This window comes from Podarcis erhardii, assembly GCF_964252035.2.
Source record: "Podarcis erhardii genome assembly, chromosome: 15".
NCBI classification, from domain to species: domain Eukaryota; kingdom Metazoa; phylum Chordata; class Lepidosauria; order Squamata; family Lacertidae; genus Podarcis; species Podarcis erhardii.
Genome location: NC_138505.1, coordinates 1,572,511 through 1,625,471, shown reverse-complemented (window position 1 = coordinate 1,625,471; position 52,961 = coordinate 1,572,511). Strand labels below are relative to the sequence as shown.

The 52,961-nt window shown below is 41.5% G+C and overlaps 3 protein-coding genes across 3 annotated transcripts; all 3 read left to right on the top strand.

The window, feature by feature from the left end:
* Positions 1-7,922: 7,922 nt before the first annotated feature.
* LOC309329757 (vomeronasal type-2 receptor 26-like) lies at positions 7,923-11,725 on the top strand (the record flags this gene model as incomplete). The annotated part of the gene is made up of 3 exons (XM_081840766.1): positions 7,923-7,991; positions 9,604-9,730; positions 10,833-11,725. 3 exons carry the CDS (start codon positions 7,923-7,925, stop codon positions 11,723-11,725), a joined length of 1,089 nt encoding a protein of 362 aa, XP_081696892.1.
* Positions 11,726-15,521: 3,796 nt separating this feature from the next.
* On the top strand, positions 15,522-21,846 carry LOC309329756 (vomeronasal type-2 receptor 26-like; the record flags this gene model as incomplete). The annotated part of the gene is made up of 5 exons (XM_081840765.1): positions 15,522-15,809; positions 17,329-17,499; positions 19,276-19,503; positions 19,845-19,971; positions 20,945-21,846. 5 exons carry the CDS (start codon positions 15,522-15,524, stop codon positions 21,844-21,846), a joined length of 1,716 nt encoding a protein of 571 aa, XP_081696891.1.
* Positions 21,847-23,576: 1,730 nt separating this feature from the next.
* LOC309329755 (vomeronasal type-2 receptor 26-like) lies at positions 23,577-47,763 on the top strand (the record flags this gene model as incomplete). Its single annotated transcript, XM_081840764.1, has 8 exons — positions 23,577-23,653; positions 24,558-24,675; positions 33,027-33,305; positions 34,452-34,574; positions 36,137-36,323; positions 38,039-38,235; positions 45,836-45,962; positions 46,862-47,763. The coding sequence occupies 8 exons, from the start codon at positions 23,577-23,579 to the stop codon at positions 47,761-47,763; spliced, it is 2,010 nt and encodes a 669-aa protein (XP_081696890.1).
* Positions 47,764-52,961: the final 5,198 nt, after the last annotated feature.

Below are 52,961 nucleotides of genomic sequence, written 5' to 3'. Positions count from 1 at the left end.
GGAGCCATGTTGCAGTGCTGTGTGTGTTTATATGTAAATAAAGTAGATTAGCCAAAATGCTGAGTTGCTGTGGTCTGTCATGCAAGGTGCACAAACTCTGCGGATCCCTAAGTGTGCCAGTGTCTGTTGGCATCGGTCGCTGTGATGTTCGGACAGAAGAAAGCTTTTTTTTTTTTTTTTAATTCTCTTTATTAAGTTTCATTCTTCACATACTCACAAAAAGGTAAAACACAGAACATTAAATAAAAGGTAAAAGGGCACCATCACAAAAAGAAAAAAGGGGACAGGTCAAAAAAGAAAAGAAAAAATAAAAATAAACATTAGACCAATACATATCACACACTATCTGACTTCCTTCCCTACTGATTTCGGATTTCTAATTTTTAAAATATCACTTTTACCGCTGATATTGGTTATTAGTTTGTACATCGAAAGTTTTATATTAGACCTGCTATAGTTGGTAGGTTTTTAAAATTAGTTTCTATATATGCCATGAATTTAGTCCAGTCGTTATTCAACTTTGTATTCTTTTGATTTCTGATTCTCTGCGTCATTTTTGCCAATTCGACAAAGTCATATAGTTTTGTTTGCCACTCCCTCACGGTTGGTATATGCGTACTTTTCCAATTTTGAGCGATTAACATTCTGGCCGCTGCTGTTGAATATTGGAATAAAGTTTTATCTTCTTTCCTAATTTCCTCCCCAATCATACCTAATAAGAAGGCCTCTGGCTTTTTAGGGAACGTGTATCTAAATATTTTTTTTAACTCATTATATATCATGTCCCAAATTTTTTTTATTTCCCCACATGTCCACCACATGTGTATAAAGTTACCTTCTTTTATTTTGCATTTCCAGCAGGCCTTATTACCAGTCTTGTACATCTTATTTAGTTTCTCTGGTGTTATATACCATCTATATATCATCTTCTCTAAGTTTTCTTTGATTGCAACACTCGCCGTAAATTTTATTCCCTCATTCCACAGCTTTGACCATTTTTCATATTCTATATTGTGCCCCAGGTCTATCGCCCACTTCACCATAACTTCCTTAATTTCTTCGTCTTTTGTATCCCAATCTAATAATATATTATACATTTTGGATAGTAACTTAGATTTGCTTTCTATTATTTCTGTCTGAAATTTCGATTTCTTGTCATTCATTCCAATTTTTTTGTCTTCTGTCCATATTGCGTTGATTTGATGATACTGTAGCCAGCTTGTCAACTTCCCCTTCAGCTCCTCATATGGTCTTAGTTTCCAACTGTCTTCCGATCTTATCAATAAATCTTCATATGTTAGTTTCGGCTCCTCCATGTTAATTTTTTTAATTATTAGGATGTTTGTTGGGGACAGCCACCAAGGTGTTCTCCATTCCAACAGCTTTTTGTTTTTTTCCCAGGCTTCATATAATGGACCCCTGATGATATGGTTTGAGAACCCCTTGTGAGCTTTCTCCTTATTTAACCATAGGTAGGCATGCCAGCCAAACCTATTGTCTGCCCCTTCCAAGTCCAATAGGTCAGAATCTTCCAAAGTTATCCAATCCTTAACCCAACATAGGCAGGCGGCTTCATAATATAATTTTAGGTTAGGGACTGCGAGCCCTCCTCTCTCCTTTCGATCCGTAAGTAATTTAAATCTGATCCTTGGCCTCCTTCCCTGCCATTTGAATCTTGAAAGGGTTTTCTGCCAGTCTGGCAGAAAGACGGACAGAAGAAAGCTTTTGAAGCTCCCGAACGTTCAACCAGGAGGGAGAGAACATGCCAGTGGGGCATGTGTGTCTGCCAGGGTCCTACTTGAGTGTAGGACGAGCTTCTGACAATATCACCATTCTGCACTGATTGCATATACATTAGCGACATCCAGTGCTTTTTTTTTTCTTTTAAAAAATGTTTAGGGGGTACTCTCATTTTTCTACTCATATTGAAATACTGCCAAACAATGAGGCCAAACTTTGATTCAAAAAATGTTTAGGGGTATGTGCACCCATCATTCCAAGTACTGATTGTAGCATGTAAAGCTGTAATCGTTTTGATATCTATATATCAAGTTTAACTCCCTTTATGGACATGCCAATCAGTTAAGACTGGAAGAAGCCTTTCTTGTTTTCCCAATGTCTGGAGAAGCTCGTTCTGAGGTGAAATAGGATGTGGCCTTCTCTGTGGTGCTGTCTAGGTTGTGGAAATCCCCACCAAATATATTACTGGTGTCAGGGCTGCCTCTAGGTCCCAGCTCACAGAGAACCAACGCCAGGCTGATATTATGTACAAAAGTCTTTATTGAAGTATAGTTTCCATTTTAAAGCCAGAGCGTGCAACCCTACGTCTAGACTCTAGATCGGCGAAGTCCTATCTGAATCACTTCCCCTTCCGCACCAGTTTAAGATCCTAGCCCTGCTCCACCTTCTGCGCTGCTCTCTCCTCCTCTGGGTCCTCCTGCCCTCTGGGGCATTGCCCTTCCTGGACTCTTCCGACACTGAGTCGCTTAGCTCCTCCCCTTGCCTCCGGCGTGCTTTAGGACCCGGTTCCCAATCCTCACTCTCTGCTGTCCCGCGCTCCTGTACATTTGAACTTGCTTCTCGCGCCAACCCAGTGACCTTTCTCCTAACAGTTACACTGCTTCTATCACGGCTTCCCTCTTCCGTGACACTGGCCGGATCTGACCTCCCCTCCGTTGTACGACTCTCCGAGGAAGGCGTGGTCAGCTCTGCCTCGTCTTCTCTCCCTGGTGGGGGAAGTACTGGTCCCGATGCCTGGGACCCTTCCCCCCCACTCTGCTCTGGTGGGGAAGCTGGTCCTGATCTCCAACTACTACTCTGGGAGTCCCTGCTCCCCCCTTGCTCCTGGGGCGTTCCCCTTGGGACCCCCCTACCCCTGGCCACTGGCGCTCCCTTCTGTGAATCTTCTGATTCGCTGGAGAGGCTTATGGAATCCCTCGGACCACTGTCTCCTCCTGCACTGCCCTCTGATTCCTCGCCCTCGCTCTCCATCTCCCATCTTCCCTGTGCCTCTGCTCCTGAGCCCCTGACAACTGGCATGAACACTGGTTTTTTTTTTAGTATTAAACTTCACACAGCTCTTTGCAGAGTTTGGACAATCCTCTGTCTTGAAGTAATGAGCCTGTGATTTCAGCACCAACAAGGCTGAACTAGAACAGACAAATTGGCTCAATTTGCGACATGCGCCTACAAATACAGATGTCTCATTATCTTGAGAATCTTTTCTTGATGTCAGTCATTGCACTGTAAGGAGGAGGGCTGGGAGCAAATTTTGCTGAGGTGTGATAAGCATATTTTCTTCAGCAACGTCTCATAGAAACAGCAAGAGATTATTATCTACCCTGTAATTTTATGACTGGTGGTTATTATCCTCTGTCTTCTTCAGCAAAGCAACAGGACTAAAGGACATTTATAATATCCCCTGCATCACTCCAAGTTGGAGCTAGAGATATCGCCACTCAGTCAGTCTCATCACTGAGACACAGTTTGAAACATAGATAAACCGGGCCGCCACTTATATAAGGATGTGCTACTCATCATCGGAATCGGAGAAGGATAATGTATTGGCAAGTGTATTGGAATGCAAAAGGGGTTGTTTTATGCAAGATAGTGGTGTTTGTAATGTTGGTGCTCGTGTTTTTGCCTCAAGTGGTGTCTAAGGTTCCCAGCATCAAATGTGACGTCAGCGACCCTCTTTCTATTCTTCACAAGCATTACCAATCAGGAGACCTCATTATTGCTGGTATTATGTCTCATATATACAGATTCTCCAACTCTATAAATTTCAGAGAACGTCCCTCTAATGACCTCTTTGATGGCACCCTGTAAGTTTCCTTCAATGTTTTTCCATGACAAGTTTGTCCTTATTAAGTCCAGTGGATAGGTGGAGTTCACAGCCAATCCATCTTTCCTTTCTTTAATGAATGGCACACCTTCCCTAACTAAATACCACATCATCTCCATCGTGTTCCTAATTTTATTTTAGTAATTCTAGACAAGGATCCAGTATCACAAGCCTCCTTCTGGAAGAATTTTCTAATTAAAAAGAGCTAGCAAATGTTAATCCTGCTCCAGCCCTACTCATCTAGGTGTTAGATCAGCGAGTGGCCCTTGGCGGGGTGGGGTGGGGGACTGTTATAAAATATTTCATTTCAGTGCTCATTGGCTTTCGGGGAAGAATATTAGGTTACCCCAGATTGTTAATTTTTGCAGCTGGACATGGTCACTGATAGCCAATTGCACAAAATGCCATAAAATAAATGAAGTGGCGACCACCCTTGTGAGCCACCTTAATTTCTACCCATTTGGTAAAAAAGCCTATCCACAGAACTTATTTATGGGATAGCAATGCTTCTAGAGGAGTAACAGTGCTCTGATTTTTGTGTTATCAACTGTGCCTGCATCTGAGCTCTAACTGCCTTGTCAAAGACTGTATATTTCCATTTCTTTGCCATTTAACTATAACTTCTACGTTTTCCCTGTGTGTGTGCGCTCACACAAGCTATATACATCACACATACTATTGGCATCCATTCTACTCACATTCTACTCACCTCCTACCCCCACCCCACCAATTTCCCTATGTCTGAAATGTTTGCAAATGTGTACAAAATCCCGAAATAATAATATTTTTGTTCAAAAAGGGGGAGGATTTTAAATTCTAGATATATCGGTCCCATTTTAGACAGAACACAAAGTAATTCGACTCTCCAGAATTTGGGGAGAAATGTTACAATCCTATAGAGAAACTGGAATGAAGAGAATTTCTTTTAGAGATCCTTCTGTTAACTGCTAACTTTCAAAGCAGAAACTGGTAGTGCTCTTGTAAACAAATATGACAAATATCCCCCTCTGCATGACAGCATTTCTTTATATTTCTGATTACAGGTCAATGATTCAGATCTACCAACATATTCTAGCCTCAATATTTGCTGTAAAGGAGCTTAACGGAAATCCTAAGATTTTGCCTAATCTCACCCTGGGCGTCCATATCTACAGTAGCTATTTCAATCCAAGATGGACCTATCAGGCCTCACTGGAGCTCTTCTCCACCCAGGGCAGATTCATTCCTAACTACAAATGTGATACTATCAACAATCCAGTAGCTGTCATTGGGGGACCCACCTCTGAAGTTTGTCTCCACATGGCAGACATCCTGTGCATCTACAAGATTCCACAGGTGATACATGTGTGTGGAACTGGAGAGTTTATGAGAGCATCAGCCACATCCCTTGGTTTCAGATATTGATTTGTACATTGAAGATAGGAATTGCTTCCAAAATACCATATTTAACAGTGGAAGATTTGACAGGTTGTCCCTTTAAATGTTTTAAGGGGTGAACCTTTATTGAGAGAATACAGTGGTTGGGAGCATTTGGGGGGTTGTTGGTGTGTGTGTGTGTGTGTGTGTGTGTGTGTGTTATAGTGCTTTGCAAAGACTTGTTGATGCACTTGTGGCCATGCTTATGGTTGCACTAGCATACCAGTATCTAGTCTTATCTGCAAGATCTGCCATTAGATCCCAGTGTACTTTCTGTCCACCTCGCTATAAGACCTATAGGATTAGTCAATATAGGATTAGCCAATGTGGTGTCTTCCACTTATGAAAAACATGTAAGTTATGGGTGATAGCCAATTAAGTCAGGCGAATAATTACCTCTGTGTATGACTTATGCTATATGTCAGAAACACTTAACATTCCATCGGCAAACAATCAAAGGAATCTCCAAAGAAGATTCCTTTAACACGATCTGGTCTCCCTTTTTCTCTTTTATTGAAGAAGAACAGGAGATTTTAATGCCACCATCATCACTGAGGTTTCTGTGGAGGGGACATATTCCTTGGAAATGCCTGGTATTGTAACTGTATTGTAACTTTTGAATAAATGTGTTTTTTTTTTAAAAAAAAAAACATTTAAGTTAACTAAGATCAGTTATTTTTTAATTCAGAAGGCTGTATTTCCTTAAAATGAATACAATCCTTAGATCAGGCACAGCCAAAATGTTTGCCCTCTAAAAATTGTGGACTACAATTCTCACAGTCTCTGACCATTGGCCATGTTGACTGGGACTTATGGGAACTGGAGTCCGAAAACATCCCATCTAACCCTAAATTACACTGATTTCCCCCTATTTTCCTTAGTTCATCTATGGCACTGCTCCAGTGATAAATAAGAAAAGTCAGACTGTCCTCTACCACCAGATGTTTCCAGATGTGGATCATCAATATAAAGGGATTCTTCAGTTACTGCTTCATTTCAGGTGGACATGGATTGGGGTGTTATCTGCACATGATGACAACGGAGAGAAATTCATACATACAGTGGTTCCCATGTTTGCTCAGAGAGACATCTGCTTTGACTTCATTTTATCAATGCCCCAAATATCTTACTCCAATGACTTTGATAAGAAAATTGATGAGGCAATAAAAACATGCAATGTTATCAGGAATAGCACTGTTAATGCAATGATCGTTCATGGTGAAATTGATACCATGGTAGGTTTGAGAATGTTGCCTGTTTATACTGACTGGGGTAGATCAACAAATGACAAAAGTAAAATCTGGATTATGACATCCCAGATGGGTTTCACATCAGTTTCCTTTCAAAGAAATTGGGACATAGATTTCCTTCATGGTTCTATCTCCGTTGCCGTTCACTCTAAGGAGGTAATAGGATTCCAGAAATTTCTTCAGATGATAAAACCTTCTTCAGGAAACCAATATGACTTTATCAGAGAGTTTTGGGGAGACGCATTTGAATGTTCTTTCCTCAATCCCATGACAGACATAGACAATGGAAAAATCTGCACTGGAAGGGAGAAACTGGAGACTCTGCCTGCCTCTGTTTTTGAAATGAGCATGACAGGCCACAGCTACAGTGTTTACACTGCTGTCTTTGCTGTGGCACATGCATTGCATGCCATGCATTCATCAAGGTTCAAGCACAGAGCAATGGTGGATGAAGGAAGAATGAAGATTCTGAGTCAACAGCTGTGGAAGGTAATGTTCTGAGCACACTAAGAATGTAGGAACGTAAGAGCATAGAATCATAGAATTATAGAGTTTGTAGAGACCTGAAGAGTCATCTAGTCTAACACCCAGGAATCTCAGCTAAAGCATCTATGACAGATGGCCATCCAACCTCTGCTTAAAAATCTCCAAGGAAGGAGAGTCCCCAACTTCCCAAGGGAGACCATTCCACAACTGAACAGCCCTTGTTGTTAGAAAGTTCTTCCTGATGTTTAGTCAGAAACTCCTCTAATATAACTTGAAGTCATTTGTTCATTTTTTCCATTAGACAGCCATTAAGATATTTGAAGATGGCCATCAGTCTCCTCTTTTCCAGGCTAAACATCCCCAACTCCCTCAATCTGAGACAACTCCCTTAATCAGGCAGGAGAAAGCAATCTTGCTGCATCTTCCATGTGACAATCCTTTAATTATTTGAAGATGGCTATCATATCTGCTCCCAGTCTCTTTTCCAGGCTAGACATGTCTAGCTCCTTCAACTGTTCCTCATAAGGGTTGGTTTAGAGACCATGGATCAATCTGTTCCTGTCTCTTCCTTCTGCTGATGGGCGGAGGGCAGGAATCATTCTATGCATGTCTACTTGACATATTTTTTGTTTCTAAATCTTAATGTAAATTTGAATTTGGATGGATCCAGCTTTAGTCATTCTTAGGGCAAACTTTTCGTTAGATAGATTCATTGAAATCCCCATGATTTCCTCATGAATTGCTATTTCTTTCCTTGCCAATTTAAGCTCAACCAGTTTGTAAGAAGCATCTCATTTAATACTAGTGCTGGAGGAAAAGTATCCTTCAATGAAAATGGTGAGATAGAGGCTGGATTTGATATTATGAATTGGCTCACCTTCCCAAACCAGTCTTTCTGCAGAGTCAAAGTTGGAAGCATAGACCCCATGGCTCCTCAAGAAGAAGTGCTCACTATTTCTGAGGAAGCCATTGTGTGGCCCAACAGGTTTAACCAGGTAAGATCCATTCATGTATTGGGGGCTATTCATCAATCCCATCTTCAATTTTCAACAGTTCAGATACTGGCATAGCTCTGCTCATCTATAGCTTTAGTGTGCACATGGGGACATGGGTGCAGAGGTCTTCTTTGCTGTGTCAGTTGGGTGATGTCACCCATCCAAACCCTTCCTTTCATCAAATAAAATATTCTCCTTGGAAAACTTTAATATTTAAAGAATTTGTAGACATTTGTCCTGAAAGGTTGTACAGTGGTGCCTTGCAAGACAAAAAGAATCCGTTCCACGATTCTCTTCATCTAGCGGTTTTTTCGTCTTGCGAAGCAAGCCCATTGACGGATTAGCGGATTAGCGCTATTAGCGGTTTAGCGGCTTTTAGCAGCTTAGCGGATAAGCGGATAAGCAGCTTAGCGGCTTAGAAAAAGGGGGGGAGGAAAAAAACCCGCAGGAACTCACAATACATTTTCGTCTTGCGAAGCAAGCCCATAGGAAATTCGTTTTGCGAAGCACCTCCAAAACGGAAAACTCTTTCGTCTAGCGAGTTTTCTGTCTTGCCAGGCATTCGTCTTGCGGGGCACCACTGTAATCAAGGATTAAACTGCAAGGAATACCTTGAACATACTTCTAAACATCACCGAGAAATGTAGAAGTATAAACACAAAAAATGAATAAAAATAGCCTTAAAATTATAAGCAAACTATAACCAAGCAAAAACAACCAATTGCATTGGAGGGACAGGAAATTATAATAACCCGCATTTCAATGTGTTCCAAAATATGAGATGGTGCATAGAGTTCCCATTTTTTATCCTATGGATAAGTATTACCAGTAGTAGAAAAGGTTCTATGAAGCCTCTGCATTCTAAATTCCAGATGTATTGCTATTTTGGAAACCTAACATAATCTCAATGCATCTCTACATGGATACCAGTATAATGAGATGAGATATAAATGTTGGAGTTCAATAATGTTTACACATTTAATAAAGAGTCAAAGGTGTTTGCATTGAAGATCTGATTTTATTAAACTGCCTCAACCTCACCTCCAAAGTGAGTGTGAACCACCTGGCATGAGGCAATAGATACACGACCCCCATCATACCCCATAGGAATAATCCAACCACACTCTGAGCGCTATAAGAATTGTTCCAGTTATTGCTGGTTCCTCATGACCCTCACATTGAAATATGTGCTTAGAGAAGACTGGCCAAATCTCCAACCCCAAAGATGGTTCGCGTTTCATGGGTGAGAAGGTGAGGCTGTCTGGCCCAAGATTCCCCAGAGTGGCTGGGGCTCATCAATATTCATTTTTTTCCTCTTTTTCCATACTCACCCAGCACCTGGAATGTACTAGAATAGCTTGGACAAGTGAAATATCACAGAAACGACAAACCAAACAGGACTGGTATCACTGTAAAGTATAAGGGGAAAATTATTTTAAGCATGGCTCTCTCTTTTCTGACAGTGATTGGCTGTCCTGCATGAGATAGAATCATAGAATTTTATCATTGGGAGGGACCCCAAGGGATTTCAGTTGAAGCATACATGGCAGAGACTGTAACACTGCAGAATTTCACCATCTAGTAAACATCCTCCTCTTTCATCTGTGGACAGGCACAGCCTCTTTCTCTTTGTAATGACAATTGCCCCTTGGGTTATCGTAAGGCAAAGAAGGAAGGGATGCCATTTTGCTGCTATGATTGCCTTCCATGTTCAGAAGGGAAGATCTCAAACCAAACAGGTAAGGAAGTCATGTCCAGAGTCTATGGACACTAGTGGGGTCATTAGCCATCAATTGGAAAGGTTATGTAGAATTTAAGGATGGTTAGAATCAAAGAGTTAGAAGGGCCATCCAATCTAACCACCTGTGGTCAATAATAATAATAATAATAATAATAATAATAATAATAGATTGGTTGTTTTCTACCTCACCCATCTGGCTGGGTTCCCCAAGCCACTCTGTGCAGCTCCCAACAGAATATTAAAAACACGATAAAACATCAAACATTAAAAACTTCGCTAACAGGGTTGCTTTGAGGTGTCTTCTAAAAGTCAGGTAGTCATTTATTTCCTTGACATCTGATGGGAGGGCATTCCACAGGGCTGGCACCACTATCGAGAAAGCCCTCTGCCTGGTTAATGATATGAGGGCAGCACCTTACATTTGTCATTATGTAGCTAAAAATAGGATTCACAGCCCCACATGTGCCAATCATTATGTTGGGGGTGGGGGGCAAGGACATGAACCACACACAAAATGGAGATAGAAAAGTCTGCTTTGGGAATGCTACATTTTTCAGAACTTCAAAATCCCTTAAAAAATACCTGCACAGGCAAACTCCCAGACAAGACCAATAAGGACAGAATATGCTAAGTGCTGTTGGAATACAAACTGACATGTTGCGAGGAGTGGATTGAAAGCAGGATAAGAGAGGAAGTAGAAGGGTATCCTGTACTTTCAGGAGGTGGGTTTTTTTCCACCTAAGAAAGAAAGAGATGATAACAGAAATGGAAAGGAAGAGAATGACGGCTGAAAGTGTATAAGCTAAAACAGAAAGGCAAATAGAAATATTCTGCATACTTCTAACTGATAATATCTTTGAAGAGAAGCCACCCTCGGTCATAGGACTCAGCTTCTAAAATGGAGGTGGGCATAAAGACCCTGGTGGCCCATGCAACATCCCATAGTTTGGTATCTTACAAATTGCATGAGGAGACCACTTAATTCTTTGCCAGATTTGAACCTGTAAAGTCTCATTCATATTGTTGTAATGCTATCTTGATAATTTTAGTGCAATGCACATAACTCTGCCATGTAGAGAAACCAAACTTTTCTTTTTCAGATATGGACAACTGCTTTCCATGTCCACAAGATCATTATGCAAACCTAGAACAGGATTCATGCATTCCAAAATGCATCAGTTTCTTGTCTTATACAGAGCCTTTGGGGATCAGTCTGGCCACTTTGGCTCTTTCGTTTTCCTTCATCACAGCTTTGGTGCTTTGCATCTTCATTAAGCACTGGGACACTCCCATCGTCAAAGCCAACAACCGGGGCCTCACCTTCTCCCTCCTCATTTCCATCTCCCTCTCCTTCCTTTGCTCACTGCTTTTCATCGGCCAGCCTGACAAGGTGACCTGTCTCCTTCGCCAAACTGCTTTTGGCATCATCTTTTCAGTGGCAGTTTCTTGCGTGCTGGCCAAGACAACCATCGTGGTTCTTGCTTTCACGGTCACCAAACCCACGAGGAAATGGGTGGGGAAAAGACAGACTCTCTCCATTGTTTCCTCCTGCTCTTTTATTCAAGCCACTCTTTGTGGTGTGTGGCTGACAACTTCTCCCCCATTCCCAGATTTAGACATGCACTCAATGACTAAAGAAATCCTTCTGGAATGTAATGATGGCTCAGTCACCATGTTCTACTGTGTCTTAGGCTACATGGGTGTACTAGCTATTGTCAGCTTCACTGTAGCTTTCTTAGCCAGGAAGTTGCCTGACAGTTTTAATGAAGCCAAATTCATCACCTTCAGCATGCTGGTCTTTTGTAGTGTTTGGCTGCCCTTCGTTCCCACCTATCTGAGCACAAAAGGGAAATACATGGTGGCTGTGGAGATCTTCTCCATCTTAGCTTCCAGTGCAGGCTTACTGGGGTGTATATTCTTCCCAAAATGCTACATTATTATGGTGAGGCCTGAACTGAACAACAAGCAGCAGCTGAGAAGAAGAAAGAATTGACACATCTCATATTCTGTGGCCCTCATCCCTTGGTCAGGAGGAAACAGAGGAACTTCACATAGCTGCAAGAAACATGTTTGAGTGCATTTATTTGGGAGTCATCACATCACATTTTAACTTTAAAGGATGTCTGCATTGCTGTTGCATGAGTTGTGGCCACATTGAAAATGTGTTGTGCTAAATAGATGAGCATTTAACAAGGAGACCTCTGTGGCAAGAGAATAAAATTGAGCAAACTGCAGTGCTGAAAGATCTTCTGTCATTTTAATACAGTAATTATTTTCTCCCCCATATGTTTGCATTCAATCAGGAATAAATGTATATACACACTGAAGTGTTTTCTCTCTCTGCTTCTATGATACAAACTGATTGGGTCTGTGATATTCTTTCTAGGGAGAGTGGGGAATTTGATTTGGTTTACGCTGAAAGCCCAGTGCACCTAATCTGCACTTTCCTGAAGTCTCAGGTAGTGTCAGAGGCTAGAAGTGCCTTTCAGCAACTGTAATTGGTTCAGTAACTTATAATGGCAATGGCACCCACCTGAGAGGTGCTGGAACTGAGTTCCAGCTGTAAAAACAACAACTCCTGGTTGTGAGAATAAAACATGGGGAAGGTACACAGAACACATATGCTACCTGGAATTCCTGGGAGGAAAGGTGGGCTACCAAAGCAACAAGTATATAAATGGGTCAGGTGTTTGGATGGCTTTTTCAATATTCTAGTTAACTGCATGACTGTGGACCTGGATAGCTCAGTTGGTTAGAGTGTGGCACTGATAATGCCAAGGTTGCAGGAATGACCCCCATACGGGACAGCTGCATATTCCTGCCTTGCATGGGGTTGGACTGGATGATCCTCAGGGTCCCTTCCAACAGTTCTATGTGTCTATGGTTCACATTTCGATTTTGAAGTATTCTAGGTATAAAAAAGTGAGTCAGGTGGTAGCTTTTAATGCCACATAAAAATACAGATCTTGTAAATCTATTTTATACTATTTCCCTCTCCTTAAGGTCTCATTTTTAAGGTGTTTTTCTTTTGCTCACTCTTTTGAAACCTATACAAGTATAGGCTTCTGCATCTCTAGCTGTGAGAGTGATCAGGACGTAACAGAACTGAGATGTGCTAGAGAACAAATCAGTCCATTTAACATCCATATCACAAGCAGTCTGGAGATTACAGCCACCGCACTGAAATTTGTCTGTGAGCTCCATTGCACATGTGTATCTGTTGTCTCTATTGGTTTTCATTTCTTCTCAGAAGTTGCACATTCCCTCTACTTTTGATCACCTGCCAGTAGCCAAAGCATAAAGATCAAGGTCTTCCTAAACCCCGAACTGGCTGTCTCTGCTGACAGTTATGTTGCATCTACATGCTATTCTCTCGACAGCAGCACCATGAAATACGATATTAATGCTCTTGTTGCGTGATTCAGCAGGATGGTGGATCTATCGGTATGCTCGGTAGATGCACATCTTGATCATTCTCCAGACTGCAAATCTAGTGAATTGACTACATGTTTCTGGTGTTCTGGTACAACCTATGGGTTGTATCCAACATCAGTCATACTCAGAGTAGACCCATTGAATTCATGGACCTAAATTAGTTATTCCATTAATTTAAATGGGTCTGCTCTAAGCATTACTAACTTTGGATGCAACCCTGTGCGTTTCTTACTAGGATATTCAACTCTTATCTAACCATACTGGTTACTCAATGGCCACTGAAGTTTTCACCTGGATTTCCAAAAGTATTTCATTCTTTAAAACCTTCTAAATATGAGACTTTTTATGTAGACTTCGCAAAAAAGTCATTTGTGTTTGATTATTCTTATCCCAGGCTCACTTGTTTTCTGGGGGGATTTTCAGTTGCTGTTGGTTATTACAAGCTGATGCCTCTCTTGCTGTCCACGTGATGAAGACCACAGAAGACCTGCTGAGATCAGATAAACATGTTGTCCTCATCGTCTCACAGAATCTGTGATTCTAAATAGGCAATTATTGTTCTTCCTAACTATCAAATTAAACATGATGACTCCTACTTTTCCACAAAGTCCCAAAGGAGCTTCAGTACTAATCAGCAGCAAAACCATGCACAGAAGAAGGAAGTATGCTGTTAATAAACCTTGTATCATTCCATGCTGGGGCTAGAGACAGTCAGGGCTCTTGTCAGTTTGATCATTGATACTTTATCTTGTGCAGTTTGAGCTGTGTATCCACCATGCTTGAAGATAATGAGTATGAATGGGTGTGGAGAAGAATTTTTTTCTTGCAAGTTAGTGGCATCTGTAGTATTAGTACTAGTGTTTTTGCCTCAGGTAGTGTGCAAGATTCCAGATGTCAAATGTGGCACCAGTGACCCTCTTCCTATTCTTCATAAGTTCCACCATCCAGGAGATCTCACCATTGCTGGCATCGTGTCTATGATTTACATCTTTTCCAAACCAATAACGTTCATAGAATGTCCCTCAATGGACCTCTTTGATGGAACTTTGTAAGATTTTCAAACTTTCCATTATACAGATCACCAACGTGGCACTTGTGGGGTATGCATGCACCCCCAGAGATCTTCCCTGGTGCCCACAGGGTTCCCCCCTTGCTCCACTGAAATTAATCTTGAAAGATGCCTTGTATTATTGCCAATAGAATAGGTTGCCCTGTGTGTTTGGTATGTGTTTCTAGTTTGCAAATGGGACTATGGCGCTCCAAAGCTTGGGTTTCCTGATATATTAAATAGCCTGTCCTAGGAATCCCATGGAGGTTTGTGGGTTTTCCATGAGTATCTGGTTGGCCACTATGTGAGAGAGCACTGGAAAAGATGGATCTTAGGTTAGAGCCCCTAAAAACTGGGATTACCATCAAAGGAGTGATTCAACTAATGGTGTTGCAGGGACATCCAGTGGTGATCTTAACTTCCACCTGCCTCTGATTTTCTTGGACACGAAATATTGAAATAATTGGCATTCAATACATTAAAATTTGCCTTAAAAATAGTTTGCTATCCAACAACCATCTTCTATAGATTATAAATAGCCACAGTCCAAAATGATCATCGATATTTGGAAGCACAATTATTTAAAAAGGGGAGATGCTACCCTTACTAGTAAACTAGCTAAATTATTGAGTCATAAAACTCATATTATTTTTCAAGGAGAAGCAGCTCAGATGAAACATTAGCCCATGTTCTCTCCTGATGTTTAACACCCCCCCCCCAAAAAAAAAATAAGGACATAAGATCCCAATTAATCTCCCCAGAACTTTCTCTATTCTATCGAAACTTAGCTAAATTTTGTATTTTGATTTTAATGGCAACCTCCAACCCTAAGATCACAGAAAAATTATATAGAAATATAGAAATAGAACCTCTAAGTGGTTTACAAGGAAATAAGGTAGTGCAAAGTTCACTATTGTAGCCATCAAAACTAGGCCACTGTTCCTAAATGGAAGGTGAGGTATGGTTATAAATGGTCCATTTTTAATTCTTTCTGATAGCTCAGGGATTCTACTCACTCTCATTTTATAAGGTGCAATTGGTGTGCATGGATATGTTTTTAGAAATGAGACAATGTCAAATTCTGAATCCACCGGTGCCATTCTGAAAACCAACACTAAGAAATTTGAATCTCCAAAATATGACGGGGGCACACAACTTTCAGTGAGAACTCTGCAAACAGGTTCTCTCAAAATAGTACTGGGTGGCTGAGCCCATGTGACAAAAAAGCCAACTGTGCATGACAACGTTTCTTCATCCTTGGGATGGAAATAATTTGTAAATCCTCCAATCCTCTCATTTCAGGGTCATGCTACAGATCTACCAGCATGTCCTGGCACTGATATTTGCTGTAGAGGAGATCAATGAAAATCCCAAGATTTTGCCTAATCTCACCCTCGGCTTCCATATCTACAATAGTTATTTCAATCCAAGATGGACCTATCAGGCCTCAATGGAGGTCTTCTCCACCCAGGGCAGATTCATCCCTAACTACAAATGTGATAATGTCAACAATCCAGTAGCTGTCATTGGGGGGCCCATTTCTGAAGTTTGTCTCCACATGGCAGATATCCTGCGCATCTACAAAATCCCACAGGTATGGCAGGTACTAGAGCATGGGAGGATAACAAGTAATTTTCACTTCACTTGTGTTTGGTGATTTGAAGTAGTTTTAGGTGGTTTTCAAGGTCAGTTTGTACATTCAGAAAAATTAAGTACTGAATATATCCTTGTCTTCAGAATACAGATTATTTTAATGTGTTGAGCGATCAGTAGAGAAGGGAATTAAATGTTTAAATGTAAAAGGGGAAAGGATCAGCCTGATGTTCTCATAGACATTGAGTCTGAAGAGGTCCACTCCTCCTGGGAAAGCTCCACTACTTAATTTATAAGTTAGCTATGTATGTCAGTCCCAAGAAACCTGTCTTAAGGACTTACATTTCCTCTTTGCCTTGTATATTTCAAACTCAGAGGAGGGATATGGAAGGAACTGTAGGTTTTCTCCAGGGAAAATAAGCAGCAATGTTTGTGAATGTACAAAGAAGTACAAAGTTCTCTTTGCTTATCTTGTACACCTTCATATTATGGAGGTGAAGTTCACATGGGAAATGAAGGTCTGATGTTTTTGAGGAAGGTATCCTTCAACACTTCTCAGAATGGGAGAGTAAAGGCAAGAATGAGAGAACAAATTTTTAAGAATAGTTTTATTTAAAAAAATTAAAATAAGTGATTCTGCAAACTGCAATGTTTTCAGACAAGATCTGATGACATTATAAATAACGTATATACACTTATAGATCACTGTCAGACAAATCCAGACATAAAATAAACCCCAAACAAATAAACCACAGGTATGAGAAGGCTTTAAAAGTAGCAACTAGAACCATTTATAGCATAAAAATGATAGTTAAACAAGACAAGCTTGCAAAAAAATGACCCTCATTTTACCAAGTAGAAGCAATTAAAGTATTCCAATATCCTGAGTCCTTGGCCATGTTCCTCCTTGCTTGGAAATGAAATCAAGTCAAACTAAATTAATATGGTTCTATTTTGTAATCTAATATTAAGCGTTGCTTTTGACCCTACTCTCTCCAAGCATAGCTGGGGAAGCATAGCAGAAATGGGGAACATTTTCCAGCCCAAGGACCACATTCCCTCCTGAGCAACCTTTTGAGAGCTCTGCAATTGATGGTTGAGGTGAGAGGCAAAAGTGGTAGTGCAATGAATGTAAATGCTACCTTTCTACAGTAGGATAAGTCTTTTTACAGGCACCCCTCTGAATCTTCCTTCCAGACCTCTGTTGAAGGTGTGTAGCAGAGCTAGTGGGGCGGTTGTTCCAGGGCTAGCTTGAGAGCATTGGCAGGTCACATTGTCCAAAGCAGGGTCTGAGGTGTTCTGATCCTGGTGTGTATGAATGCTCAGCCTCTTTGTACCTCACAAACACATACACTTGAAATTCTCAGCAGCACTCAATAAATGCAGACTTCTTAATCAAGGTTAAAATCTTCTTTAATGATTGGCATACAACTTCAACAGAATGAAACAACACAGAATTATCCCCTCCCCCTTTAATTTTGGAAATTTCCTGCTCTTTTGTCCTCCTTTCATTTCTTCAGCTCATATATGGCTCTGCTCCAGTGACCAAGCAGACAACCCAGACCGTTTTCTACCACCAGATGTTCCCAGATGTGGCTCATCAGTATAAAGGGATTCTCCAACTACTGCTGCATTTCAGGTGGACGTGGGTTGGGGTGCTGTCTGTGAGCGATGCCATTGGAGAGACATTTGTAAGCAACATACTTCCCCAATTTGTCAAGAGAGGTATTTGCTTTGATTTCATTGAAAGATTCCCAGTAATGACTAACTCCAATGACATTGCTGTCATAGTGTCAGAAGGGATGGAAACAAGCAATATTGTCAAGAGAAGCACTGCTGATGCGGTGATCATTCAGGGGGAAATTGATACCATTATAATTTTGAGAATGTTTCACGAGTATTCACAACTTGAGGACACATCAGTAAAAGAAAAAGATAAAGTCTGGATTATGACAACTCAGATGGATTTCGCATCAGTTCCCTTCCAAAGGACTTGGGACATAGGCTTATTCCATGGTTCAATAGTCTTTGCTGTCCACTCAAAGGAAGTGTCAGCTTTCCAGAAATTTCTCCAGATGAGAAACCCTACTTCAGACAAAGAATATGGCTTTATCAAGGTATTTTGGGAAGAAGCATTTGAATGTTTTTCCCCGAGACCTATGGTCAACAGGCGGGATGGTGAGATCTGCAGTGGGAAGGAGAAGCTGGAGACTCTGCCTGCCTCTGTTTTTGAAATGAGCATGACAGGCCACAGCTACAGTGTTTACACTGCCGTCTTTGCTGTGGCACATGCATTGCATGTCATGCATTCATCGAGGTTCAAGCACAGAGCATTGGTGGATGAAGGAAGAATGAAGCTTCTGAGTCAACAGTTGTGGAAGGTAATGTCTTGAGGAAACTTATGCAGGAAACACCACCATATCTGGGAGAACAAAAAGTGGAATCCAGACAGCGTATAAAGCTGTCTATCAAGGCTATTTTGCATCTAACAGCCAAATCCCTTAAGAAATTGAATGCATCACTTGGCATTGTATTCCTTTTAAAAACTGTAAATAATAGGTGCTAGGATTTTAGCAGTGGTTCAGAGGGAATTTGATCATTTCTTTGTATCGATGGAAGCTAGTGTGTGTGCATGGGTGTGTGTCTATGTAATAACTTTCATTAGAAGTGTCACACAGGAAGAAAGGATTTAGGCTAATCTTGGCTTCCTGTCCTCCAACTTTTCTGTCAACTCCAAGTGTCATCACACAGTTTTGCTCTCAGTCCGGTCATAGATTCCATTTTGTTAAGTTTATCAAACTTAAATAACATGAATAAACAAAGGAAGGCCAATTATATTGAATCAGACCATTGGTCTGTCTAGCTCAGTCTTGTTTACACTGGCTGGCAGCTCCTTGGGACATTGCCAGACCTACCTGGAGATGTCAGAGACTGGACCTGGGATGTGCTGCATGCAAAGCACATGCTCTATCACCGAGTTTGTCTTTCCCTATGTAGAGATTATTTATAGCGCACCCATTCTTTTAAATAGGACCTAGAGATGGATGTGTACACCCTCCCCTAACTTATTCTTTTCCTCAGCCTTCAAGAGCCAGCTCCAAAACAGTTACTGGTCTATCCCCCCCTTCACAATATGCTTTATTCATATGAGTTGAATCCTGAGGAGCAAGTTGAACTCAAGAGCTAACAGATGCTGCTAGATATAAAGGCTATGTTCTACCTCCACAGTTGGAGTCCGTATGCCTCTGACTACTAACTGTTGAGAACCACACTGAGGACAATATTTATGCACTCTGTTCTGGCTCCCAAGCTTTCCATGGATACCTGGTTGGTCAGTGTGAGAACATGATGCTAGGCTTTGTCGATCATCCTCTGGTATATCTGAGGTTCCACCATAATACAGATTCATTACCCATATCCTTTAACACCCCAATCTTCTTGTTCTTATATTTCCTTCCAAAATTTAGCTCAACCACTTTGTAAGAAGCACCTCATTTAACAGCAGTTCTGGTGAAACAATTTCCTTCAATAAAAATGGAGAGTTAGAAACAGGATTTGATATCACCAACTGGGTGACATTCCCAAACCAGTCCTTTCTGAGAGCCAGAGTTGGAAGGATAGACCCCATGGCACCACGGGAAGAAACATTCACCATTTCGGAGAATGCTATTGTGTGGCCCAAGAGCTTTAATCAGGTAAAGGCCATTCAGGTTGTGCTATAGTCAAGCATTCTGTGGTTCACAGGTCGCTCTGGGAACCTTGGATTGAATTTTTTTTGGTCAAATGTTTTAATCAAGCATGTCAAGCAGGTAGAAATTGAAAGAAAGAAAGAAAGAAAGAAAGAAAGAAAGAAAGAAAGAAAGAAAGAAAGAAAGGGAGGAACAAGAAATTATCTGATTCACGTATAATCCAACAGGTACAGAAAAGGGAGGCTTGCTCCAGATTGCAAAATGATACAAAATCCTCCTTGATTCAAAATAACCAGTGAGGTACAAACTTGCAAAAATTAAAATTCTTTTCTTTCATGTATGGACAGGCACGGCCCCTTTCTGTGTGCAATGACAATTGTCACCCGGGATATCAGAAGGCCAAGAAGGAAGGGAAGCCATTTTGCTGCTATGATTGCATTCCATGTCCGGAAGGGAAGATCTCAAACCAGAAGGGTAAGAAATATCATGCACACAGTTTATCAGGGATATTGGCAACAGGATATAGAGAGAGTCATTTCTTTTGTGTCAATAGAGTGGTTCACAATTCTACAATGGTGGTGGTAGCTGCTGATATGAATGAAGATGCAATCTGATAAACTGATATGTAGCCAGCATAGCCCAGTCCAAGAAGCCAAACCCTCCCTGATGATGCCACCTGTGCAGCTAGTGGTTTACCTCCAGTAGTTTTGTCTCTCTTTCTGGGCCATGGCCTTCAACAGGAAGGAGTTATGAAAAGACCACCTGTGCCTCAAGGCTCTTCAGCTTCCTGCCCCAAGTCACACAGCCCCTTGCTATACATTGAAGGTTGTTGAGGCAGTATTGTTAGTACCCACATGGATCAGAAGGAAAGGATTGTGGTGAATGGGCTTTACAAGACTTGGCAATTTCTCTGCCACATCCTGAATCTTTGCACCTGGAAAAGACCACACATGATACATAAATTCCATTCATGAATTGCTTCCTGTAAAACATCTTAAAGGAATCTAACAATAAAATATCAACAATGGAATGCCACAATTTTCAAAAGGTAATGTCAAAGTGACACAGACCAAACTCATTCATTTGTTTTAAAGACTTATGCCCCACCTTTCAGTCTATTGCCTCTTGAGGTGAAATGCAAAAGAACACCAAGCTACATGTACTCATCCCAGACCCAGCAGCTCAAAATCTTCTATGGGATTGATTGAGCCAAAGTGTGCTTTCTTGCAGCTCTGCAGTACAAAGAAATTGACAATTGGTGCTGTCAACTGCCTTTGTATAGTTGGTGCAGAATGACAGAACTGAGCACCCAGTGCTGCTGGGTTGCTCATCTGTGAGAAGAACATCTTTCAAATATTTATATTTCCATTTTTAACCTGACAACATTCACCCAGCTCTTTATCATATTTAGATTTGATTATTTCAGACCTGATATTTTCTTTTCCAGACACAGAGAACTGTTTCCAGTGTCCAGAAGATCAGTTTCCAAATGACGACCAGGATTCATGTATTCCAAAATACATAACTTTCCTGACGTATGAAGAACCTTTGGGAATCACTTTGACTGGTTCTGCTCTTTCCTTGTCTTTCATCACAGCTTTGGTGCTGGGAATCTTCATTATGCACAGGGACACTCCCATAGTCAAAGCCAACAACCGGAGCCTCACCTACGTTCTACTTGTCTCCCTCCTTCTCTCCTTTCTTTGTGTTTTGCTATTCATTGGCCAGCCTGAAAGTCTCACCTGTCTTCTTCAACAAACCGCATTTGGCATAATCTTTTCAGTGGCCATTTCTTGTGTGTTGGCCAAAACCATCATTGTAGTTCTGGCTTTCATGGCCACCAAACCAGGGAGCAGGATGAGGATGTGGGCAGGAAAAAGACTGTCCATTTCCATTGTTCTTTCCTGCTCCCTTACACAAGTCGCCATTTGCATTGTGTGGCTGGCAATATCTCCTCCATTCCCAGATTTAGACATGCATTCAGTGACCCAAGAGATTGTATTGCAATGTCATGAAGGATCACCCTTCATGTTCTATTGTGCTCTGGGCTTTATGGGCTTCCTGGCCATGTCCAGCTTCATCATGGCATTCCTAGCCCGAAAGTTGCCTGACAGTTTTAATGAAGCCAAGTTCATCACCTTCAGCATGTTGGTCTTTTGTAGCGTTTGGCTTTCCTTTGTCCCAACGTACTTGAGCACCAAAGGAAAATACATGGTGGCTGTCAAGATCTTCTCCATCTTGGCCTCCAGCTTTGGGATACTTGGCTGCATATTTTCCCCAAAATGTTATATTATTATACTGAGGCCTGAGTTGAATAACAAGGAGCAGTTAAGAAGAAGGAATCATTGAAGCCACTAGAATTCTATGACTTTAGAAAAGCCACGAATGAACTTTTGGACTTGGTTCATTTTGAGATGTCTTCCTGTTTTCTTTGTTGTAAGACACTTGGAGCCTGATTGTTTTTTGTAGAGAGCAGCGTACAAATAAAATTATGACTGGCTGAATGATCATACTTTCTACAAGTCTTCCCAAGACAGAAGTTATGCTAACCAGTCTATAATTTTCAGGACCTTAAGGCCTGAATAATAATAATAATAATAATAATAATAATAATAATAATAATTTTTATTTATATGCCGCCCTCCCTGGCCCAAGTCGGGCTCATAACATCAGATATATAACATTAGTATAAAATCAAACAATAATTAAATTACCTCCTAAAAACAGGTCAAAATCACATTAAAGTCTAATTAGATGGCTTTCCGCAGGGTTAGGGTTGGGAACAGTAAATGTTCATCAGCCCAACTGTTTACGCTGTTCTTATACGGGCCTGTGAGAATCGTGAGAGGCCTCTTTCATATTTGCTCTTATAGAAAACGAAAAGGGGAGTCAGGCTCAGCCCGGACCAAAGGCCTGGTGGAACAACTCCATCTTGCAGGCCCTGTGGAAAGATGTCAAATCCCACAAGGCCCTGATCTCTTGTGACAGAGTGCTCCACCAAGTCAGGGTTGAAGAAGTCAAACTCTTCTTAAGTAAGCTTGGAAGTTTCTACAGTGCATCACTGGGCAGGCAATGAATAGTCTCTGGCAGACCTTATAAGGTGGGCAACCTCTGGCATGGGAAGAGGTGGAGAGTCTGCTGAGTTGATCCTTGCTCTCTAGGCGTCTCATTACAAATGAGCAGAAGTCAGGACTGCAGAGAATACAAACTTAGGGCTGGTTCTCAAGGATATTAAACTCCCTCCACACAATATTTTTTCAAGGGGATTTCATATTATTAACAGGGAATCTTTTGAAACTTTTCTGCTACTTTTGAACTCTGGGAAATACCCACAAAATACCCTCATTCTCTCCATTCATATAAACCTCTGAGACCTACACAGAGCAGGCAGCCCAACTGCACTTTCAAGTATCATGCATCTAGCATATTATTTGCTTAATGGTCTCTGATAGTGCATAGTTGAGAATATAAACATCATCTGCCCCTAACTACTATAGTTACATCCATCTAGTTTCTTGCTACAAATTGCATCACCTGGGCTCATTAATTTCCATAACACAACTAGGTGACGACATAAACTGAATGACTGCAGCCATCACATCTAAGTGCCTGAAAACCATAACAATGTGATTATCGCCCTTGTAATTATTAACATAGGAACAGAAGGCACTTCTCCCCATATGAAGGGACTATGAGCTGCATTATTATTAACGAAAATAAGAGGATCCTACTAATATCCCTTGTATATTTCCAAGGTATGACGAGATATCCAGCGCTTGGTCAGTCTGATAACAGAGACTTTATCCTGCACCATCTGAGCCACAAATCAGCCCCTAGTGGCTCCTTAAGTCAGGCTGCGCAGGCTTCAGTACAGGACTCAGGAAAGGAGAATGTGGAGGTGGGAGAGTTTATGTACAAGAAGAATTATTTCATGCAAGATAGTTGGATTTGTACTATGCCTACCAGTGCTTTTGCCTCAGGTGACATGCAAGATTCCTAATATTGAATGCAGCATCAGTAATCCCCTTCCTATTCTTCACAAGTACTACCAGCCAGGAGACCTCATCATTGCTGGTATTATGCCTCAGATCTACATATTCTTCAACTCAATAGACTTCAGAAAATGTCCTTCTAGTGACCTCTTTGACGACATTGTGTAAGATTTGTTTTCTAAAATCCTCTGATACCACATATTTATTATATTTTCCCTGGAAGGGCCAGGCCCATAGATCAGTGTTAGATCCAGTGAATGGGAGAAGAATGGCAGCTCAACTTTCCCTGCCTTTGTCAAATAACTGCATCATACCTGTAGCTAAGCCACATTAACCATCACCTTCCTTTTGTCTTTTCAGTTGTGGCAGCCATGAATCTAACATCCCCAGCCTATTTCCCTCAGCAGCTTAAGGAGCAATTCAAAGCCAGGATCTGCAAGGTGGATCAGCCTGGGCTCAGCCAGCTGAAACCCCTCATCCCAGATCAGACAGAGATATAGTGATTTAAGTCTCCCTTTCCAGCTAATTGGGAGCTCACCTGGCTCAAACAAGGCCAGGGTAAGCCCCCAAAAGGGGAGATGTTCCAGGTGCATAGCAGTGCTGGGGCAGGTGGAGAGCTATTCCATACTCCATTGGGTTTCCTTCAAATGACCTAGCATCCCAGTGGAAGCAACCTTAGCAAAAGGGATTGTGTAAGTCAAACTCTCTTTTTTTAAAGGCTTAGTCCCCCAGTTTAGTTTAGGGCTGGAATCTGTGTGTGCTAATGTTCCTCCAGATTCCCCTAGACTGAGATAGATTGATCTGTAAAATATCATTAGCTCAGCTGAAGTGTAGCAGATGTCCCATCCAGAAGGAAACACACTGTGGCACAGCATGTACATAACTATCATTTCAGGATCATGACACAGCTCTACCAACACATCCTGGCATTAGTATTTGCTGTAAAGGAGATCAATGTAAACCCCAAATCTTACCCAACCTCACCCTGGGCTTCCACATCTATAACAGTCAGTTCAGCCCAAGCTGGACCTATCGTGTCTCCTTGGAACTCCTCTCTACGTATGGCAGATACATCCCCAACTACAAGTGTGACCTCCAGAATAACCCCGTAGCAGTCATTGGAGGCTCTAACTCTGAGGTCTGTCTCCACATGGCAACTATACTGAGCATCTACAAGATTCCACAGGTAAAATTCTCCCAGAGCACCTCTCATGATGTCAAAATACCCAGACCATTGGGTCTTCTTTTGAGGTGAAGGCATGGCACTTTGCAAGTTCTGTAGATCAGCTGTACCTTTACAACTGTCACTGTGTTTATCCTTTTTCATTTGTTTTCCTTTACTCTTTTCCCTTATTGCTTAATGTATGATAACTGCCATGGAAATAAATGGTGAAGAGCTGGACAGATATCTTAATATAAAGATTTGTGTCTAATTGTGCTGATCTATGCTTGAAGTAAACTGGCTGAGGGACTACAGTAAATATGCCAGTGTGGTGTCCTTCAGATGTGATTGAAATCCAACTTTCATCAGCCTCAGACAGCGTGGTCAGTGCTCATAGATTATGGGAGTTCTAATCCAACAACAGAATATGGTGGAAGACCTGCTATGCCAGTGTAATGTAAGACATGGCACAACCACGAAAGGCAAATGTGCAATGACCCATCTACTCCAACATCCTCTTCTCAGAATGTCCATTCAGATGCCCATAGGACCTGATTGCAACAGGGCTCACCCCGATTTTGATTCCTAGAAAAGAGGCATCCTGCCTTCAACCATGGAAGCAGAACATGGACATGATGGCCAGCAGCCACTGACAGCCTTATCCCCTGTGAATTCTTCAAACCTCTTTAAAAATCCCTTCAGTTGGTGGAGCTTAACCCTACTTTATTCTAAACAAAAATGTAGTAACAAGCCTTACTTGTTCATAAGATGTAAAGGCTGCTTGAAAGACTTTAACTTTTCCTTCTTCCTTTTCTTGTGCTGCTTGGTTGTTAAGCATTCTTCTAGATGGAATGAAGGTGATGACAAAGAAGATGGTGGAGATGTGGGGCTTTTAGTGCTTGATAACTACAATTGCATCTACTACTAGTCTTTATAAATCTTTTGTTGAAGGACCCATTCTTCACATCCCTCATCATCAACCTGCTATATCTTAGTTATATATAGGGGACATGGGTGGCGCTGTGGTCTAAATCACTGAGCCTCTTGGGCTTGCCGATCAAAAGGTTGGCAGTTCAAGTTAGTGTGACAGGGTGAGCTCCCATTGCTCAGTCCCAGTTTTTGCCAACCTGGCAGTTCCAAAGCATACCAGTGCAAATAGATAAATAGGTACTGCTGTGATGGGAAGGTAAACAGTGTTTCCATGCACTCTGGCTTCCGTAATGGTGTTTTGTTGTGCCAAAAGCAGTATAGTCATGCTGGCCACATGACCTGGAAAGCTATCTGTGGACAAACGCCGGCTGCCTCGGCCTGAAGCGGGACGAGCGCTACGCCCCATAGTCGCCACACTTAACCATCCAGGGGTCCTTTACCTTTACCTATATAGTGATTAATTCCCCATCTATTCCCATCCTCTTTTTGTTGGGATACTGCCAGGGAGACAGAGTCCATCGTGACCCCACGTCGTCTCCGTTGCGATCCATCGGCCTCCCATAGACACGCAGTATCATTCAATTAGCAACACGAGCTCCAGAAATAGCTTGCCACATTCCAGAGCTGGTGCACGCTCTATCAGCAGATAATGCACAGCGAAAGATGCACGCAGGAGAGCATTATTTACAATTTTATTCAGTGTTGGTCAAAAGAAAGAAAACATGACTGCCTGCTTCAGTGTCTCAGGCACATAGAGAAAACGAAAGCATAGACACAACAGAAACATCCTGTGAACAGGAAATACGCAGACTCTGTGACTCACAAAGCCTGCTCCCTTTTAAGGTGGAACAGAAATATCCTAACACTTTCCCCCTCCTGAATTTAGCTCAGCCACTTGGTGAGAAGTAGCGTCTTTAATAATAGTGCTGGGGAAAAAGTTTATTTCAACCAAAATGGAGAACTGGAGTCTGCATTTGATATAATGAACTGGGTGACATTCGCAAACCAGTCCATTCTTCAAGGAAGAGTTGGCGGGATAGACCCACAAGCCGCCTTGGGCAAACAGTTCACCATTCATGAGGATGCAATTGTGTGGCCCAGCAGATTTAACCAGGTACGGTTCAGGCACATTATCTAAAAAGTGTCATGGCAAAACATCTGTCTGCAGTCATCTTCCTTTGCAGCTTCATTTACACACTGGCAGGTAGGCTCACCCCCTTTGGAGCATGCCACAAACTGTGCTATTGCTAATTGTATCCACCATGTTTGCATGTGGCAGATGAGAACATGTTTGTTTACATATGCACATGGCTATCTGTTTATAGGGACTTGGTGCAATGAAGATCCTGCTCATGCAGTTGTCCTAATTGCATGGACCACATAAGGCATACAACTCTATGAGAACTAGTGCATGATGCTATTTAGTGCTTTGTTGTTCGTTGTGTTTTTACCCTCTTGTGCTATTCTTGCATTTTTACTTTATTCTGTATGTTGTAAGATGCCTTTAGATTGTTTTGTATCAAAGTGATAAATGAAATAAATAAGTTTAATGGTAATCATGATATGATGAGATGTTTCTTCACACTGCTTTTCTTACATTCCATTCAATATACATAGCAACACGGGAAGATGCTTTATAACCAGCCAGACAACTGACCCATCTAGCTCAGTATAGTTGACACTGACTGGCAACTGGTCTCTGGGGCTCAAGACCAAGGTCTTTCTGCACCCTAACTGGAGATGCCTGGGATTGAACCCAGGAGCTTCTGCATGCAAAGCAGATATTCTGCTGTTGAGCTATGGCCCTTCTCCTAAGGCAAGAGTGGGGAACCTTCAGCCTCCAGCTCTTTTTCTGAACTGCAACACCCATATTCCCAGCAAGCATTGCCAAGACCTGAAGGTCCCCCACACCTGTCCTAAGGGATGCCGATGTTGGAGTCAGTCTGGGGACACCATGTTTATAGCATCTATGTTTCTATGATTTTATGTACAGGCACTGCCCCTTTCTCTTTGTAACGACAATTGCCATTTGGGTTATAGTAGAACCAAGAAAGAAGGGGAGCCATTCTGCTGCTATGATTGCCTTCCCTGTCCAGAAGGGAAGATCTCAAACCAGAAGGGTAAGTAGTATAATGGAAAACTTTCACATATGACTTAATCTCAAGATGTTTAACTATCTCTTTGCACATGCTGTGTTATTTAATTTTACTTTGAATAGCCTAACTACTGTTGTCTATGCTCTGGTAACCTCAAGGTTAGATTACTGCAATGTGTTATAGGTAGGGCTGCCTTTGAAGACGGTTCGAAAACTTCAGCTAATGCAGAATTCAGCAGCCAGGTTGCTCACCAGAGCAAGACGGTTTGAACATATTACACTGATCCTGGTCCAACTGCACTGGCTACCAATTAGTTTCTGGGCCCAATTCAAAGTGCTGGTTTTGACCTATAAAGCCTTAAATGGCTCAGGATCGCAATACCTCAAGGACCGCTTCTTCCCATATGAACCTACCTGGACCCTGAGATCATCTTCCGAGGCCCTCCTGCGTGTGCCGCGTCCTTGTGAGGCCAGGAGGGTGGTAACATGAGAACGGGTCTTCTCTGCAGTGGCTCCCCATCTATAGAATGCTCTCCCCCCTTTTTTTACACAACTAGATGGAATTTCCAGGGCTAGTATCCCCTTCTGATTGGAATCCACAACTAGGTTCCACGCCTACTATCTCTGAGTACAGTATCCTGAATATATAATTGCATAAGAAAGACAGACATATGTTTGTCATACATAGCCACTTCCGAGCTTGAGAGGAGGTGGGGTTGTGGGCCCACCCCCTCCCACACACGCAGGGGCTGGCTCTTGGCCCCCGTGAGAGTAGGGGAATCCTCGGGCGCATCACCGACCCGGCCAGCCAATCGGCCATTTAAGGCCGGCGTGCCCAGGAACCGCCCTCTCTTCCCCGTCCTAAAATAATGTGTCCTGTGTCCTCATTTCACAAGGGGGAGGGTACTTGCCACGCAACTACGAAGAACACATCTTTCTAGGTTTTGTAGAATTAATATTGGCTACCCCAACAAGTGGTTATTATTATTTCTTTATTCTTGATTATTCCGCTGTAAACAGGGCTTCCATATTTCAAATCTTATGTTTTCTTTTCCAGACATGGATGACTGTTTGCAATGTCCAGAGGATCAGTATCCAAATAATGCCCAGGATTCATGCATTCCAAAAGTCATTAGTTTCCTGTCTTATGAAGAAGCTTTGGGGATGACTTTGGCAATATTGGCTCTTTCTTTTTCATTCCTTACTGCTTTAGTGCTTGGCATCTTTGTTAAGCACCAGGGCACTCCCATTGTCAAAGCCAACAACCGGAATCTCACCTACACTCTCCTCATGTTCCTCCTGCTCTCCTTCCTTTGTGCTTTGCTCTTCATTGGCACGCCAAAAACACTGACATGCCTTCTTCGACAAACTGCTTTTGGCATTATCTTCACGGGAGCTGTGTCTTGTGTTCTGGCCAAAACCGCCATTGTCGTTCTAACTTTCATGGCCACCATGCCTGGATCCCGAATGAGGAAATGGTTGGGGAAGAGACTGGCTGTTTCCATTGTTCTTGGCTCCTCCCCGATTCAAAGCACTATTTGTACGGTGTGGCTCTCAACCTCTACCCCATTCCCAGAGTTCAACATGCACTCAGTTGTTAAAGAAATTATACTAGAATGTAATGAGGGCTCAGTCGCCATGTTTTACTGCGTCTTGGGCTTCATGGGTTTGCTTGCCACTGTCAGCTTCTGTGTCGCTTTCCTAGCCCGTAAGTTGCCTGATAGTTTTAATGAAGCCAAGTTTATCACCTTCAGTATGTTGGTCTTTTGCAGTGTTTGGTCGACCTTTGTCCCAACCTATCTCAGCACAAGGGGGAAATATATGGTTGCCGTGGAGATTTTCTCCATCTTGGCCTCCAGTGCTGGGTTACTGGTTTGTATCTTTTCTCCAAAGCTCTATATCATTTTGTTGAGACCTGAGTTGAACAACAAGGAACAGCTAAGAAGAACAAAACAATGAAATATTCTAAATTATTTGACCATTTTAAATTAGCAATGTGTAAGTGACAGGAATTAAGCCAGGGAGAAATAACTCATTCCTGTGGCCTTTTATACTGAGGGGGAGTGTATTGGTTTTGTTATTATGATATGTATTTTTATGTTTTTATACTGTAAACCACCCTGTGATCTTTGGATGAAGGGTAGTCTAGGAATCTAATAAAGAAAAATAATACACATGGGCTAAATTATGCTGTAATTTATTGGACTAAGACCTATGTTACTGTTGCATTCTTTATTATTTGTTTACTGTAGATAAAATGCAGTGTGAACTGTGGTTTGGATCTAGACTTACTCATATTTACAATAGCCTGTTTGAAAGAAATGAAACATAATTGACTTCTCAATATCCAGACAAAAGAAAATATATGTGAGATACTGGGCTGGATTCAGACTCATAATAGTACTTATCTTTGAGTGAAATAGGCTAAACTACTAAAACTGTCGGGATCAAAACCTTATATTTTTAATCAACAGAAGCAACTGTCTACTTATTTCACTTCCAGAAAAAATAATCCATAATTGTTGCTATAATAGCTTGTGTGGAGAAAAGGTGAGTATTTGTCAGTCTGTTTAAGTTTTGTACTCTGGAAAAGATTGACATGACTTCTGCTGATGTCAGTGTGCAAGTGTTGAAGTTTGAGACATGCGTCGCAGGCCTGAGTTGCTTAAGGCCTGAGCCACAGCAGAGGGATTTGCGTTGCCTTATCCAAAACATTGAAAGAAAGTAATTAGAATCATTTTAATAACCTGATCAGCCCAAGTGAACCTTTCCTCCTCTGAAGACAAGTCAGGATGTTTCTTTGCTATGTAACCAATGAAATGGAAATCATTGTATCCTGCACAATACTCAGTGTGCATGAGAAGGAAATAGGGGCAAAAGTCTGGATCACAACAGCTTTCCATGAAATCAGCTTGGACTTCTCAATTTCTCCTAAAGACTCGCAGTATCTTCAGCGCTCTCTCTCTTTTGCAGTGAAGACCACAACAAGGAGCACCAAACATGACTACTAGGAAACACAGTCCAGACATCTCCAGGTTTTTTTTAAGGGAAGCATTTCCCTGTTCATATTCAAAGCATGTGTTATCCGTGAAAGGCTGGATCAGCTGGAGACAGGAGGACAAACTGGAGATGTTGAAATTCTACTCTTTTGTATCTATTTTAAAAATTTATTTTCTGTTTGTTGCAGCTTGCCGTAACCTCATGGTGAAGGGCGGGTAATTCATTTAAAAAATAAAACACATCTGCAGAGTGGGTCATAGAGGTAGAGTCTCCATTCTGGTCTGTTTCCAGGCCTTGCCCACTTCATCCAGACAGAGCCCATGTGCCAGACATCTTATCAGTGGGCATGGTGGCACAAGAAGCTCTATTGGCTGCCTCCCCCCAGATGCAGTGACACCACAAAGAAGGACCAAATGTGGTTTTTCATTTGAATTCTAAAACATTCAAGTTTTCAAAATAAGGGTCCATTTGGAACTTATGCAAAAGTTGACTCCACCTCAGTGATTAAATATAGTTCAAACCAGTTACATGCCTGTGCTGTTTTTCTTTTTAAGACCTCAGTTGTGAGCACATTTGTAACTATCACAAGTTAAAACTTCCTTCCACTGAGGATTGTCCAGAGAAGACTTCAGCTGAGATGTGAAAAACATGTTTTCTTTTGCAATATTACAGAGAAACAATGAATCAGATTAAGTTCTCGACAGACCTGCAATTATCAAATTAATCACCATTATTTGTACTTCTTCCCCCTATCCTTGGGGCGGTCTACTGGTCCCATGCAAAATAACAATCAAAGACTAAGAGATGTTACTAATATCTAGAAGTCACTCAGAGCTGGGCCTATAGACATAGCTCTGAATGGCCACCTATTCTTTATTCTGTATTGTTTGCCCTTGAATCAGCTGGGTGAGTCATCATTCAAATTCCACTGAATAAGAATCACAGAGCAGATGGCTTGGTGTCTACCATTAAACTCTCTGCAAGATGGTAGTATTTGGGGTGGTGGTGTTCCTGCTGCTGTCCCAGGGGATATGCATGCTTGCTCCTCTCCCTCAATGTTCTATCAATGAACCTGTTCCTATAATTCACAAATATTATCAGTCGGGAGACCTCATCATTGCTGGCATTATTTCCCAGATCTACATATCTTCAAGCACCATATCCTTTGAACAACATCCGGCTCAGGAACTTTCTGATGACCACATGTATGTTGCTTTAAAGCCATATCATAGTGTTTTAGTGATACTATTCCCAGTCATGCTGCTCTTTTGTACGGGATTTGGGAACAAACTGTTGGAAGTGCATATTGCTTTATTGATTGTCTTTAGGGTCAGTCAGTTAGTTTGGGGGATTATTACTGAGGATATCTGAAATCTCTGTCCCTCTTTTTAATGCGAGGATGAGCAAACTACGGATTAATAATTTTCTTGTTACGTAGTAGTCTGGACAGCATATTGCTTTCAATTGTACTTCATAGAGATGATCACTATCTCTCCACTTTGATGCTAAACATTTGGGACTTTTCTTGGAACTGATATAAAGAGGGATACTATATGTAATGTCTTGAGTTTCAATGAAATATTTCAGGGTTTGTTCATCAACATTAAAGCCATAACAGATGTTGTGAAAGCAGCTGATTTCCAAAGTTTAGGAAGAGTGATGCTCTGAGGAGTCTTGACGAAAGAAAATATTTGTTCAGGATTAACTGTTTCTGAAGCTTGAAGTAGAGGTCCAAGAAGGCAATGAGAAAAACATCAGGGAGTCTAGCTTGCTTGATCTGTTCTATTTCACATGATCAGATCAGAAGAATCTTTATTTGCAGCTGCAACTAGCCATAGCAATAAAGTAAAATATAATGAAGATAGACATAAAAACTTAATTATACATAATACATTTCAGAGGTTTAAATCAATAATAAAAAATAGATCTTAATCTCATTGCCTTCGCTGAAAACCTTGCAGTTTTTCCTGTTCAATGAAGTGGCATGCCTGGATAGGGCTTAAGGAGTAGGCACCAATGCAGCCATGGAAAGACAGGTCAGAGCATCATATAATGTCCTCTTCCTTCCCAATGGCCTGTATAGTTGTGCTGCAAATTTCTATTGCTGCTGTTGCTTCTTCTGTTTGCAACACAATGACTGTATGCTTGTAAAGGAGATGATGTTTGAAGTAGGAGGTCATTGTTTAAAATACTTTGGACCTTGGCCTTAAAAACTATTTATGTGCAATATATGGCCAATTAATTTATACACTGAACGGAAATGTTGAGAATGTGATGAACTGAAGCCAATGGTGTAAAATGTAACACATGACTCTCACCATATGACACTTGATAAAGGGTCCTGACTCAGAACTACCAGCACATCCTGGCCTTGGCATTTGCTGTGAAGGAGATCAATGCCAACCCCCAAATCTTGCCCAATGTCACCCTTGGATTCCACATCTATAACAGTCATTTCAGTGCCAGCTGGACCTTTCAAGCCTCCATAGAACTTCTTTCCAGACGGGCCAAGTTCATGCCTAACTACAAGTGTGATGTTGAGAATACTCCAGTAGCAGTCATCGGGGGACCAAACTCTAATGTCTGTTTTCACATGGCAACTATCCTGTGCGTGTACAAGATGCCACAAGTAAGACGTGTGTGTGGAGAACCTCTAAGTTCAACAAGTAATTTGAATGCCATTCAGCTCCATCTTGATGCATCTTGCAGACTGGAAAAGTTGTGAATGAAATAGATAGACACATTCAGAATATTATTGAAATAAAATAATCCTTGGGGTTTATCCATCTATCTACCTTATACATTTTTGTACCCAGTGACCCAAGGAAGTTTTCTACTCCCTTTTTCTTCATTGATGGACCATTAGCTAAATTTTCACAGGCTGCCTAAATATAGCATGATTTCAGTTCCAGAGATGTTTCACCCATCTAATATGTTGAATGTGAAAACTTTTTTCTAGCTTATATAGCCATGTAGCCACCAGAGTCATGTGTAGCTGTGCGACTAGCTTTTTTTAAAAACAAAACAAAACCTGAACACTTTGGTGAACATTGTACACTTTTTTGGTTTTCCTTATGATTATCCAAGTCTCTGCCTGGTGTGCTAGATTTCAATAACATCTGAATGTGTGGAACCCCAAGATTTGCAAAAGTTCATTTGTTATTGTTAAAAATTCAGAAATTATTTCTTCTATAATGTACAAAAGCTGTGAGAGATAAAATATTGAATGTCTTCAATCACCCAGTGATTATTCAGATAGTTGCCTTATAAAGAATAAGAATAAGAACCGGCACACCAATGGAAAGACAGTTTGCAAACAGCAGAAGACTATGCCTTGACCTACTTAGTTATCACCATTATCTGAGCTTAGCAGTTGTGTGGGATTGGAAGGGAAGATTTGATGTATTTTTGCAGGCAAAATAGCCGGGTGGTGGTGGGTGAGGAATGGATTTCTAAGATTATATATCTGATTCATTACATCCATATCAATCTTTCTTTATAGATATTTAGTACTAGATTTGTTTTGGTATTCAAGGATGAAACAATTTGAGGAGAAAAGCACAATTTGTTATGTCTCTATACTCACAAAGCGGCAACTGTTTCTCTTCTCTTACCTTTTCAAAACTAGCTGATATATGGCTCTTCTCCAGTCATGAATAGTGAAACTCAGGCTGTCTTCTTCCACCGGATGTTCCCAAATGGTGCCTTTCAGTACAAGGGAATTCTCCACTTACTTCTGCATTTCTCATGGACGTGGATTGGAGTTGTTTCCCAGGATGACGACAACACAGAGAGCTTTATAGAGAACATACTTCCTCTGCTTTCCCAGGGTGGCATCTGCTTCGACTTCGTAGAAAAATTCCCCAAACTAACTTCTTCCAGTGGCTTTGGAGACATGGTAGGAGAAGGCGTTAAGACATTCAATGTCGTTATGTCAAGTACTGCCCATGTAGTGCTTGTGCATGGAGAAATTCAGACCATGGTGGTTTTGAGAGTCATGCCCCAGATTGCAGAAGTGGAGAATATGCCATGGAGGGCAATGGCTAAAATTTGTATTATGACAGCCCAGATGGATTTCACATCCTTCCCCTTCCAAAGAGATTGGGACATACATTTTCTCCATGGTGCTTTGTCCCTTTCAGTTCATTCAAAGGAGGTGCTGCTTTTCCACACATTTCTTCAGAACAGAAACCCTGCTTCAGAAGAAGACGATGGCTTCATCAGGGAGTTCTGGGAAGAATCATTTGACTGTTCCTTTCCCAGTTCTGCGGCACACAAGATGGACTGGGAAAGGTGTTCTGGGAATGAGAGGCTGGAGATGCTTCCTGTTTCTGTGTTTGAAATGGGCATGACTGCTCATAGTTACAGCGTCTACAATGCTGTCTATGCAATAGCACATAGTTTGCATGCCAGCTGTTTATCGCAATTCACATACACAGGAATGTCACGCGGTGGAAGGTGGAAGCTTCTGGAGCCACAACAGTGGCAGGTGATGGCCTGAACATAATGGCCCGATCAGATGGAAGACACCACCACCTATTTCGTGCAACAGCATTGCTTAGATCAGGGTTTGTCAACCTGGTCCCTACCGCCCACTAGTGGGTTTTTCAGGATTCTAGGTGGGTGTTAGGGAGTTCTAAGGCACAAGCCTAAACCTCCTTCCAACGAGCACTGGTGGATGGTAAGGAAATTTTACCAACAAGAAAAATACATTAGAAGCAGTAGGTATAAAAGGTTGACTACCCCTGGCTTAGAGGGTTCAGAAACTTGCATTATTATTAAGGATAGAGTTCTGGCATTTAGATGGTGGTTGAAGAAATGACTTTCTTCTAAAAAAAACACAAAACCCTGCCCACTGCAACTTATAAAAAGCTGAACAGTGGTTTGACTATAACTAGTGATGATAAAACTTTGTAATGGAACTATTTTAAAACACACATTGAATTTATGTATGTTTTTTGGGAAGTAGTTACCAGAACAAAAGAGGAGCGTTCTTTCAGTTTCCCACCCCTTTGCTTTAAAATGTAATTCGACCATCTCTACAAGAGTTGTCTCTACTTCCATGAACAGCCTGGTAGTCACAATTTCCCCAGAAATTGCTTATTTAGAAGAATAATTGATTATCATATAGTATCACCCCAGATGCATTTTTGGGTAAAAATGGAGCTCATCTGAAATTTTAGGTGACTTATTGTTGCTCTTGATGCCATTGGCCTGTATAAAGACTTTTAAGAGAATACAATCTGAATACTCCAAGTAAAAAATTTTATCACCATATTTCATAGTTCCACCTTTTGCACCTTTACATACTTACGATTTCCCTTCCTCATAATTTAGCTCCACCGCATTCTCAGGAGAATTTCCTTTAACAACAGTGTGGGGGAAATGGTGTCCTTTGATCAAAATGGGGAATTGGCTGCTGGCTTTGACATTATAAACTGGGTCACATTCCCAAACCAGACCTTCTTCAGGGTTAAAGTTGGAAAGATAGACCCTCCGACTCTCCGAGATAAGAAAGATGCAGTGACCTCCCTGGACAACGTCTTCACCATTCATGAGGATCTCATCATCTGGCCCAAACAATTTAATCAGGTGCAGTCCTTGCATATTTCAGGGTGCATTTATAAATTTCCTCAATATTCAAGAAGTGAGTTATCTAGATACTCAAATGGTTGTAGTTCACTGTCCCCAGTGAAATCATGCTTTTGAACCAAAACATTCACCTTGCAAAATGCTGGAACTTCATTGCTATGCAATGTCCTTTGGCCTTTTCATTGTTCTAGTCAAAGTTTGCTGGTAGTAGAGAAAATCTGATGACGATTCAACCACCCATCTAAAGCAATCCTGGACTCTCACTGGTGTGGCTGAAGAGCACTTTTGCAATCCTTTACCCTTTCAATGCCCCCCTCATTCACAGTAGAGATTTAGATGAGTTCCTATGCTGGTATAAATCTCATTCCAATTTGGGGATATTTCAGAGGGTGAAGGTGGCTTTTAATTCATTGGGTCAAATCCATTCCCTGATCTTTCCTGGCACATCTCTCAATGGCCCAGACATGCCCTCTGGAACTGATGTTATTACACAACCCCACTGTGAAGCCTTTTCTTAAATGGATAGAGAAGACTGAGATAAAGTTTCCATAATAAAGGATCTCAATATAAGCACATTGTTCTTTCTTTTGTGCACAGTCACAGCCCCTTTCCATGTGTAATGACCACTGCCATCCAGGTTATAGTAGGACCAAGAAAGAAGGGGAGCCATTTTGCTGCTATGATTGCTTTCCATGTCCAGAAGGGAAAATCTCAAACCAGAAAGGTAAGAAATTTCATATAGATGGTTGATCTAGTCAGCAGCTCATCAAATTGAACAGCTATGACCTTGCTTATCAACATCAGTTTTTAAAAACAAAGAGAATCTAATTACCACCCTTTTCTCTGTACAAGACAACATAGCCCATCATCACACCCTCAGATGATGCTTCAAGGAGATTTGCAACTCCATTTTTCAAAATGTGAATATAAACATATAAATATTTTTAAAACTGCACATGCACAGAAATGTGATATAGAAAGTATGAAGTCTGAGGTGTATGAATATCTAAAACACTTTCAAACCTTCTGAAAATGCATTTTTAAAAATATTTCATCATCCCCTTAAAACACATGGCCTGAACATACCCCTGTATCTGGGAACAGGGATATATACCTTTCCTACTGCATGATTAACTTTGATATTTTTCTTCTACCAACACTGTTGCAAAGGAAGAAATAAATGAATTGATGCATGGTGCAAGAGCTGAGATTCTCATTTATGCATGCTATGTTCTTTGTATTCTGATTCAGATGTGGATGATTGCTTTCAATGTCCAGGAGATCAATATCCAAACATTGGTCAGGATACATGCCTTCCAAAAACCATCAGCTTCCTTTCTCACAAAGAGCCTCTGGGGATCAGCTTGGACACTGTTGCTCTCTCCTTTTCTTGCATCACAGCTTTTGTGCTTGGAATCTTTATGAAGAACAAGGACACACCCATAGTCAGAGCCAACAACAGGGGCCTCACCTACACTCTCCTCCTCGCCCTCCTGTTCTGCTTCCTTTCTGCTCTGCTGTTCATTGGACAACCGGAGGGTGTGACCTGCCTCCTTCGACAAATACTTTTTAGCATAATCTTCTCCGTGGCAGTTTCTTGCTTATTGGCCAAAACCACCATTGTGGTGCTAGCTTTCATGGCCACCAAGCCAGGGTCCAGGATAAGGAAATGGGTGGGGAAACAGTTAGCCATCTCCATAGTCGTATCCTGCTCCCTGGTTCAAGCCACAATCTGTAGTGTGTGGCTGGCAACCACTCCCCCATTCCCAGACTTTGACAAACACTCAATGCCGAAAGAAATTGTGCTAGAATGCAATGAAGGGTCGACTGTCATGCTTTACTGTGTGTTGGGCTTCCTGTGTCTCCTGGCCATTGTCAGCTTCACGGTGGCCTTCTTAGCTAGAAAGTTGCCCGACAGTTTCAATGAAGCCAAGTTCATCACCTTCAGCATGTTGATCTTTTGCACGGTATGGCTGTCCTTTGTTCCCACGTATCTGAGTACCAAGGGGAAGTACATGGTGGCTGTGGAGATCTTCTCCATTTTGTCCTCCAGTTTTGGGTTACTGAGCTGCATCTTTTCCCCAAAATGCTATGTCATTTTACTGAGACCTGATCTGAATAGCAAAGAGCAGCTAAACATAAGAAAGAATTAAAATAATTAACAAGTCTCTCTGTTCAATTCTATATGGTACATTTAAATAAATCTTTGAGATTAAATCACGTGTTACTCAATAGTGTGACGTTAGAATTGAGACACTCCCTTCTGCATCCTTTCTATCAGTGGAATGGGGATAATGTTGAACATTGGGGAACTTTAACGAATATAGACTCATACAATTGAAGAGTTGGACAGGGTCTATTGTAGTAATCACAGCAAAAGGATCCCTGACAGATGTTCATCCAAACTCGGGTTAAGAATGAAGGGCATCACAGGAAACCTCAATTCTGACCTCTGATTGAGTTAAATATAACAACAACAACAACAACAACAACAACAATTTATTATTTATACCCTGCTCACCTGGCTGGGTTTCCCCAGCTACTCTGGGTGGCTTACAACAGAACCTTAAAAACAAAATAAAACATTAAAAACTACACTAAACAGGGCTGCCTTCAGATGTCTTCTGATACTCAGATAGTTGATTATTCCCTTGACATTTGATGGGAGGGCATTCCACAGAGCAGGCGCTACTACCGAGAAGGCCCTCTGCCTCGTTCCCTGCAACCTCACTTCTCGCTGTGTGTGGGCTGAACGATGGGGGTGGAGATGCCCCTTCAGGTCTACTGGGCTGAGGCCATTTAGGGCTCTAAAGATCAGCACCAACACTTTGAATTGTGCTCAGAAATGTATTGGGAGCAAATGTAGGTCTTTGAAGATCGGTGTTATATGGTCTCGGCGGCCACTCCCAGTCAGCAGTCTAGCTTCCGCATTCTGGATTAGTTGCAGTTTCTGGGTCACCTTCAAAGGTAGCCCCACATAGAGTGCATTGCAGTAGTCCAAGCGGGAGATAACCAGAGCATGCACCACTCTGGCAAGGCAGTCTGCGGGCAGATAGGGTCTCACCCTGCGTACCAGATGGAGCTGGTAGACAGCTGCCCTGGATACAGAATTGACCTGCGCCTCCATGGACAGCTGTCAGTCCAAAATGACTCCCAGGATGTGCACCTGGTCCTTCAGGGGCACAGTTACCCCATTCAGGACCAGGGAGTCCCCCACAGCCACCCGCCCCCTGTCACTGCAAAACAGTACTTCTGTCTTGTCAGGATTCAACCTCAGGATTCAACCCCTGCAACCTTGCAGAACAATTTCAGTGGAAACAGTCTCAGGAGGCTTGATAAAAGTTCAAAGTTGGACTCCTGTGTCATTCCTGTCTGAATCAGTTTGGTTCCCTAGCTGAGATGTGTGCATGTAATAGTGTGTATCTGGGGTCCCTAGCGCCTTTGGCGTGTGTTATCGCTCCCCCCAAAATCAACTATGGGGGTCTTGCGTGTAAACTGCTCAATGGCGCCTCCTAATAGTGCCAATTCATAACCGAGTCTCACGTCCCAAGAAGGGAATCATTTCCTCCCCATCCTTTGTTGGTGAGCCACAGCTTGAGGTTGTGTGACAAGCCCAGAGAGATGGAGGGATGTGTCCCTACTAGATTTAGTAAAGATTTCACTCATACTTTGATGAGTAAATTGTTTTGAGTTTTATTCACCGTTCCTCTGACTTTTTATATTTTAACAAATAAACATTTTACTCCACTTATATCTCCAAGTCTTCTTTTGGGTGTGGGGGCAATGTCAGTGATGTGCTAAGCATATTTTTGTGTGCAATGTTACTCAGGGAAATTATTTCTCCTACTATTATTATCAAATTCATAGAAATAACTGATTATTTTCCAAATCCCAGGAAAATTCAAGTAGCCACATGCCAACGATGAACAAAGACTCAATGAAGCTGTTAATATCCCCTGTTATATTCAAGCTTGGGCTGACCCTTGATGTTCTCTCAGTCTGATCAATTACTCCTTACACTGCAAAGATCTGGCATTTCTTGCCGTTCCAGTGAGACATGAAGAGTTACAACAAATCTATAGCATCAAATGTGTCCTGTTCACCCATCAGAGCTTTCATGTCTTTAGAATGCTTTTGCATTAATGCTATTGCCCATGCCTTTTTGCCTCCATAGGGATAGATATGCCTTGTTCGAAATTTTGCACCTCTAGGTGATGCTTTGGCTATGATAAGGGAAACATGGTTTTCTGTTGCGATCTGAAAGAAAACCTACAACTCAAAACTGGTAATTATCTCTCCTCTGATTATCAAGTTAATCATAGTCACTTCTGCTTCTTCTCTCCATCCCAGGGGAATCATACAGCAGCCCCATACAAACTAGGAACCAAGGCTAGAAGATGCAATGAATAGCCCCTGTGCCATTCAAGGCTGCTAGACTCAAGGCACTCTCAGACTCATCACTGATTTCTTTGCACTGAGCAGACCAAATTTGCATGGATGTTCCAGTGAGAATTTCCTAACCAGGATTGCTCTGCTGATAATGTGCAAAGAGGTTAATCGTTTCGTAAAACCGTACATTCAAGATGGTGCTAAATCCAGTATTAATATAAGTATTGCAGACTCCTATGTGCGCATGCCTCCTGTTCCTCAATGTCCTATCAGGGACCCACTTCCAATTCTTCACCAATATTATCAGTCTGGAGACGTCATCATTGCTGGCATTATGTCGCAAATCTATATAGCTTTGAGTATATTGACCTTCAAGAACCTTCCCTCTCCTGAACTTTTCGATCATACTTTGTAAGGAATTGCATTGTGGGGGCGGGTGGACTAGATGATTCTTGGGTCCCTTCCACCTCTAGGAATCTATGATTCTATGTGCTATGAGTATATTTATGCAAATTCACTGCATGGTTATAATGAACTGTGATGGTGATTTCCACTAATCTTCTCCTTTTTAGTACTTGGTTAGGGGTTAGCGAAGATATGATATCTCAGAATGCTTTCTTCAAGCTGTGTCAACCTTTGCTTTGGAATTTTTGCCTATAAAGATGTTCCAGACCTAGAAATTAGCCATTACAACTTTATCACATGGCAATATACATAGCAGAAATTACATTTACTCTGTTAAGGCATTCTGGTTATTTTAAATGGAAGTCTCTGGGTTTCTAGAGTTCAGCTTTGGTTTTTATCAGATATGTCAGGAATCATTAATCGCTCAGACTTGGAAATGATTTTTCTAAAGAACTTTGGTCAATGCCTGTATGATTGGATAGCCAGATATTGGCAGCAACATTAATAATAATAATAGTAGCAGAGTTGGCGGAAACAATTGCTTACATTCTGTGAACAAAGAAACACATTCCTGCTTAAAATTGGGCCCTAAGTCATATTCTGTTGTGTGAAATAGCTATAAAACTTTCAAATATCACTGCAGCATCTCAGTAGAAGATTTGCTTTCTCTGTTTCAAATGGCTGTCATTTTGGTAACTGCAGTTAGGAAAATAAAATTGTGTGCGTGTGCGTGTGGGTGTGGGTAATATAATTTGATTTTATGAAGTCTCTCTCATGCATGCTATATATTCGTATCCAGAGTCATTCATTGGATAATTCAGTCATGTGTTGTTGTTGTTTTATATGTACAAAATTAAAGCACACTTCCCTTTCTGAGTTTTACCCAAACCAATTTGGGGCAGGAGGGAGTGTTGTGCGTTCATCTATGCATAGATTGGGTTAGTTAGCGGCACCAAAAGTACTGTTCAGGGAAGCCAAATGTCCAGGTTTGTGTGTCAATATAGCCAGACGGTTCCCTGGGCTGTGGGGGATACAATATATTCTTTGCAAAGTTGCACTGTTATGCCATACACAGCTCTCATTCCAGGCCATTGACACAACTCTACCAACATATCCTGGCCTTGGCACTTGCAGTAAAGGAGATCAATGAAACCCCCCAACTCTTGCCCAATGTCACTCTTGGCTTCCACATCTATAACAGCCATTTCAGTGCAAGGTGGACCAATCAAGCCTCCATGGAACTTCTCTCTGGGCAAGGAACACTCATCCCTAACTATAAATGTGATGCTGGAAGCACTTCAATAGCAGTCATTGGCGGGCCAAACTCTGATTTATATATTCACATGGCTACAATCCTGTCCATGTACAAGATGGCCCAAGTAAGAACAAAATAATCATAACCACAATAGAATAGTATCTTTTTAGTATTGGCCAAAGCATTTCAGCCCGTGTGTGTGTATGTACGCAATAGGGGATATATACGTTTGTGTGTTTGTGTGCATGTGTATCTGCAGTAGGTGATATTTTTTAACCTAGTTCTATAATTCCTGAAATGACAATTTATTCTTCTTGCTCACCTATGTAGACAACATAGGAGGAAGAATTTCTAATTGGACACAAAATTGAAACGTAATATAAACCGTGCGATCAAATTCCAAAATCTTTTTTTAAAAAACCAGTCCCTCCACTAAATTCCACAAATCCACCTGTTATCCAATCCGAACATGATTTCTGAAATATTTGAAATATAATAGCCATATCCCAACTTCTATGCCTTCTCCTTCATTTATCTCAGTTTGGTTGGTCCCCGTTGAGCATCCTTAACAGATCTCTGAAATGGTGCATCAACTGAGCAACCTAATTCCACCCATTTAAAATATCTGTCCCCTTTCAATGTTTCTAGTTTGTTATGACTCATTTTGTGCTCATTTAAAGAAGCCCCCCACACATAATGCCTACATTTGGAATCTATGCCTTTTGTGTGTACTTCTTGAAAAGAATAAAACATTTCATTCTAAATTGCACACTTTCCAAGGCTTTTCAGTGCACTCCTTCCTAAAGTGTGGCTTTTGAAGGTATCTTTTGCACAAGGGAAATATTCCCATGTTCATTGCAAAATTCTAAGTAGTGCATCTTTTGACTGGCAGCTGCAATTCAATCAGTGCACTTCAGAAAGCAGATCAAACAAAATTGTACTGCATCTCTACATTCTATATAAGGTTACCAGATTTTTTTCAATGAATCCAGGGACACTTTTCAACTTCAATTGATTTTGTATAGGGACGGATTTGTAAATCCGGGAACTGTCTGGTAATCTTATTCTATCATAACAATTTATTATTTATCTGCCTGCCACCCATCTGACTGGTTTCCACTTGAACTGGTGCTTGATAGGACAATTGGGTATCACTTTTCCTTTACCTTTCCTTCAGCTGACCCTTTGCTTCCTTTACTTTCAGCTCATGTATGGCTCTTCTCCCATTATGAATAGCTATGTGCAAACACTTTTCTTCCACTGGGTGTTCCCAGATGGGCTTCAGCAGTACAATGGGATACTTCGTCTTCTACTGCATTTCAGCTGGATGTGGATTGGGGTGCTTTCTCTGAGTGATGACACTGGAGAGAGATTTGTACAAAACGTTCTTCCCATGTTTTCCCAGAGGGGTATCTGCTTTGATTTTGTAGAAAGATTCCCCCAAGCAACCTATTCTGATGAGTTCCATAAAATGGTAGATGGTGGTTCTAACATAATCAGAATTGTCATGAGAAGCACTGCCAGTGTTGTTCTTGTTCATGGTGAAATTGATACCATTATGGTAATGAGAATAATGCCCAACCTTGCAGAAACAGATGATATATCAATGCAAGGCAAGGAAAAAGTCTGGATTATGACAGCCCAGATGGATTTCACCTCATTTCCCTTTCAAAGAGGTTGGGACATCACATTCCTCCATGGGGCTCTATCCTTTGCAGTTCACTCTAAGGATCTTCCAGGATTCCAGAAATTTATTCAGATGAGAAAGCCTACCTTGGAAAAAGAAGATGGCTTCCTCAGAGCTTTCTGGAAAGAGGCATTTGATTGTTATTTTTCTCATCCTACTTTAGACAATGTAGATGGCAAATTCTGCACTGGGGAGGAGAATATTGAGAGCCTTCCGGGGTCTGTTTTTGAAATGAGCATGACAGCCCAAAGCTACAGCGTCCACAACGCTCTATATACAGTGGCACATGCTTTGCATACCATGTCATGCTTCAAATTCAACCATAGAACAATCACCAATGGAATAGCATGGGACCATCTGAAACCACAACCATGGCAGGTAATGTGATCTAACTAATGCAGATTTTTATTTTATTTTATTTTATTTAAAAAGGTTTAGGACTTAGGTATAGGGGCTATATTCTTCCTTAGGGCTCATATTGAGAGGAAATGCTACCATCCAGTAAGATTTAGAAAAAACACAGTGCATGGGAAAGAGTTGTGCATTCCATGCCTTTGTTTACTCTAAATTGGCCTCACTTGTGCTCAATGCCACAGTGATTTGAATTGTGCAGTTTGCATGCATTTCCACATACAATTCCAACACCCCTTTTAGCACTCTGGTGAGACTGGTGTACTCTTGGTCAGTAGACAACTGATTCAGTGAGAGGATTAGCTTTCAAACATAAAATGAACCAAAGCTCTCAAAGATGGAAGATAATCACACTTATGTCAGATGGAATCCTTTTGTTTACCTTCATGGTTTCTCCTCATTCCCAATTTAGCTCCACCACTTTCTGAGAAGTATCTCATTCAACAACAGTGCCGGTGAAGAGATATCCTTTGACCAAAATGGAGCATTAGTAGCCGGATTTGATATTTTCAACTGGGTCACATTTCCAAACGAGTCCTTTCGTAGAGTCAAAGTTGGAATGATGGACCCTCAGGCTCCAGAAGATGAGGGGCTTACAATCCATGATGATGCTGTTGTGTGGCCCAGTAGGTTCAACCAGGTAAGGCCAATTTCAAAGGATATTAGTCATTTTCTCAATGGTAAAAATCCTGCCTAATGGGGCCAATGTAAACTTGACTGGGAGATCCATTGGGATTGCACTTATTGGAGGTCATTTCACAAACCGAAATTACCTACCAAAGCCGTGATTGCAACTGTTATGGGGAGCAAACGGATATTAACATAGAGCTGAAAACATTCGGGAGCATGAAGTCATATGTTGAAGTGAGTATATGAAGGTCCATGAAGCAAAATAATGATTGACTCTGTACAATTTTACTAATATTCTAAACAATAGTAATATTGAGAAAAATTGTGTATAATTTGAGGACTTCCAATGTTCTGAAAATAATTCAAGAACCCCAGTTGCAACAGTCATCACTGAAATCAAAGTTAAATGGTTAACATGTAAAAAGGAAGAAGATTGAATCAAGGGCTGGGAATCATGACAAGCAACAGCTGACTGTGTTCTAAACTGCCTTACCATTGGGGGGGGGGGGGAATGAATGAAATTATGTCAAACAATTCTTGAATGCATTCTAAAGTGATAAAGCCATAGACTCAGCTTTGAGAGCATTGACATATTTAACAAAGGGATAAAGATAAAGTTGTTCTACTGGATAAATTGAGTTCCTGGTAGTACAACTAGCTCTGGCTGCAGATGCCTAGAAAGTGCTCTCTGAAAAGGAATAATAGCATTTTTCTTTATCACTGTCCTAATGCTTAACTATAGATTTCATATTCTATTCTGATACTATTGTCTCATTTTGTTTATGCACAGACACTACCGGTTTCCCTGTGTAACGAGAAATGCCATTTAGGTTATCGGAGAACCAAGAAAGAAGGGAAGGTTTCTTGCTGCTATGATTGCCTCCCGTGTCCAGAAGGGAAGATCTCAGACCAAAAGGGTAAGGAATTTACTGCGAACAATTCAAGAGATGATCAGAATTCAGTTTCCCTGATGTGTAGGCTGTAGTATCAGATGTGGTCTGATTTATTACCATGGAAAACTGTCCCTGGGTTACAATTTTGGTGCCTGATGACCCCCTTGGTATTCTGAGGAGCTGCAGACTATGAAACAAGCTGGAAGAAGACTGGGACACAATTAGTGCAAGTCTTGCTCCGAAGCCAATGAAAAGCTTATTAGCGAACATAATCATCCTACTATGTGGCTGTGTGGGAGTTAAAAATGCTTATTTTGTGGCTCTGGAGGTTACTGACTCCCATTGTGGGAGGGGAGAGGGGACCTCTGGAAGATTTGGAGACCCACTGTGACCAATTGGCTACCAAATGAGTGGATAAAGCCTAGACCAGAGGGGTTGAGGGCTTTGTAAAATATTAAGAGGTCCTTGAACCTAGCTTGGTAGTACATTGCCAACCAGTACAAATATTTTAATGGTGTCCCATTAAAGGTTTAACCACTACATTTTACACCAGCTGGGGCTTCCAAACCAGGCCAAAGAACTGCCACACAGAAAGAATTGCAATCAGCCAGTTTTGAGGTTACAATGGCAAGGACTAGAGTTGTTAGGGTACCACTGTCCACTGCTGGAAATCAGACAGCTAGATGGTAGGCGCTGGAGACTGATCATCAGCGCTGTACCTAAAGGAAACTTCTTCCCATTGACCTTAAGATGCACATTGCTTGGGGATCATAGCTGAAAATGACTTCTTCTGAACATAAGGACTTGTCCTATAGAACTGACCTAGGAGTCATAATTCAAGGCCTTTCAATACCAGTGCATGATATCTGCCAAGCACAAGAGATGGGACTTCCATGTACAAATATCTGCCTTTTCCTTTTCAGACATGGATGAATGTTTCGAATGCCCTGCAGACCAGCATCCAAACAAGGACCAGGATGGATGCCTTCCAAAACAAAAAACCTTCTTGTCTTATGGAGAAGCTCTGGGGATATGTTTGGCTACCTTGGCTCTCTCTTTTTCTTTCCTCACTGCTTTGGTGCTTGGAATCTTCGTGAAGAACAACGACACTCCCATTGTCAAAGCCAACAACCAGAACCTCACCTACACTCTCCTCATCTCCCTCCTGCTCTGCTTCCTTTGCGTTTTGCTCTTCATTGGCCAGCCTGTAGAGCTCACATGCCTCCTTCGGCAAACTGCCTTTGGCATGATCTTCTCAGTGGCAGTTTCTTGCATATTGGCCAAAACCACCATTGTGGTTCTGGCTTTCATGGCCACCAAGCCGGGCTCCAAAATGAGAAGGTGGGTGGGGAAACCGTTGTCCAATTCTCTTGTTCTCTCCTGCTCTCTTATTCAAGCCACCATATGTACAGTGTGGTTGGCAACCTCTCCCCCATTCCCAGATCTGGACACACACACAATGCTCAAAGAAATTGTACTGTTCTGCAATGAGGGGTCAGACCTCATGTTTTATGGTATCCTAGGCTACATGGGCTTCCTGGCCATTGTCAGCTTTGTTGTGGCTTTTCTAGCTAGGAGGCTGCCTGACAGCTTTAATGAAGCCAAGTTTATCACCTTTAGCATGTTGGTCTTTTGTAGTGTTTGGTTGTCCTTTGTACCAACATACATGAGCACAAAAGGAAAATTCCTGGTGGTTGTGGAGGTCTTCTCCATCTTGGCCTCCAGCTTTGGATTACTGGGGTGCATCTTTTTCCCCAAATGCTACATTATTTTACTGAGGCCTCAGCTGAACACCAGGGGGCAGCTGATTAGAAGAAACAAATAATCAGCATACCAAGCCCAACACAATCTTATTGTATTCCAATGTTTATAATTATCATTTTCAGATCAGAAAATGCCATGTGAGCTGCTGTTAGTGAGTGGGCCAAGTTTTCCACTAAGTCAGCTATGATTAGAGTAGGGAAATATTGTATCAATGAATTCCTAGGAAGATTGTAGCCTGCTATATTATTTATGCTGTATTATTTCTAGCAAGTTTAGATGCCAATAAATCTTAATATTTGGACACAACCAAAATATAAGGTATGTACTAACTTAGGGGATTTTGCACCACCAGTTTCGCATTTCAGAGGATTTCATTTAGTTTTGCTGCCATACAATATCATCCACATATCAATTTATGAAGGTTTTATGTAAATTTAGGAACTTTAAACTTTTTAATTTCCCTGTTTTTTCTCTCTCTTAAGAGACCTTTTCCTTTTCATGTGATATTGATGTCTTTTTATTTTCAGGTGTTATGTACATAAACTAAGGTTACACAGAGCATTTCTGAATCTATACACATCATCAATGAGTTTAGTTTTTATACATGTGCACTAGGCAGATCTTCTGAATGTTGAGAATTAGAAAATTAGAAAAAAGAAAGAAAACTCTTCCATTTGATCATGTGATATGAGTCAGACAGCTCTTTTATGCACTTGTTGAAGATCTGTTGAGGCATCCAAGTTTGCATCTCCCTTTATTGAAACAAGTCACAGATGGATTAACCTTCTTCTTTTTAACCCTGATGGAGCACCTGAACCACAGGCAAACCTCTGTTGGCTGTGACTACCACACAACCATTCAATTGCATCAACACACACACACACCTCTCCTCTGCTTCATTCCACCCCAATCCCTGAACAATGCGAGATTCCAGGGGTTCCAGCTTCCTAGGCAGGGTTCAATTTCCTTGGAATGAGGGACAGTGGATACTGTGGTGTTTTCATCCCCCAAAGCCAGGTATCCATCATCTGCATAGAAACTTTTTGGGAACACCCCCAAAACAACTCTTGTTGAGGAAGCTGTGTAAGGAAACTTGTGTATAGGCTTCATAATGTGCAGCAGACCCTTAACACAATCAGTTCAAATAGATTGCAAGCAATGTGATGTTAAGATTTTCTGTGTTGAAGGAGAAGTTCAAGTGATTTGCAGGGAAGGAGCAAAAAGGGTTTTCTTGTGTGTGTGTTTCTTGTGGCTGATTAGCTGCTCTCCCTGTGCAAAGGTCAGAGGGGGCAGGGTTTCTGTTGAGGTAGGTGATTAGCTGTGGGAGGAGCTTATCAGAGCTTGCAGGGCAGCGGCGCCACCTAGCGGCACGCGCAGTTTGATCCATCTTTTAGATTTAGGGGAACTAGTCTCAAATGTTTGTTGGGGGAGACCTAGGTTTTTTGGGGGGGAGTTATTTGTCCTGTCTTCAACCTTTTTATGATGGAGGACCGCTGTAGTCACCCCCAATGACACGTTCTCAAGATGGAGGGTGAGGGAACAGCTGCAGTCGCCTGCGGTTCCTGTGCAATGTTTGCCATCTTGCCAATGGTTTCAGGCAGCTTTACCTGCAGCAATTGCATGTTGATTGCCCTCTTAGAAGACAAAGTCCAGCAACTGGAGGAATGTGTAGCTATGCTCCAAAGAATTAGAGAGCTGTGGCCGAAATATTGGGAGATATTAGAACAAGAAGGAGACAAATTGAAATTGCAGAGTTTTGAGAAACTAAAAGATAAAGTGCGAGACTGGTTTCATTATCATCAAATAAGAGAGGCCTATAATTTGGATAAAAAAATGGGCTTCCAGGTGGAAAAATCAAAATTGGAAACAGAACTGTTAGAACCTAAAAGTAAGATACTATCAAGAATATATAACTTGCTGTTAAAATGGAATACACAAGACGAAACGGTTAAATCAGCTATGATTAAATGGGCACAAGACATTGGTCATAACATTATGTTTGTTGACTGGGAACAGTTGTGGACCACCAGCATGAAATTTACGGCATGTAATGCCCTAAGAGAGAATATTTTGAAAATGATTTACAGGTGGTACATGACCCCAGTCAAGCTTGCAAAAATCTCTCATTTGCCTGATAATAAATGTTGGAAATGTAAAGAAACTGAGGGTACATTCTATCACCTTTGGTGGACGTGCCCAAAGATTAAGGCTTTCTGGGAAATGATCTATAATGAACTGAAAAAGGTATTTAAATATACCTTCCTGAAGAAACCAGAGGCCTTTCTCCTGGGCATGGTCGGCCAATTGGTGCCAAAGAAAGACAGAACATTTTTTATGTATGCAACAACAGCAGCAAGGATACTTATCGCAAAGCATTGGAAGACACAAGATTTACCCGCCTTGGAAGAATGGCAGATGCAAGTAATAGACTATATGGAGATGGCAGAAATGACCGGCAGAATCCGAGACCAGGGAGAAGAGTCGGTGGAAGAGGATTGGAAGAAGTTCAAAGATTATTTGCAGAAACACTGCAAAATTTATGAATGTTAAAATGATGTTGGATATAAAAATAATATGGCATTAGTGACAAAGTTAGAAAGAGTAGGCAAAAATGAATTTTTAAAAAAGGGTGAAAGACTAGAGTTATATTATGTCAAATTTAAACAATATGGTATAAGAGATTAAGTTATAAGGAATAGGTAAGAACGAATTAAAAAGACAAGAAAGATCGGAGACATAATAGGTTGAATTATATAATTAATAATGAGATTTGAAAGAGGGTAAGGATTTGCTGAATTTGATTGGGCAAATGGGAACGCAAAAAAGGGAGGTGTGAGGAAACAGGGTTACATAAGTATAAAGTTAAAAATTGGATTTTTTCTTTTTTATGTTTTTTTATTATCTTTTTTGATGATTTTTTGTGTATTGTTTTGTGTTTTTCTGCATTTTTGGCTATGTTTGCTTTCTTTTTCTTTGTTGTATGTATGTATGTGTCTTTTTGTAAAACCTTAATAAATATTTTATAAAAACAACAACAACAAAGAATTAGAGAGCTGGAGCTCTTCTTGGAAGCAACAGAGCACACCGTCTCCACCAAGGAGGAGACAGGGGACTCCCCTGAGAAGGAGGCTAGTTCACCAACACAGGAGCCAGATATATGGAGAAACGTGGCTCAAAGAAGTAGGAGGCCCAGAGTTCGCTCTGATTGTTGAGAAATACACAATCGCTTTGAGGTCCTCTCCCCTAGCATGGAAGTCGAAGAGCAGACTCCATTTGAGCATCTCTCCCTCATTACAGTCGATCAGGTATATGAAAGTCAGTCCTCAGGGAATGTGCAGGCGACCTTGGAATGGACAGCTCGTGGAAGAACCCCGACCAAACCTAAGAGGAGGCGTGTAGTGGTGATAGGGGATTCCCTACTGAGGGGAACAGAAGCAGTGATCTGTGGGCCTGACAAGATGTCTCGGGAAGTGTGCTGTCTCCCCGGGGCTAAAATCCAAGATATAACTGAACGACCGCAAGGAATCATAAAACCCACTGACAAATACCCCTTCCTCTTGGTTCATGTGGGAACCAATGACAATGCAAGCAATAGCCTCCAGAAGATCAAAAGAGACTACGAGGCTCTGGGCAGGAAATTGAAGCAATTAAATGCACAAATTGTCATCTCTTCTGTCCTCCCAGTTGAACGACGTGGCCCAGGGAGAGAGGGGAAAATAGTGGAAGTGAACAGCTGGCTTCGCAAATGGTGCAAACAGGAACGGTTTGGATTCTTACATCACGGACTACAGTTTCTTGAAGATGGACTTCTGGCAAGCGATGGGCTGCACCTCACAACGGTTGGGAGGAATGTTTTTGCCAAAAATCTCAGAAACCTCATCAGGAGGGCTTTAAACTGACTAATGTGGGGGAGGGAGACAGTGCTCCTGAAGGTAGGAGTCTATCAATTGATGAAGATGATCATCCAAATGTCATAGACCAAATGGAGCAAACAGCACGCAGACCTAGTGGTGGGAGGAAAAAATCCTTAAATAAGAGACACCGGGGAATGATTAATGGACTTCAATGTCTGTACACTAATGCGCAAAGCATGGGAAATAAACAAGATGAGCTTGAGCTCTTGGTACAGCAAACTAAATATGACATAAAAGTCATCACTGAAACCTGGTGGGATAAGTCCCACGATTGGAATGTAATAATGGAGGGATGCAATCTATTTCAGAGAAACAGATCAGACAAGAAAGGAGGAGGAGTGGCGTTATATGTCAGGGATGTGTATACCTGTGAAGAGATCCAAGATTTAGAACCTGAAAGCCAAAGTGAGAGCATTTGGGTCAAAATTAAGGGAGAGAAGAATAACAGGGACCTCATTGTGGGAGTTTACTATAGATCCCCAAGCCAAACGGAGGACATAGATGATGCCTTCCTGGAACAGATGGCCAAGCATGCAAAAGGAAGGGAGATAGTAGTAATGGGGGACTTCAATTACCTGGATATTTGTTGGATGTCAAACTCAGCCAAGAGCATAAGGTCAAACAGATTCCTCACTGGCCTTGCAGACAACTTCGTTGTCCAGAAAGTGGGAGAAGCAACAAGAGGAACAGCCATTTTAGATCTGGTCCTAACCAATGTTGATGACCTGGTTAGTGGGGTAGAAGTGGAAGGATCATTAGGCGTGAGTGATCATGCTCTTCTGAAGTTTACTATACAGCGGAAAGGAGCAGCCAAGCATACTAGGACTCAATTTCTTGACTTTAAGAAAGCCGACTTCATAAAACTTAGGGAAGTGCTGGGTGAGATCCCATGGACAGTAATACTAAAAGGAAAGGGAGTTCATGATGGCTGGGAGTTTGTTAAGAGGGAGATAGTAAAAGCACAACTTCAGGCAATACCAATGAGAAGGAAACATGGAAGGTGCCTAAAGAAGCCAGCGTGGCTATCTAAAGAACTTTTAACTGAGTTAAGATTTAAAAAGGATGTGTACAAAAAAATGGAAACAGGGGGAAACCACCAAAGAGGAATTCAAACAAATAGCCAGCACGTGTAGACACAAAGTCAGAAAAGCTAAAGCACAGAATGAACCCAGGCTTGCTAGAGAGGTTAAAAGCAACAAAAAGGGTTTTTATGGGTATGTTCGTAGCAAAAGGAAGAACAAAGAAACAGTGGGGTCACTCAGAGGAGAAGATGGTGAAATGCAAACAGGGGACACAGAAAGGGCTGAACTCCTCAATGCCTTCTTTGCCTCAGTCTTCTCCGATA